This window comes from Capricornis sumatraensis, chromosome 15, assembly GCF_032405125.1.
Source record: "Capricornis sumatraensis isolate serow.1 chromosome 15, serow.2, whole genome shotgun sequence".
Classification (NCBI taxonomy): domain Eukaryota; kingdom Metazoa; phylum Chordata; class Mammalia; order Artiodactyla; family Bovidae; genus Capricornis; species Capricornis sumatraensis.
Genome location: NC_091083.1, coordinates 7,249,455 through 7,321,543, shown reverse-complemented (window position 1 = coordinate 7,321,543; position 72,089 = coordinate 7,249,455). Strand labels below are relative to the sequence as shown.

Here is a 72,089-nt window from a genome sequence, read left to right as displayed (position 1 = left end):
CGCATGAGGTGGCCAAAGTACTGGAGCTTCAGCTTCAGCATCATTCCTTCCAAAGAAATCCCAGGGTTGATCTCCTTCAGAATGGACTGGTTGGATCTTCTTGCAGTCCAAGGGACTCTCAAGAGTCTTCTCCAACACTACAGTTCAAAAGCATCAATTCTTTGGCACCCAGCCTTCTTCACAATCCAACTCTCACATCCATACATGACCACTGGAAAAACCATAGCCTTGACTAGATGGACCTTAGTCGGCAAGTAATGTCTCTGCTTTTGAATATGCTATCTAGGTTGGTCATAACTTTTCTTCCAAGGAGTAAGTGTCTTTTAATTTCATGGCTGCAGTCACCATCTGCAGTGATTTTGGAGCCCAGAAAAATAAAGTCTGACACTGTTTCCACTGATTCCCCATCTACTTCCCACGAAGTGATGGGACTGGATGCCATGATCTTAGTTTTCTGAATGTTGAGCTTTAAGCCAACTTTTTCACTTTCCTCTTTCACTTTCATCAAGAGGCTTTTTTTTTATTTATTTTATTTTATTTTATTTTTTTAATTTTTATTTTTTAATTTTAAAATCTTTAATTCTTACATGTGTTCCCAAACATGAACCCCCCTCCCACCTCCCTCCTCTTCACTTTCTGCCATAAGGGTGGTGTCAACTGCATATCTCAGGTTATTGATATTTCTCCCGGCAATCTTGATTCCAGCTTGTGCTTCTTCCAGTCCAGTGTTTCTCATGATGTACTCTACATATAAGTTAAATAAGCAGGGTGACAATATACAGCCTTGATGTACTCCTTTTCCTATTTGGAGCCAGTCTGTTGTTCCATGTCCAGGTCTAACTGCTGCTTCCTGACCTGCATACAGATTTCTCAAGAGGCAGGTTGGGTGGTCTGGTATTCCCATCTCTTTCAGAATTTTCCACAGTTTATTGTGATCCACACAGTCAAAAGCTTTGGCATAGTCAATAAAGCAGAAATAGATGTTTTTCTGGAACTCTCTTCCTTTTTCCATGATCCAGCGGATGTTGACAATTTGATCTCTGGTCCTCTGCCTTTTCTAAAACCAGCTTGAACATCAGGGAGTTCACGGTTCACGTATTGCTGAAGCCTGGCTTGGAGAATTTTGAGCATTACTTTACTAGCATGTGAGATGAGTGCAATTGTGCAGTAGTTTGAGCATTCTTTGGCATTGCCTTTCTTTGGAACTGGAATGAAAACTGATCTTTTCCAGTCCTGTGGCCACTGCTGAGTTTTCCAAATTTGCTGGCATACTGAGTGCAGCACTTTCACAGCATCATCTTTCAGGATTTGAAAGAGCTCAACTGGAATTCCATCACCCCCACTAGCTTTGTTCGTAGTGATGCTTTCTAAGGCCCACTTGACTTCACATTCCAAGATGTCTGGCTCTAGATGAGTGATCACACCATCATGATTATCTGGGTCGTGAAGATCTTTTTTGTACAGTCCTTCCGTGTATTCTTGCCACCTCTTCTTAATATCTTCTGCTTGTTAGGTCCATACCATTTCTGTCCTTTATCGAGCCCATCTTTGCATGAAATGTTCCCTTGGTATCTCTAATATTCTTGAAGAGATCTCTAGTCTTTCCCATTCTGTTGTTTTCGTCTATTTCTTTGCATTGATCACTGAAGAAGGCTTTCTTATCTCTTCTTGCTATTCGTTGGAACTCTGCATTCAGATGCTTATATCTTTCCTTTTCTCCTTTGCTTTTTGCCTCTCTTCTTTTCACAGCTATTTGCAAGGCCTCCTCAGACAGCCATTTTGCTTTTTTGCATTTCTTTTCCATGGGGATGGTCCTGATCCCTGTCTCCTGTACAATGTCACGAACCTCATTCCATAGTTCATCAGGCACTGTATCTATCAGATCTAGGCCCTTAAATCTATTTCTCACTTCCACTGTATAATCATAAGGGATTTGATTTAGGTCATACCTGAATGGTCTAGCGGTTTTCCCTATTTTCTTCAATTTGAGTCTGAATTTGGTAATAAGGTGTTCATGACCTGAGCCACAGTCAGCTCCTGGTCTTGTTTTTGTTGACTGTATAGAGCTTCCCCATCTTTGGCTGCAAAGAATATAATCAATCTGATTTCGGTGTTGACCATCTGGTGATGTCCATGTGTAGAGTCTTCTCTTGTGTTGTTGGAAGAGGGTGTTTGCTATGACCAGTGCATTTTCTTGGCAAAACTCTATTAGTCTTTGCCCTGCTTCATTCTGCATTCCAAGGCCAAAATTGCCTGTTACTCCAGGTATTTCTTGACTTCCTACTTTTGCATTCCAGTCCCCTATAATGAAAAGGACATCTTTTTGTGGTGTTAGTTCTAAAAGGTCTTGTATGTCTTCATAAAACCGTTTAACTTCAGTTTCTTCTGGACCACCAAAAAAGTCCCCATGGTATATTTCTATTTTTTTATCTATTATCTTTCTGTTCTACTATTTGGGCAGATATTTATCTACTATCCTGTATGCTATTAAATTTTCATTTCTATTATATTTTTAATTTACTGAGCTCTTACATTTTCTGGCGAATTTCCCTTATTCATAACATGCTTATTGTCAGAACTTGTTAGGTAGTTATAACAGTCTCTTTTTTTGCTAGGAAGATACTAATATCAAAGTTTTTCAAAGTCTTTTCTTACTCACTAGAATCACCCTTCCCCTCCAAGTTGGTTGATTTGCTTTTTTTCCCTCTTTCTCAGTTTTGTTTCTCAGTTCAGTTAAGTTTAGTCACTCAGTCATCTTTGCGACCCCATAGCCACAGCACACCAGGCCTCCCTGTCCATCACCAACTCCTGGAGTTTACCCAAACTCATGTCCATTGAGTCGGTGATGCCATCCAACCATCTCATCCTCTCTTGCCACCTTCTCCTCCTGCCCTCAATCTTTCCCAGCATCAGGGTCTTTTCAATGAGTCAGCTCTTCATATCAGGAGGCCAAAGTATTGGAGTTTCAGCTTCAACATCAGTCCCTCCAATGAACATCCAGGGCTGATCTCCTTCAGAATGGACTGGTTGGAGCTCCTTGCAGCCCAAGGGACTCTCAAGAGCCTTCTCCAACACCACAGTTCAAAAGCATCAATTCTTTAGTGCTCAGCTTTCTTTACAGTCCAACTTTCACATCCGTACATGACCACTGGAAAAACCATAGCCTTGACTAGACGGACATTTGTTGGCAAAGTAATGTCCCTGCTTTTGAATATGCTATCTAGGTTGGTCATAACTTTCCTTCCAAGGAGTAAGTGTCTTTCAGTTTCATGGCTGCAATCACCATCTGCATTCATTTTGGAGCCCAGAAAAATAGTCAGCCACTGTTTCAACTGTTTCCCCATCTATTTACCATGAAGTGATGGGACCGGATGCCATGATCTTAGTTTTCTGAATGTTGAACTGTAAGAAAACTTTTGCACTCTCCTCTTTCACATCAAGAGGCTCTTTAGTTCTTCTTCACTTTCTGCCATAAGGATGGTGTCATCTGCATATCTGAGGTTATTGATATTTCTCCCGGCTATCTTGATTCCAGCTTGTGCTTCATCCAGTCCTGCATTTCTCATGATGTACTCTGCATAGAAGTTAAATAAGCAGGGTGACAATATACAGCCTTGACATACTCCTTTCTCTATTTGGAACCAGTCTGTTGTTCCATGTCCAGTTCTAACTGTTGCTTCCTGACATGCATATAGGTTTCTTGAGAGACAGGTCAGGTGGTCTGGTATTCCCATCTCTTTCAGAATTTTCCACAGCTTATTGTGATCCACACAATCAAAGGCTTTGGCATAGTCAATAAAGCAGAAATAGATGTTTTTCTGGAACTCTCTTGCTTTTTTGACAATCCAGCAGATGTTGGCAATTCGATCTCTGGTTCTTCTGCCTTTTCTAAAGCAGCTTGAACATCTGGAAGTTCATGGTTCACGTATTGCTGAAGCCTGGCTTGGAGAATTTTGAGCATTACTTTACTAGCATGTGAGATGAGTGCAATTGTGCGGTAGTTTGAGCATTCTTTGGTATTGCCTTTTCTTTGGGATTGGAATGAAAACTTACCTTTTCCCATCCTGTGGCCACTGCTGAGTTTTCCAAATTTGCTGACATATTGAGTGCAGCACTTTCACAGCATCATCTTTTAGGATTTGAAAGCGCTCAACTGGAATTCCATCACCTCCACTAGCTTTGTTTGTGGTGATACTTCCTAAGGCCCACCTGACTTCACATTCTAGGATGTCTGGCTCTAGGTGAGTGTGAGTGATCACACTTTCGTGATTATCTGGGTCGTGAAGACCTTTTTTGTTCAGTTCTTCTGTGTATTCTTGCCACCTCTTCTTAATATCTTCTGCTTCTGTTAGATCCATACCATTTGTGTACTTTATTCAGCCCATCTTTGAATGAAATGTTCCCTTGGTATTTGTAATTTTCTTGACAAGATCTCTAGTGTTTCCCGTTCTATTGTTTTCATCTATTTCTTTGCATTGATCGCTGAGGACGGCTTTCTTATCTCTCCTTGCTATTCTTTGGAACTCTGTTTATCAAGTCATCCTTACATCTATGGTGGTATCTTCTGTCCATTCGTAATTAAGAACAGACAAGGAAATGCTGATTAAAAACTTTCCTTACATGGGTGGCACTCAATGACTACTTCAGGAATCCATTGGGGTCCCTTCTATTTGGTTGGAAAATGCCAAATGCAGGCCCTACTATCAGACAAGTAGACTTTCGCGTAACTATGACTGGAAATAAAAAAGAGATATTTCATATTGATTAAAGATTCTATTTAACAGAAAAAGCAATGATAAAGTTGTATATATCTATTAACACAGCCTCAAGATAATGTTGTTGTTTAGTTGCTAAGTTGTGTCTCACTCTTTGTGGCCCCCTGGACTGAAACCCACCAGGCTCCTCTGTCCATGGGATTCTCCAGGCAAGAATACTGGAGTGGGTTGCCATTCCCTTCTCCAGGGGATCTTCTTCACCCAGGGATCAAACCCTCATCTCCTACACTGGCAGGTGGATTCTTTACCACTGAGTCACCAGGGAAGCCCTCAAGATATACAAAGCAAATATCAACAAAAGGACAAACATACAAATCTAAAATCATAGTTGGACATTTTAACACAGCACTCTCAACTGATTAAACAAGTAGACAAAATATACTAAACATAGCAAATTTATCCAACACATTTAACAAACTTGACATGAGTCAGATACATAGTTTAATGTACATAACAACCATCAGATTATTCAAGTGTTTATAAAATATTAACCAAAATACAGGAATTATACAAAACACCTATAACAAAATGATTTTTGAAAAATTTCCAAATACTTAGAAGGTAAACACATGAATAACCCAGTAATCAAAAATGAAACAATATGAAAATTAGAAAATATTTTTATATGAATCAAAGCAAAATTACTACTTGAACTACATCTTTATGAAAGCAAAAGGATACAAATAAGTACATGCTTGACAAACAGATGGAAGCAGGTGCTTAACAAATGGAAGTGTCAAACAGATTTAAGGGGTTAGACCTGACAGACTGAGTCCCTGAATACTATGGACAGAGCTTCATGACATTGTACAGGAGGCAGGGATGAAGACCACCCCAAGAAAAAGAAATGAAGAAAGGCAAAACAATTTTCTGAGGAGGCCTTACAAATAGCTGAGAAAAGAAAAGAAGTGAAAGGCAAAGGAGAAAAGGAAAGATATACCCATTTGAATGCAGAGTTCCAAAGAATAGCAAGGAGAGATAAGAAAGTCTTCCTCAGTGATCAATACAAAGAAATAGAGGAAAACAATAGAATGGGAAAGACTAGAGATCCCTTCAAGAAAATTACAAATACCAAGGGAACATTTCATGCAAAGATGAGCACAATAAAGAACAGAAATGGTATGGAACTAACAGAAGCAGAAGATATTAAGAAGAGGTGGCAAGAACACACAGAACTGTACAAAAAAGATCTTCATGACCCAGATCACAAAGGTGTGATTAATCACCTAGAGCCAGACATCCTGAAGTGCGAAGTCAAGTGGGCGTTAGGAACCATCACTACGAACAAAGCTAGTGGAGGTGACGGAATTCCAGTTGAGCTATTTCAAATCCTAAAGATGATGCTGTGAAAGTACTGCACTCAATATGCCAGCAAATCTGTAAAACTCAGCAGTGGCCACAGGACTGGAAAAGGTCAGTTTTCATTCCAATCCCAAAGAAAGGTAGTACCAAAGAATGTTCTAAATACCACACAACTGCACTCATCTCACAGGCTAGTAACCTAACGCTCAAAATTCTCCAAGCCAGGCTTCAATAATACATGAACCAAGAACTTCCAGATGTGCAAGCTGGATTTAGAAAAAACAGAGGAACCAGAGATCAGATGGCCAACATCTGCTGGATCGTCGAAAAACCAAGAGACTTCCAGAAAAACATCTATTTCTGCTTTATTGGCTATGCCAAAGCCTCTGACTCTGTGGATCACAATAAACTGTGGAAAATTCTGAAAGAGATGGGAATACCAAACCACCTGACCTGCCCTCTGAGAAATCTGTATGCAGGTTAAGGCGCAACCGTTAATAAACTGGATAGGAACAACAGACTGGTTCCAAATCGGGAAAAGAGTATGTCAAGGCTGTATACTGTCACCCTGCTTATTCAACTTATATGCAGAGTACATAATGCCAAATGCTGGGCTGGATCAAGCACAAGCTGGAATCAAGATTGCTGGGAGAAATATCAATAACCTTGATAGGCAGATGACACCACCCTTATGGCAGAAGGCAAAGTTTAAGAGCTAAAGAGCCTCTTGATGAAAGTGAAAGAGGAGAGTGCAAAAGTTGGCTTAAAATTCAACATTCAAAAAACAAAGATCATGGCATCTGATCTCATCACTTCATGGCAAATAGATGGGAAAAGAATGGAAACAGTGACAGTCTTTATTTTGGGAGGCTCTTAAATCACTACAGATGGTGACTGTAGCTGTGAAATTAAAGGACGCTTGCTCCTTGGAAGAAAAGCTATGACCAACCTACACAGCATATTAAAAAGCAGAGACACTACTTTGCTGACAAAGGTCCATCTAGTTAAAGCTATGGTTTTTCCAGTAGTCATGTATGGATGTGAGAGTTGGACTATAAAGAAAGGTAAGTGCCAAAGAATTGATGCTTTTGAACTGTGGTGTTGAAGAAGACTCTTGAGAGTCCTTTGGACTGCAAGGAGATCTAACCAGTCCACCCTCAAGGAAATCAGTTCTGAATATTCATTGGAAAGACACACGCTGAAGCTGAAACGCCTATATTTTGGCCACCTGATGCAAAGAACTGACTCATTGGAAAAGACCCTGATGCTGGGAAAGATTGAAGGTGGGAGGAGAAGGGGACAACAGAGGATGAGATGGTTCGATGGCATCACTGACTCGATGGACACGAGTTTAAGCAAGCTCTGGGAGTTGGTGATAGACAGGGAAGCCTGGCATGCTGCAGTCCATGGGTTGCAAAGAGTTGGACAAGACTGAACCACTGAACTGAAGTAGATGCTTAGGAATTTATAGTTTTAAGTGTATATATCAGAAAAAAAATGTTCAAAATCAATGGTTTAAACTTCCAACTTAAGAAGCTAGAAAAAGGACAAATTTACTTAATGAATATAGAAGGAAGAAAATAATAAAGTAATCAATAAAACAGAAAACAAGTACCCTACAGGAAAAAAAAAAATCAAAGCCAAAAGTTGGTTCTCTGAAAAGAATAATAAAATTAATAAATCCCTAACAGTATTAGTTGATATCCTTCCTTTGGAAAGGCAACTAAAAACCACAATGAATTATAACCACACAAGCTATTGTAGCTACTATGAAAAAAGACAAATGCTGGTGAGAATGTCGAGAAAAGGGAGCCCTGGTGGGAATGGGTGGTGGGAATGTAAATTGGTGACACAACTACAGAAAATAGAGGTTCCTCAAAAATTTTAAAATACAACTACCATATGATCCAGCAATCCCACTCCTGGGATTATATCTGAAGGATATGAAATATGGAATTACTATCTTTTTTTTTTATCAATACTACTTTTAACTTTTTATTTTGTGTTGGGGCATCGCCTATTAACAGTGTTGATGAAATCACTATCTTGAAGAGATATCTGCACTCCTGTGTTCACTGCAGCATTATTCACAACAGGGAAGACATGGAAGCAGCCTACATGTCCATTCACGGACAAACGAATGAAGAAAATGTATATGCATACAGTGGAATATTATTCGGCCACAGCAAAGAAGAAAATTCTGCCGTTTGCAACAACAAAGACTCTGAGGACATTATGCTAAGTGCAGTAACTTAGAGAAAGAGAAATACGATATGATTTCACTTATATGTGGAATCTTTAAACTTTGAATTCACAGAAACAGAGTTGAGTGGTGGTTGCCAGGGATTGAGGGGGTGGGGTAAATGAGGTGATATTGGGTTAAGGGTAGAAACTTTCAGTTATAAGATAAGCTTGCCTGGGAAATCCCATGCAGAGAAGCCTGGCAGCCTATAGTGCATGGGGTCGCAATAGACTAGGACAGGACTTAGTGACTCAAAAACAACAAAGTTCCAGGGATCTAATATACACCCTGGTGACTATAGTTAACAACACTGTACCGTATACTTGAGAGTAAAGCTCTGACGTTGTCACCATAACAAGAAAACGGTAATTAAGTGAAGGTATGTTTGCTAACTAAACATTATGGTAAATAAACATTTCGCAATTTATGTTTCTCAAACCAACACACCTTAAACTTACACAGGGTTTTATGTCAATAATGCAATCAAGCTGGAAAAAAAAAAAAAAACAATCATGCCTTTGAAAGGTTCAAGCCTGGTTGTCAGAGTATCTGAAAGCCAGGATAGCTGAGAGCTGGCATCCTAATGCCCAAAGAGGGTAGGAAAAGGAGAGAGAGGAGTTGGGAATAAACTGATTCCAGTTAAGTCAGGAGTCGTGGAGAAAACTTTCAGCTCTTCATAACAGCCTAAGACATAATACAAAGCTTGAAACAGAAATATAGAAATAAATACTCAATTTGGAGATATCTCATATAATATACTCTGGTTCATGTGGATAAGTTTGTCCACAATTTCTTGGAATAAAAGCTATTCAAGAGAGCTTTTCCTTCTTTCTCTTGAGAAACTGTGGCCTTCATGAAAATGCAAAAACCTCTCTGCTCCCAGACCAAAGGAGGCAGCATGGAAGCCTGCCCCCACCCCAGGGTTCTGAGAAAGGGGATGGGGAAGGAGAAGAGCAAGAAAAAGGGTGGAAAAGACTGGAAGCACGAAGCTTGTGCCTCACTTGGTTGTGGGCTACAAAGTCAGACTGCCCACAGTGGGTGGAATCCCAAGCCCTGAAATGGACATAAACCTGGTCCAAAACCACCAAAGTGCCAATGGCTCCAGCAGAAGTAAACTTGAAACCGCTCCACAGCTCTGCAGGGCCGGGCTTGTAGGTCTTCCTACCATGTATTTCAAACATTAAGTAACTGGAAATATGTCTATGTCTCTATGTTTAAGTTTTTTTTTTTTTTAAGATTCTGAAAATATTTTGTTGTTCAGTCTCTAAGTTGTGACTCTCTGCGACCCCATGGACTGCAGCCCGCCAGGCTCCTCTGTCCATGGGATTTCCCAGGCAAGAATACTGGAGTGGGTAGCCATTTCCTTCTGCAGAGGATCCTCCCAACCCAGAGATCAAGCAGGCCAGTTCTTTACCACTAGCGCCACCTGGTGCAGCTGTGGGATTGAGCAACCTGGTAGTAGAACTTGTCACAGCAGTGTGTATGCTTTGGAAATCAACAGACCAACTCTGACATAATCAGGTGCCTGGGGCCCAAGCTTTGCACCTGATGAAGACTGTCTGCCCAAATGGATCACAGTCAGTTTGGGCAAAGCTTTGCAAGAGACCCCATCCTTTTCTGAGTAGAGAGCCTGCAAGGGCTCAGTCTTGGATGAGTTAATATCACCCTCCAGCACATAAGAAACAATTATACAGGACTATCCAACAAGTTTTAAGAGTTCCAGAAGAATTGCTGTCTTTCAGAGGTTCAGTCATGTCTGATTCTTTGCAGGGACTGCAGCACACCAGGATTCCCTGTCCTTCACCATCTCCAGGAGTGTGCTCAAACTCATGTGCATTGAGTTGATGATGCCATCCAACCATCTCATCCTCTGTCGTCCCCTTCTCCTGCCTTCAATCTTTCCCAGCATCAGGGTCTTTTCTAATGAGTCAGCTCTTCACATCAGTTGGCCAAAGTATTGGAGCTTCAGCTTCAGCATCAGTCCTTCCAATAAATATTCACAGCTGATTTTCTTTAGGATGGACTGGTTGGATCTCCTTGCAGTCCAAGGGACTCTCAAGAGTCTTCTCCAACACCACAGTTCAAAATGATCAATTCTTTGGCACTCAGCCTTCTTTATGGTCCAGCTCTCACATCCATACATGACTACTGGAAAAACCATAGCTTTGACTAGACGGTCCTTTATCGGAAAATGTCTCTGCTTTTTAATACACTGTCTAGGTATGTCATAGCTTTTCTTCCAAGGAGCAAATGTCTTTTAATTTCAAGGCTGCAGTCACCATTCACGGTGATTTTGTATAAATAAAGTCTGTCACTATTTGCATTGTTTCCCCCATCTATTTGCCATGAAGTGATGGGACCAGATGCCATGATCTTGGTTTTTTTAGAATGAAACACAGAGAACAGAGACGAGCAGTACTTGAAGAGAAAAAAGCCAAAATTTCCCAAAACTGATGAAAGACTTGACTTTTCCAAAGGAAGATGTACATTGCATCCTGAGCCAGATAAATAAAAATAAGTCTATGTCTCAAGATTTCACAGGGAAACTGTAGATTTTAAGACAAAGATAAAACCTTAAAAGTAACCAAAGAGAACCAAGATAGCTTGATAAGCAAGGTAACAGAGAAAGGAATCACAAGTAGATTTCTGAGCTGACTGGACTCCATAGATGCACCCTCAGAGGCTCCCCTCCTTGTGAGCACAAGCTGCTTTTCACATCAAGAGCTGCCTCTTCCCTGGAGTTGACCTCTGAGTGCTCTGACCAACTGAATGTGGAGGAAATGCATCTGAGACTTCTGAGCCCAGGTCTTCAAGGGTTGGACGAATGACACACTTCCTTCTTCCGGCAACTCTTGCCCTCAGAGCCCATCCCTCAAAACTCAGCCACCAAGCTAGGAGAAGCCCAAGCCGTACTGAGCAGCCACTTGAATGGGAACTGAAGGGCAGCACTAACAGCCCCAGGTGAAATTGCAGCACAGTCAGCCATTAGAATCGTCAGCTTCGATGCACCAGCTGCCCTGAGGCCCCAGATGACTGCAGCCCCAGTCAACCACAAACAGAAAAACCAACCCGGTTTTTTTCTGGCGACCTCCAGAATCCCGAGAATAAAACGGCTTGTGTTTCAAGTCACTATATTTTAATGTGGTTTTTTACTATCTATTGATAATTGAAACATTTCTCACTTGCAGTAAGAGATTTCAGAAGACAAGGGAAGATACCTTAAAGTGCTGAGGAGAAATGATGTGTAACCTGAAATTCTAAACAAACTTTACTCTCTAGAGGAAAACCAAATACAGACAAATAGTGAAAGTTCACCTTATAATCTCTCACAGAAAAAACACTACATACAGAATCTACAAATACTAGAAATAATTCTAAGTGATGAAATTTATAAATAGGTTGTAAATCTAATGAACACTGACTTCATAAAGGTAAGACACGACTACAATAGTATATAGTATCTGATCTGGTTAACAACCACTTGAATTCGTGTGATTTGATGTTTTCAATTTCTGCTTAACGAAACACTAGCAAAGAGAACATGCCCTAAAGAGCACGCATACGTGAAAGCATCCTTCACGCAGTGGTCCCTCTCGGGAGACTGAATCTGTAGTTTCTGGGAGGCAGGACCCCTGGCTGCACAACCTGGAGGGTCAGTCACAGTCACTATTTATCAATTCTTCTCCTCTCTTTCCCCTCTCAGGTGACCCTTCCCTCAAAGGTCAGGCCCAGTCATCAACAGATAAAGAGATGCTTATGAGAGGAAAACAAAGGCAGGCCATGAGGCAGGAGAACTAGCTCCTGCTGTTCACTCGGGTGCAGCACGGGCTGCCTGCCTCTTTTCTTCTGCCTGCTTTGTCATAATCAAAAATCATGTCATGGACATGCAATGTGAACCATAGTTTTTAACCTTAAGGACCAAGTTAGCCCCAAAGGCATTTATAAAAGACTTTAATCAAGAAACTGCCACGACCATATGAACTATTCATTTTCTCAGTTTCAATTTTCAATCACCAACTCCAAGTTTTCAGCAGTCTCCCAAATTTAAAAAGCAGAAGGAAAGTTCAGGGCTTCTATCTTCAATTAATACAGGGCTTGGTTATTTTAGAAAGTGATTTATCGTTTTAAAGAAAGCTATTAAGCAACACTTACTTTAACAGCAAATTTCTTTGATGCCATGGTTTACTGATTCCAGAATAATTACAGACCTGTAATAAAAGAAAAAAGAAAGTTATAAGTAGGTATATGGAAATTTCTTTCTATTTGGATATTATATCAGAGAAAGGTTGGCTAAAGAATCAAATATCAATATGTATTTTTACAAGATGAATGCCCACTTATAACTGGTCTTAACAAAAATATTATATTGAATTAGCAGTTTAAAATCTGCTGACAAAGAAAGGCAGAGGCCCAGATGTATTGTACCAAATGTTTAAAGAATTAATATCAGTCCTTCAAAGACCCTTTAAAAGAAGAATAAGAAAAATTCTCAAATTATTCTAAGAGGGCAGTTACATCCTGATACTAATACCAAGGGGCTTCCCAGGTGGCTCTGTGGTAAAAAATCCATCTGCCAATTTAGGAGATGTGGGTTCAATCCCTGGGTCGGCAAGATTCCCTGGAGGAAGGCATGGCAACCCACTCCAGTATTCTTGCCTGGAGAATCCCATGGACAGAGGAGCCTGGAGGGCTACAGTCCATGGGGTTGTAGAGTGTCAGACACGACTGAAGCCACTTGGCATGCACACACGCACCAATACCAAAAAGAAGTATCAGAAGAAAGGAAAACTACACACCAGTATTCAACAAAATACGACAAACCAAAGCCAGCAACATATAAAAAGGATTAAATATCATGACCACAATACATTTATCTCAGGAATATAAGATTGGTCTAACATCTGAAAACTAACCTGTATAATATACTATCATCATCATGGTGTGCAGTCGTGTCCAACTCTTTGCGACCCTATGGACTATATCCCACCAGGCTCTTCTGTCCATGGAATTTTCCAGGCAAGAATACCAGAGTGAGTTGCCATTTCCTACTCCAGAGGATCTCCCCAACCCAGGGATGGAACCCTTATCTTGCATTGCAAGTGGATTCTTTACCACTGTGCCACCCAGGAACCCCAAATGGTTACATTCTTTACTATATATAAATCTGAAGGAAGAGCAAACAACCTTTACTATATTAATAGAATAAAAGAAAAAGCATACCATTATCTCAAATTTAGAAATAAATAACAAAACCCAACAGTTTTTAGTCAAAAAAATCCAACACACTAGGAATATAGAAAGAAGTGTTATCAACCTGTAAAAAACATCTATAAAAAACTCACACCTAGGGAACTCCCTGAAGGCCCAGTGGTTAGAACACTCTGCTTTCACTGCCGAGGGCTGGGATTCAATCACTGGTCAAGGTGCTCCAATCCTGCAAGCCATGCAGTGCATCCAAAAGAAAAAAAAAGAAAATCCATTACTAAAAACCCACGGTTAAAGCCGTACTAAATCATCAACAACTGAATGCTTTCCCCTTTTGGAGGAGAAGCAGTGATATCTGCTCTTGCTACTTCCGCACCGCACTGTATCAGAGGTACTAGCCAGGGCAATTGGAGAAGGCAATGGGAACCCACTCCAGTACTCTTGCCTGGCACTCCACGGGGTCGCTAAGAGTCGGACACGACCGAGTGACTTCACTTTCACTTTTCACTTTCATGCATTGGAGAAGGAAATGGCAACCCACTCCAGTATTTTCATGCATTGGAGAAGGAAATGGCAACCCACTCCAGTGTTCTTGCCTGGAGAATCCCAGGGACGGGGGAGCCTGGTGGGCTGCCGTCTCTGGGGTCACACAGAGTCGGACACGACTGACGTGACTTAGCAGCAGCAGCAGCAGCCAGGGCAATTAGGCAGGAGAAAGAAATAAAAGTCATCCAGACTGGGAAGGAAGAGACAAAGCTATCTCTGATCACAAATAACATGTTCTTATATGTAGAAAATCCTAAAGGTTTTTTTAAAAAAACTACTAGATTACAAAGCATATGAACTAAGGTTATAAGATGTAAATATATTAAACAATTAACTACATTTCTATATTCTGGCAATGAATAATCCTGAAAGGAAATTAAGAAAAGAAGTATGTTTAAAATAATGTCAGACAGCATACTTACAAAAAATTTAACAAAAAAACCCAATAAAATTTATACAACAAAACCCATAAAATACTATGGAAAGAAATTTAAAACTTACATAAATGGAGAGATATCCTATATTCATAGATTGGAACATTTAATATTTTTGTTAACATGGCCATACACCCCAAATCAATCTATAACATAATTTCCATCAAAATCTCAGCTGATCTTTATAGAAACTGATAATCTCATCATAAAATTCATAAAAAATATAAGACCTCTGCAGTAGGCAAAATAATCTTTAAAAAGAACAAAATTGAAGAATTTATACTTTCCCATTTGAAAACTTACTACAAAGTAATTGAAATAGTGTGGTACTGTACTGGCATAAAACTCACATAAATCAATGGACTAAAACTGAAAGTTCAAAACCAGACCCTTACATTTATCTTCAGTTGATTTTTACCATGACAATTTAATGGGGAAACACTCCTTACTACAAATGGTTCTGCCAGAACTGAGTATCCACACGCAAAAGAATAAGGTTGGACCCCTATGTTCTACTATATAAAGAATGGACTCTAAAGGGATAAAAGAGCTAAATGGAAGAGTTAAAACTATAAACTCTTAGAAGAAAGCATAGGCATAAGTTTTTATGACCTTACATATGTGCATTCTCAGTCGCGTCCAACTCTTTGTGACTCTATGGACTACAGCCTGCCAGGCCCCTCTGTCCATGGAATTTCATAGGAAAGAATACTGGAGTGAGCTGCCATTTCCTCCTCCATGGGGCTTTCCCAACCCAGGATTAAACCCCTGTCTCCTGCACCTCCTGCATTGCCATGCAGGCTCTTTACCACTGCATCACTGGTCTTGCATAAGGCAGTAATTTTTTTAGATACACACCAAATGCACAAGTCATGAAAGAAAAAAAAAAAGTTAAATCAGAGTTCATGAAAATTTAAAACTTGAGTGCTTTAAAGGACTCTATCAAGAACTTGAAAAGACAACTCACAGAATGGGAGAGAATATCTGCAAGTCACATCTCCAGTAAGGGACTCATGTCCAGAAAACATGAAGAACACTTAGAACAACAACAAAAAAAGATGAATAACCTGATTTTTAAATGGACCAAATATTGGAACAGACATTTCTCCAAAGAAGATATACAAATCGCCTTATAAGCACAAATAATAAGCTCAAAATTACTAGTTGTTGAGGAAATACAAATCAAACACCTTTCACCCACTAAGATGGCTAAAATACAAAAAACAGACCAGTGCTGACAAAGATATGGATTGACTGGAACTCTCATACATAGTTGGTGAGAAATATAAGATGTTAGAGCCACTTTGGAAAATCATTTGGCAGTTCTTCAGAAAGGTAAGCATGGAGTTGTCACATGATTCAGCACTTCCACTCCTATATATGTACATAGGAAATAAAAACATATGTCCACACAAACACTTATATAGGAATGTCCATAGCAGCATTATTCATAATAACCAAGAAAGTGGAAAGAACCCAAATGCCCATCAAATGATGAATGGGTAAACATAACGGAATAATTGAGATCTTTCTTGTTTTCTAAGGTAAGCTTATATTGCTATATGCTTAACAAAATATGATATATACATACAATGGAATATTATTTGCCTATAAAAAGGAATCAAATTCTTATACCTTTTACAGCCAGGCAACTGCTCTTTTCACCCTGCAGAAGCCTAGAGAATTATTTTCTGGAGAAAGTAAGACAGAGGATCTCTGGTCTGGAAAATACCAGGTGCAGCATATAGTAGGGAGTATCCTACTGAAAAAAAAAGAGAAATTCATGGGCAGTTCACATGCCCCTTGTGATAGTTAACTGTCAACTTGTTTGGGCCAAGGGATGCCCAGATAACTAACAGACATTATGTCTGTGAGGGTGCTTCTGGAAGAGATCAGCATTTGAATTTATGAACTGAGTAAAGCAGATGACCCTCCCCCATGTGGGTGGGCATCATTCAATCCACTGAAGGTCAAAATAGAACGAAAAGGTAGAGGAAAAAATGAATTCAAGATCTAATTTGGTACATCCATCTTCTGCCCTTGGACACTAGCACTCCTGGTTCTTGAGCCTTTGGACTTGGACTGAATCACACCACTGGCTTTTCTGGGTCTCCCGCTTACAAACAGTGTATCTTAGGACTTCTCACCCTCCAAAATTCCATGAGGCAACTCCTTTAATAAACACATGTATATATACATACACGTGTGTGCACATTTATATCTTCTATTCGTTCTGGAGAAGCTTGATTAACACACCCCTCTATCCTGCCTTAGTCTCCAAACAGAAGACTGAAACCTCTCTTTCAGGGAACTGGATCTAAAAGTACTGACATCAGGGGTTCCCCAAGCAAACAGTCAAGACAGATGGTTCTAAAGTGAAGGCCGCACCCACAAACCCCACATCTGTGTGCAGAACTAACTTCCATCTCCTAGTGTCCCACACCCAAATACACACACATAAACAACGACAAATCATCTACCATGTAAAGAAAAACTCTATTATGAAAGAAAGTAAAACAGAAAAAAACTACTTGGCTGAAACCCAGACTATGCAAGGAGAAAGACACTTTCACTGATATCAGCAGGATAGAAGATACTACATCAATAAATATTTTTTTTAAAGGAGCTTCTGAGAAGGGTGAATATCATATTCTAATGCATATAAATGAAATCTAGAAAAACGGTACTGAATAATTAATTTACAGGGCAGCAATGGAGAAACAGACACAGAGAACAGACTTATGGACATGAGGAAAGGGAAGGAAAAGGCGAGATGTATGAAAAGAGTAACATGGAAACTTACATTACCATATGTAAAATAGACAGCCAACAGGAATTTGCTGTATGGCTTAAGAAACTCAAGCAGGGGCTCTGTATCAACCTAGAGGGGTGGGATGGGGAGGGAGATGGGAGGAAGATTCAAAAGGGAGGGGATATGTGTATACCTATGTCTGATTCATGTTGAGGTTTGACAGAGAACAACAAAATTCTGTAAAGCAATTATCCGTCAATAAAAAAATAAATTAAAAACATAAATAAATAAATAAAAAGGAGCTTCTGGAAAGCAACTAAAACTATGATAAATAAAATTTAAAAACTTAATAGAAGGTCCAAAGGATCAAGTTGACTAAGTCATTCAGGAACTTCAGAAATAATAAAGGTGAAAAATAAGAGAGAATAAATGAAAAAATAAAGGATCAGTACAGAAGTACCAACCTGTAAAAATTAGGATTGAAACACACACATATCAGGGCATATATCATAGGGAAATTTCAGACATTGTTGAAAAAAGGATTTTAAAGTATGTGTACAAGAGGGTACACTTGCCTCTTGAGAAATCTGTATGCAGGTCAGGAAGCAACAGTTAGAACTGGACATGGAACAACAGACCTGTTCCAAATAGGAAAAGGAGTACGTCAAGGCTGTATGTTGTCACCCTGCTTATTTAACTTATATGCAGAATACATCATGAGAAACGCTGGACTGGAAGAAATACAAGCTGGAATCAAGATTGCCGGGAGAAATATCAATAATCTCAGATATGCAGATGACACCACCCTTATGGCAGAAAGTGAAGAGGAACTAAAAAGCCTCTTGAAAGTGAAAGAGGAAAGTGAAAAAGTTGGCTTAAAGCTCAACATTCAGAAAATGAAGATCATGGCATCTGGTCCCATCACTTCATGGCAAATACATGGGGAAACAGTGGAAACAGTGTCAGACTTTATTTTGGGGGGCTCCAAAATCACTGCAGATGGTGACTGCAGCCATGAAATTAAAAGACGCTTACTCCTTGGAAGGAAAGTCATGACCAACCTAGATAGCATATTAAAAACCAGAGACATTACTTTGCCAACAAAGGTCTGTCTAGTCAAGGCTATGGTTTTTCCAGTGGTCACGTATGGATGTGAGAGTTGGACTGTGAAGAAGGGTGAGTGCCAAAGAATTGATGCTTTTAAACTGTGGTGTTGGAGAAAACTTGAGAGTCCCTTGGACTGCAAGGAGATCCAACCAGTCCATCCTAAAGGAGATCAGTCCTGAGTGTTCTTTGGAAGGACTGATGCTACAGCTACAACTCCAGTACTTTGGCCACCTCATGCGAAGAGTTCACTCATTGGAAGAGACTCTGATGCTGGGAGGGATTAGGGCAGGAGGAAAAGGGGGTGACAGAGGATGAGATGGCTGGATGGCATCACTGACTTGATGGACGTGAGTCTGAGTGAACTCCGGGAGTTGGTGATGGACAGGGAGGCTTGGTGCGCTGTGATTCATGGGGTAGCAAAAAGTCAGACACGACTGAGCAACTGAACTGAACTGTACAGGAGGGTGAGTTGAGGGAGTGGGTGAGTCAGGAGGAGGGGGATGGGAACAGAATATTTGGCTCCAAATTACCCAAAGCAACTCTGGAAGCTAAGGTAAGGGAAAACTATCCCCCAAAATCTGAAGAAAATTGTATTCAAACTCCAACTACATTTAAACACAAGGGGGTGTGGCTGAAAACATTTTTAGATGTGCAAGGTCTTAAAAAATGTATATTCTGTGCATCCTTTCTCAGTAAGCTACTAAAGATGTGTTTCACCAAAATGAGGAAATTGACCCCCAAAAAGGGAAGACACAGGAAAAAGGAAGGCTGAGATAGGCAAAAGGCAGAGGAAATCCCTGGATCTGGTGAAAGCAGATTCCTGCCGGGGTCTAGACAAGCAGAGGACCACAGTGCAGGGGAGGCCTCTTCAGGAAGCGTCTGGGCACATGCAGATGAACGGCAGACAACCAGTACAGAACACGAGACTGAATTAGGACAGGTATGTGGAAAGCAAAGCAACTGAGTAATACAAAGCGATTGCTGATCCCAGGATAAACAGAAAGCATGCAGAAAATAAAAAGTAAAGAGTACTTCACACACACACAGTTCAGTTACGACTAGCATTTATAATCGTGATAATAAACAGGAAATCAACAAAATTTAAAGGATGGGAAACGTCTGTGTATGTACGTGGTAGCGACATAGAGGCTGAAGGGATCTCCCTTTAATCTTAATGGAATGTTTTAGAAACAAAGCCTAAAACCAATAATAACAACAATCCACACAGCCACAACAGGAATCATAAAGCAGCAACGCAGCATGGAATTCAGTGATAAGGACTCAATTCCTTTTCTAAGTATATAGTTGATTTACAATGTTGGGTCAGTTTCTGCTGTACAGCACAGGGATTCATTTATACATATATATACATCCTTTTTTATATTCTTTTCCATTACGGCTTATCACAGAATACTGAATATAGGTCTCTGCACTACAGAGCAGGATCTTGTTATTTACCTATTTTATATATACAGTTTGCATATGGTAACCCCAAAGCCCACCTTCATTCCTTCCCCATCCCTACCCACCTTCTCTATGGATACGGATCCAATTCTTAAATGCTAAATTATGCTCCAGCCTGCAGAGCAAGCTGGAGAGAGCTGCTGTGGAGGAAGGGATGGGGTGGGAAGGATGCATTAACTCATGAGTCTTTTGCATGGAATTATCTGATTGTTTAGATCAGGTGGCTCAGAGGTTAAAGTGTCTGCCTGCAATGCGGGAGACCTGGGTTCGATCCCTGGGTCAGGAAGATCCCCTGGGGAAGGAAATGGCAACCCACTCCGGTATTCTTGCCTGGAGAATCCCATGGAGCAAGCAGCCTGGTGGGCTACAGTCCACGGGGTCGCAAAGAGTCGGACACGACTGACTGACTTCACTTCACTTCACTTTAAATCATCTGCACAGATACTTTTGGAGCAGCACTGTCCAAAAGAAATATAATGCAAGGCACAGATATAATCTTAAAATTCCTAACAGCTACATTTAATAAAAAGTTAAACAGAAATGGTTAATTTTAATGATGTGTCTTATTTAACCCAATAAACCCATCCCATTATCACTTCAGCATATAATCAATATAAAAATGTTTACACTCCTGGTGTTTTAACTAAGCTTTCAAATCAGGTATGTATTTTGTTTACCAGAACCTCAATTTGGACTGGCTATGTGCCAAGGGCTCAACAGGTTCTTGCAGTTAGTGGTGACCATAATGGAGAGTACAGTTTAAAGGATTTTGGTTTTATTATAAGAAAAGCACTTATTTTACAAACAGCTCATGTGGCTCAATATTTAAAAAAAAAAAATCAAAAAATAGGCAGAAAACCTAAACAGATATTTCTCCAAAGAAAACATACAGATGGCCAATATGCACATGAAAAGATGCTAAATATCACCAATTATTAGAGAAATGCAAATCAAAACTACCATGAGGTACCACCTCACACCTGTCAAAATGGCTATCACTAAAAAGTCAAATAACAAATGCTGGAGAGTGTGTGGAGAAAAGGGGACCCTCCTACGCTACTGGTAGGAATGTAAATAGGTGCAGCCACTACGGAAAACAGTACTGAGGTTCCTTAAAAACTTTAAAAATAGAACTACCACATGATTCAGCAATCCCATTTTTGGATACATATACCCAGACAAACCTATAATTCAAACAGATACACACCTCTATGTTCACAGCAACACGATTTACAACAGCCAAGACATGGAAGCAACCTAGATGATCGCTGACAGATGAGTGAATAAAGACGTGGTACACACAAAACAACAGACTACTACTCAGCCGTGAGAAAGAAAGAAAGAATGCCATCTCCAAAACTTGGATGGACCTAGACATTATCATACGAAGTGAGGACCTAGAGGTTATCATACAAAGTGAAGGACGTCAGAAAGAGAAAGACAAACACTTCCGTGTGCAATCTACTATGTGACATGAGTGAACTTATCCACAAAACAGAAACAGACGCACAGACAGGGAGCAGAGTGGGGGCTGCCGAGGGGGAGGACGGGCTGGGGAGGGGCGGACTGGGACTCTGCGATTAGCAGGTGTGAACCAGCACACCTGGAGTGGAGAAACACCAAGATGATACTGCACAGCAGAGGACTACAGTCAACACCCTGCAGTAAATCACAGTGGGAGAGAAGAAAAGCACTAATTTCTGAAGCCCAGATTCCTGATTTATAAAATAGGGGTAGCAATACCTAACTTAAAATTATTGAAAAGACTTAAGTACATGAAAACAGTCTCATCATTTATAAACAGTAGGCCCCGGATGAGTGTTAACAGTTATTTTTACTTCAGTTCAGTTCAGTCGCTCAGTTGTGTCCAACTCTTTGTGACCCCATGAATCGCAGCACGCCAGGCCTCCCTGTCCATCACCAACTCCCGGAGTTCACTCAGACTCATGTCCATCGAGTCGGTGATGCCGTCCAGCCATCTCATCCTCTGTCGTCCCCTTCTCCTCCTGCCCCCAACCCCTCCCAGCATCAGAGTCTTTTCCAATGAGTCAACTCTTCGCGTGAGGTGGCCAAAGTACTGGAGTTTCAGCTTTAGCATCATTCCTTCCAAAGAATACCCAGGGCTGATCTCCTTTAGAATGGACTGGTTGGATGGGAAATTTTTAAAAAAATCTGATAACCTTTGATTCTATTTTTTAATAGACAAAAATATCTTTCTTTATCCAAACCTAAATCATTTTAATTTCATTTTAATCTATTCACTTCTGTTCCCTGAACAATGCTATGCATATGCTTTAGAATGTTTTTTAATGATGTTCATCTTAGCAAGCCCATTTCTACAGAGGTATAAATGGAAAAAATAACTTTTTAGAAAGTCAAGAACATCTGCTTGAAAACAACATTCATAATGGTTATTCTGAAAACAAGTTAAATCTTTAAAATTACATTGTATTATCTGAGCCAGATAAACACACAGTCAGCTCCTTTAAATATATTAAATCAGGTTTCAGTAACTTCTGCTAAGAATTTAGGGAGTCCCTCTCTGGGGATATTTAGAGGATACCAGTAGTTCAGCTAGACAGAGGAACAGGGAAAACAGTACTGCCAACAAGTATCCAACCAAATCTGAAGCACATGCGACCTAATTATTTTTAATTGCACACTGGTTTTCCAGTATGTCTTCCTTTTCCAGAAGGACAGGTGGCCCACACAGAAGACTACTGCAAGGCTTTAGACCATATATCTGCTGTTAGATAGATTAAGAGCCATATTACAGTGAAGGTTATATTTTCAATTCACAATAAGCTTCCAGCTGACTCTGAATCCAGAGCTGAAAAGCATATTTTTATATGAAATAATATGATCTCTAGTATAAAACAGACTGCATGCAAAAAAATAAATAAATAAAAAGCAACTGTATAACTTTACTTTTATTTTTAACCCATTTTTAATATACCATGTGGCATTCTGCCTCTCAATGCAATTTTTTTTCACTTGTTCCTACAGTGTTTGCAATCTCAAAAAACTAACAATTTTAGGACTACAAGACACCCTTACAGACCATCTATTCCCACGCCTGACATCTATTGCCTGAACAAGAACTTGGGGGATCAGGCCAGGGTCTCACAGCTGAAGATCAAGGGCAGAAGAGTCAGGTCATCTCACTGAGAGCTATCGAGCATCATCTGCCCCCTGCAGAACTGCGAGGTCAAAGGCTAAGTGGGCTGCCAAGGCAAGTGTGTCCTCGCTCCCCTGGCCAAGGCAGATGTTCCCAACATAGAGCACGGCTTCAAACAAGGCTGCAGGAGGGTGGTTCTCTCCTGCTCATCAAAGAAAGAAAAATAGAGGGAAAGGTAAGAGACAGAAGAGGTGGGGGGTGCAGGGAAGGGAGGAAGGGACTGCATAGCTAAGGCCAATGTGGTCTGAATCGATTTAATTACCATCATGCTACGTGACAGGGCACCAAGATAAAGCGCATAACGCATCTGGACAGCAGCTGTGTAGACCTTGAGCATGCACACCTGCTGAGGTCCTTTAGATAAGGCACACATCCTCTGCCTCACCACAGCACTATGCACAGGGGCTAGAAGTGAACTACAGGAGCAGCTGAGGCATGAATCGAACCCAACCAACGTGCTAACTTCAAACATGGGGGAAAGCACACTTACCCATCCTGGAAAGAGCAGGTTATCAAAGTTAGAAGGTGCTCAACAAAGTCTGCTGGAGGAAGAAATATTCCTGAAACAGGAGCTGACAATATTTTATGTTTGCTGTTTCTGGGAAATTTTCCCCCAAATACACTGAATCTTCATTGACTTTCATAAAAAGCACCATACAGTGAATATTTCTTTGATATTCCAGGTGAAAATTATCACCTGTCATCACAAAGGGCAATACATACATGAACGGCCTGCTGAGTTGTTCCTACACAGAGCTGCTCAGAGTGGAGCCAGGGAAGCCTCTGCCTGTTCCCCACAGCTCTCCACGAGTGCTGCCCAAGGCTCCCTTTCCCCTCTCGGTTCTTTGACTTAATCCGATGATGCTAGAAACCTAGGGGACCAGTTTGCCATAGTGATGGGATGATTCTCAAGTTCCCCTATGAATTTGTGTGGACTCTGATGTGAAGGCTTTGTGCCCTCTGTCTCAGGTGATAAAATGGCTGTCACCTTTACGTCAGGATTAGGGCTTCTACAATGAGGAGGCTGCTGAGTCCTGAGACAGTGGACCAGGCCTTCTGGGCTGGAGCCTCAGCATTTAATTCTTTCTGCCTCAGGAGAACAATGCTGTGGGACAGGCTGACCTCTAAGGTCTCTTCCATCTCTAAACCTCTGTAATCCAAAATCCAGCAGCTCTTCCAGGAACAAATACTGCCAAAATGTACACATGATTCCAGAGAAGAGGGTGAAAGGGAGACCCTCCCACCACGCAACTCACCCTATGAAGCCCGGAGAGTGAAACTGGGCAAGGGCAGGCTATGAAAAGGAAAATCACAGCCAGTTCTATGCCTGAACTTAGACGCGAGAATCCTAAACAAACAGAAGCAATATATTAAAAAAATACCTCAGAATCAGGGGAGGTTTATCCAAGGAGTGCAAGGTCAGTTTAATACTAGAACAATTACCATACTTAAAAACCAAAGCAGAATAAAAGCACATGATCATTTTAATAGAAATAGGAAAAAAAAAAAAAAAAGGAAAACACTAGAAATCTCAGAACAGAAACAAGTTAATGTGAGAAAAGCATCTACAAAAAAAAAATGTAGCAAACATGCTTACTGATGAATCTTAAAAGCAATTTCTTTGAAACAAGCAGAAGATGTAGATTTCTGAAACTATCATCATACTAGAATTCCACAGATTTAAAATATCTAGAGATGAATTTAATAAGACATGTGCCAGACCTCATCACATTGTTCTTCAAACTTAATGCAATCCCAGCCACAATCCTGAACAGGCAATCTGAAGAAGAACAAAAAGGACTAAGATACATGAGAGAAGGAAAACAAAAGAGAAAGAAAAACAATGAAGGGAGTCGGTCTTTACCAGATACTGCAAAACTACCACAGTGCCAGAGTAAATCAAATACTGTGCTGGCAAAGGGGAAACAATCAAAGGGGAAAGCAACGGGGAAAGGCTGAAGGAACAGACTCCACAGACCAGAAACAAGCCCCTGGGCTCAGGGAAAGGGTGATGGGAGCAGTGCTGCACATCAGTGGCAGATAAGGAGACTATTCATTTAACAAACTGTGGTCCAACAACTGTTTGTCTACTTGGAAAAAAAGAAAACTGGACCATTACTTCACACGGTACATAAAAATCAACTACAGATGAGCTACAAACTCAAATGTGAAAACTTAGCAGCTTTCAGAAAATGTTTTTCATGAGCTCTGAGAAAGGAGGGTATTTTTAAACTAGACACAAGAAGTATAACCCAAAAAGAAAAAGAATGCTAGATTTGGCAGTATTAAGATTAAAACTTCTCTACAGACTGGAATAAAATATTTGCAATCCACATAACCAGTAAACAACTTATAAACTAGAACATATAAAGAACTCTCAAAACTCAATGGTAAAAAAATAAAACCAATCCAGTCAAAAAGTGGGCGAAGGACATTACCAGGTATGTCAGCAGAGGACAAACATGGTAAATAAGCATGAAAGATGCTCGAATCAGTTCATGCTGTATGCAAATGAGGAATCGTTTATATAGTACACCTGAAACTAACAAAACAGCTGTTCAGTCATCCAGTCATGTCCAACTCTTTCCGACACCATGGACTTCAGCACGCCAGGCCTCCCTGTCCTTCACCATCTCCTGAAATTTGCCCAAGTTCACATCCATTGTGCTATCCAGCCATCTCATCGTCTGACACCCTCTTCTCCTTTGCCTTCAATCTTTCCCAGCATCAGGGACTTTTCCAATGTGCCAAGTGTACTGGAGCGTCAGCATCAGTCCTTCCAACATGGATTCAGGGTTGATTTCCCTTAAGATTGACTGGTTTGATCTCCTTGCTGTCCAACGGACTTTCAGGAGTCTTCTCCAGCACCACAGTTTGAAGGCATCAATTCTTTGGCGCCTTGCCTTTTTTATCGTCCAGCTCTCACAACCGTGCATGACCACTGGCAAGACCGTAGCCTTGACTATACAGACCTTTGTTGGCTTGACTATACATAACAGTGACTATACATATACACTGACTATATTTCAATTAAAAAAAAAACACTCAACATCATGAGCCATCACTACATACCTACCAGAATGGCTAATAAAAAAGAGATAACATAAATTTTTTAAAAAAATAGATAACACCAAATGCTGGTGGAGATGCCGAGAACAGGCATCTCTCCTACACCACTGGTAGGACTGTAAAGATCATAGAGCCACTCTAGAAAAGAGATTGGTGACGGCTTCTTACAACACTAACCATGTACTTACCACATAATCTAAACTTTGCATTCCTGGTAATTCACCCCAGAAAAATGAAAACCTAGGCTCACATAAAAATTTGTAGCCAAATGTTCATAGTGACTTTATTCATAACAGCCAAAAACTGGAAACAGCCCAGGTGTCCTTCAGTGGGTGAGTGGTTAAACAGACCCGGCCTATCTGTGCCACGGGACATCACTCAGCAACCATAACTGAACCGCTAACACAGGCGACCGCTTGGCTGGATCATCTCAGGGGGATGATCCTCAGCGGAAAAAAGACAATCTGAAAAGGTTATAGAATGTATCATCCCACTCATATAACATTCTTCAGACAACAAAATTATAGAAGTGACGGCCACACTTGGGGTCAGGAATGGGGAAGTGGCAGAAGGAAGCTCTGGCAATGGACTTCTACACTGTGCTTGTGGTGCTGGTTACAGGAACAGAAACACGTGATAAAAACAACGACACAAAGGCATGTAAACTGGTTCCATCTCATAAGCTCTGGAGGTTGTACCAATGTCAGCTTTCTGGTTTTAATAGCTGCACTCTAGTCACAAAAGATGTCACCACTGAAGGAAGCTGGGTGATGGGTACGGGGGACTCCGTGTACTTTTATGCCAATTTTGGGCAAATCTATAATTATCTCAAAACAAAAAGGTTAAAAAAATTAAACTTCACTTGGGGAGGGGGGCGTGGTGGAACCACAAACAGAGAAGGGGTGTGTCAGACGCGCAGAAAGCAAAGGACGCCTATTCGTCACGGTGCAGGCCCACACAGGCGCCCGGGCGCGCAGCAGCCTCCCTGCCGAGCCTCCCGAGTCGGGTGAGGCGGCGGTGCCGGTGGGCGTCTCTGACTGACCCCTTGCGTTACTGCTGCCTCGACAACCACCCTGGGGCGGTGAGGGGCAAGGCCGTCACTGCCCTTTTATGAAACCCCAGGAGGCTGAAGTCTAAACACAGCAAGGCCGTTTGCCAGGGCTCTCGCCTCTCAGCGCCTGTCTTCCGGGACAGGACAGAGGAAGCCGCAGACGGCCGTCTGCCTCCCCAGGGAGGGAAAACCACAGGCGGGATGCCAGGCGGTCTCAGACCCCAAAGAGCTGGTCGTCCTGAAGGGCCCGGGCCTCTCCAAGAAGCTCCGGCCTCCATCCTGGCACGCTCCAGCCTCGAAACCGTCACGCCAGGCACCAGAGCAGGTATGAGCCCCACTACCCCCCGCCCCGCTCAGGCACCGGCACAGCTCCGAGGCCTCCACAGCCAGCTCGGGCGTGTGACCTTGAACACGCAGGGCCAGCACGTCCCGGCAGCACATATACGTGCATATGCGTGTCACACTAGAGAAGGTCCTCTCTTCCTAAGATCGGTTATCCTCGGAAACCCAACGGAGCTGCCGCCTGCTCCCCGGGAGCCCTCTAGGGCTCCCCCTTCCACACCCCCTCCGCTCACTTAACTCTGCTCCTCAGTCCCTCCCCTCCCGGTGACCAGAGCTTCCTAAGGACAGGGGCCATTCTTATTCCCTCTGATAACCTGGAGCAGGGCAAAGGTAAGCGTCAAGCCTGCTAACTGGAGTCTGCTGATGTTACTGAAATCAGTGGCTACAAGACTGTGTTACTGTTTTAGATTTATACCTATTAATCTAATATATCTTTACTGTCTCCAAATCCCAAATTCCATATTAAACCCTCTAAACACGAGGTCAAGGTACTCTGGTCCTATTTCAATACACAAATAACACGTAAGTTACATATATCATGCAGCCAAAGTTGAGAGAGCTGAGATGCATATAAATGTAAAGAAAAGATAGAAGTGTTTTGTATTGAACATTAAGGGAGATACTTGGTTGAAGTTTAGGTCATAAATGTGAGGTTTTCAGTGACTTCTGTTTTTGTCCTTAAAATACTGACATCCTTACATTCATCTGAATGAAAAAGGTATTATTAGCCTCTCCATTAATTAATCCGCAAATATCTTTAGGTTTTTCTGGACTTGTTTTACTGATCATTAAAAGATAAATGTGCACACACAGTTAAAAAGCAAACACGCACCTTAAAAAATTACTTCCTAGGCTCCTAGCATTACTTTCAGGAGGGAACAGCAAGCTCAGGGCCTGGGGCTTAAAGCATAAATGTTAAAAAGCTTTATCAGAGCTGCCAATTCGAGTCTACATACAGTGAATTTTTACTTTACATGCTATTTTTAAGAAGTTCAAAACAGGCTCCAAAAAGATCAATTTTCCAAATATCTCAAAGCATATAATTTTTATAAACATACTGAGAAGTTAAAGTATATGTCTTATAAACAACATCTCATCCTCTACCCTGCATTCTTGAGCCCATTTTCTCTGACCTGAAAACAGGCATTCTTTCACAAAAAGTCTTCAATAGCGTCTGACCTCACCAAAAATATGTAAACATCTGTGTTTTTAGTGGAGAGGGAAAGATCCTAAAATCCTTAAGAAAATTAATTTGGGGAGGGAATGGAAGTAGATGAAACAATATCACAATTGTCCTGTCATTTAAATACAAAGCAGAGATAAACTCTAACAAAGTTTGTGACCTTCTAGATTATTCTGTGGGAAAATCCAAGGCACTCTGAAATTCACATTTGTCTTCCATCTAGCATTGCTGGTCTGCATCACAAGCCAAAGCACCTACTCCAGATTTAAAAGACCAGAAATTAGCTTTAGGCTTCTAATCTCCAGAATTCAAACTCTACCAAGAATAAGCTCTCTCCTATTGTCTTAAAATAACAAAGGCCCTAGAATTTATGAAGGAACAACTGTAATTCAGGAATGAGAAATCATTTCGTAACCTGCTACCCCTACTCCCCCAATCTAATTTTATCACACACACATAAAAGGACAAAATGAAGAAGGAATCACAAACTTTAACAAAATACGAAGGAAAAATGATGAATAAAGATCTTGCTGACAACAACTTTGATAAAATTTGAAAAGGTAATTACAATGTTAAAAAGTAGTGAATCAGCTTTTCCTATTATTCATATGATAATTCTGAATGCCAACGTGAACTTGAAAACAAAAACAAAAAACAAACGGAAACAACAGGAAAATAAAGCAAGTGACAAAAAAAAAAAATAGGATTTTTTTTTTTCCTTTTCTTTTTCTTTAAATGTAGGTCATATACTGAAATCTCCCACCAAGATTAAGTCCACAGTTCACTCTATACCCTTAACGTGGTCATCTAACCCAAGTTCTGGGCCTCCCTTTCCTGTGGGGCCCACAGAAAATCCCCACCTGGCCCTGTGTGGTTGCTTCACTAAAACACAGCGTCTAATTTTTATTTAATATTTTGTCAGAAACAGGCGCTGACCCACAAGGCAGTCATGGTCTCGAGTTCTAGTAAAACTGACATGCGTTCAAATCCTACCTTTTTACATGACCGCAGACAGCCTACTCAGCACCTCCAAATCTCCAGAGAAAAGCAACTCAAAATCACAATGAGATGTCATCTCACACTTGTCAGAATAGCTATCATCAAAAAGACAATAAATAAGTGTTGGTGATGGCCAATACTTTGGCCACCTGATGTGAAGAACTGGCTCACTGGAAAAGACCCTGATGCTGGGAAAGACTGAAGGCAGGAAGAGAAGGGGACGACACACTGACTCGATGGACATGAGTTTGAGCAAGCTCCGAGAGCTGGTGACAGACAGGGAAGCCTGGTGTGCTGCAGTCAAAGGGGTCGCAGAGTCGTACACGACTGAGCAACTGAACTGGAGTATTGGTGAGGATGTGAAAAAAGGGGAGCCCTTGTGTCCTGTAGATGGGAATTTAAATTGGTTAGCCACCATAGAAAACAGTATGGAGGTTCCTCAAATAATTAAAAATATAACTACCATATGATGTGGCAATTCCACTTCACAGTATTCATCTGAAGAAAAGAAAAACACAAACTTGAAAAGGTAACCTGCACCTCCATGTTCACTGAAGCATTAACCACAATAGCCAAGACAGGGGAGACATCCTAAGTGTCCATGATAGATGAATGGAGAAAGAAATTACGGTGTGTGCATTATATAATGGAATGCTATTCAGTCATGAAGAAAGGAAATGCTGCTCTTTGCGACAACATGAATGGGCATTCTTCTAATAAGACAGTGAAAGACAAATATAATATGATCCACTTTTCTGTGAAATCTAAAACAAAACAAACACCAAACTCAGATACAGAGAAAATATTGGTGGTCATTGGTGGGGCAGGGGCGGGGGGCGGGGTGTTGAGGAAGGGATGGTAGGGGATGGTGAAATGGGTAAAGGGAGTCAAAAGGTACAAACTTCCAGTTATGAAATAAGTAAGCCCTGGGAATGTACCACATGGTGACCAGTTAATAAAACTGTATTATACAGATAACCCTTGAACAACAAGGTCTGAACTATGAGAATCCACTTCACTTGGATTTTTCTCAATAAATACATACTACAGTATCACATGATCCACAGTTGGTTGAATTCAAAGATGTGGAATCTCAGATGGGGGCTGAGTTGTGCGCTTGTCACTGTAAAGTTGTATGCAGATTTTCAACAGCACAGAGGGTCAGCACCCCTAACCCCCTGAGTTGTTTAACTGTATATACGTATATCAAACAATTGTGTTGTACATATGAAACTATTTATTATGTTATATATAAATTATATCTCAATAAAAGAGATATATGTGACATGTTTGGCATTTAAAATCTATAACGTTTCATTCAGAAAACGTGAATGCATAAACTAAACAATGTCAAAGACAAAGTCCCAAACAAACGCAGTCTACCACTGGCACCTCCTAGGTTCTCTGTATGTGGAAGGCTTGGCCACCAAATAATTACTTTTTTTTCCTAATGTGAAAATGATCACTATGAAAATAAAAACAACCCAAATGCCCTTCAATTAGCAAATGTGCAAACAAATTAGCCTAACCACTTGCTGAATATAGCAATTACAAAGGAATGAAGCACTGATACTTGCACCAAGGATGGCTCTCAATTATAGTGAGTGAAAAAAACCAGACTACCCCACCCCCCCAAGACAGCACATACATGGAGATTCCATTTAGATAAAATCCTGGGAAATGCAAGAGTGACAGAAAACAGATCAGCAGTTGTCTAGAAGAGCCCAGAGGGTTTACAAAAGGACAAGAGAAAACTTTCGGGAGGTGATGGGTACATTCACTATCTTGACTCAAGTGTTGATTTCATTGGTCTATGCATGTAAATCACCATCAAACGGTATACTTTAAGTTTGTGCTGTTTACTGTAGGACAATCATACCTCCATAAAGCTATTCAGAGAAAAGAAAAAGATCATTAAAAAAACCTCTCACTCACACATCTTCCTGGCTCGGCATATTGTATTTAAATCACCCTCTTATGCAAATTAGTACAGCCACTATGGAGAACAGTGTGGAGATTCCTTAAAAAACTGCAAATAGAACTGCCTTATGACCCAGCAATCCCACTGCTGGGCATACACACCGAGGAAACGAGAATTCAAAGAGACACATGTACCCCAATGTTCATCGCAGCACTGTTTATAATAGCCAGGACATGGAAACAACCTAGATGTCCATCATCAGACGAATGGATAAGCTGTGGTACATATACACAAAGGAGTATTACTCAGCCATTAAAAAGAATGCCTTTGAATCAGTTCTAATGAGATGGATGAGGCTGGAGCCAATTGTACAGAGTGAAGTAAGCCAGAAAGAAAAACACCAATACAGTATACTAACATACATATATGCAATTTAGAAAGATAGCAATGATGACCCTGTATGCAAGACAGCAGAAAAGACACAGCTGTGTATAGCGGACTTTTGGACTCAGAGGGAGAGGGAGAGGGTGGGATGATTTGGGAGAATGGCATTGAAACATGTATACTAACATGTAAGAAACGAATCGCCAGTCTATGTCCGATGCAGGATGCAGCATGCTTGGGGCTGGTGCACGGGGATGACCTGGAGAGATGTTGTGGGGAGAGAGGTGGGAGGGGGGTTCGTGTTTGGGAACTCATGTACACCCGTGGTGGATTCATGTCAATGTATGGCAAAACCAATACAGTATTGTAAAGTAAAATAAAGTAAAAATAAAAATTTAAAAAATAAAAATAAATAAAATCAATAAGAAAAAAAATAAAAAAATAAATCACCCTCTTTCCCAAATGGATATGTGGCCTAAAAAGTCATGAAACTACAATACCTTTCCCCGTTAGTAATTTGAATGTATGAACAAAACTTGAATAATCCTAAGATTTGAATAATACCTAATTAACATTTACATAGCTATGACCATGTGCCAAGCACTGTTTTCAGCACTTTTCTTGTATTAACTTATCTGACCCTCATAGTAACCCTATTTTTGAGATGAAGCAACTAAGGTATAGGGCTTCCCAGGTGGCACAGTGGTAAAGAATCTGCTTGCCAATTTAGGAGACTCAGGTTTGATCCCTGAGTCGGGAAGATCCCCTAAAGAAGGAAATGGCAACCTGCTCCAGTATTCTTGCTGGGAAACCCCATGGACAACCTTGCAGGTTACCGTCCATGTGGTAAGCAAGAGTCAGACACCCCCTTAGCGCCTAAACAGACTGAAGCACAAAAGGGTTAAGTAATCAGTTTAAGCTGGTAGTGGAAGAGCTAGGATTTGAACCCAGAGAGTCTGGCTCTGGAGTTCATTTCCAGACCCATTTTGCTTACCAGCATATACAAGATACAGTATAGGAAAATCAGAAGCAGTGAATGTCGCAGTTGCAAAATACTTCTCTTCCTCACATGCACAGAATATAAATATCCACTACATTTGTTAACATATACAAGAGACTAAATAGAACATAGCAAGACCTTCATTCTTTTCCCAATTAATATTTAGATGGACGGAGGAAAAACAGAAAGACTGGATAACTTGCTTAGGACACACAATAAACAGCAAGCTGATGGGTTACTAAGCAGCTAGTTCACCACATTTCCAGTCCAACTCTCTTCATAATTATTTTAAGTAAATCTACAAAGGAGAAAAATCTAACAAACAGCAACACAAAAAATATAGAACTCATTTGTTATTTCTCAAATACCTTAACTTCCTTAAATTCCATCCACAGGATCTCAAGACTCTACTGATACTGATCTGGGTTGTTGTTTACTTTTAAGCACCCCAAGTGATTTTTTCATAAACAGCCAAAGCTGAGAACCCCTGAATAAATTAGATTTAGATTTGTTATTTTAAAATGACAGAATGCAAGGTGCCAAAAAAAAGGTAAACTATGCTCCAAGGTTTTCCAAGTAGATATTGAACTACTGAAAACATACAGAATTTTCAGTTCAACTTCAAACAAATTAAAAATAAAATATGCACATAGGACAAAAGGTGTTGCATAGCAAATGTTACATAGCAATATATGGGGCTGACAAATTCTCAACTTTTTAGAATGCTAAATTGGCATCTTGACATTAAACTGATGGATATAAAACCACATGTCCACTGCATTTAAAGCGTGGACTATACTGACCATATATTGTTTCAGAAGCACAAGTTGTAAAGAGAAAGTCTTTGTCTTTAGTCCGTGCCCTCAGTCAGTGCTGTATGAACTTAAGGTGAGCTTCTCAGGGCAGATTCTGACTCAGTGGCCTGTGGATGGAGTCAACGGCGTTTCCAACAAGCTCCCAGGTGATGCTCAAGCGGCTGATACACAGTTCACAACTGGAGCAGCAAGGCCTTAATTACCTTGAATATTGGTTGTAAAATTAACCAGTTCGTCTACAAATCCAGGATCCAAGAAATAAAGTGTCAGTATGATTTATTCCTAGGCCAGGAGGAAAAAGGAGCGGGGGAAGACAGGCGAAGGAGCAAAGGAATACTTGTTTGTATATTATAGCAGGTCTAAGAACCAGAAAACACTGTTACTTGCCCAACCTAGTAGCTCTCAAGGTGACAGAATGGAAACTCCATGAAATCGTGGTTTTCATTTACAACAGAATCCTTACAACCTAGTACTCAACAAATGTACCAGGTAGTCAACAAATGTACTGAATAAATGAATGAATATATATACAAACACAATGTGTATTTATGTCACAAACCAAAAACTGTCTGGGAAGGGGAATCTGCTGCTGCTGCTGTTAAGTCGCTTCAGTCGTGTCCGACTCTGTGAGACCCCATAGACGGCAGACCACCAGTCTCCTCCGTCCCTGGGATTCTCCAGGCAAGAACTCTGGAGTGGGTTGCCATTGCCTTCTCCAATGCATGAAAGTGAAAAGTGAAAGTGAAGACGCTCAGTCGTGTCCGACTCTTCGTGACCCCATGGACTGCAGCCCACCAGGCTCCTCCATGCATGGGATTTTCCAGGCAACAGTACTGGAGTAGGGTGCCATCGCCTTCTCCATACATGTACATGTTTGATATAAACAGCTGGCCCAGTCACTGTACTCCATTTCGTCCAAATAATTACAATTTTCCAGACCAAAACTTCCAGTCAAGCCCAGGCTTCCGGCACCCTTCTGTTTAAAACAACAGAGAGGAGGAAGCACAGGCATAAGGATTTAACAAAGGTTCACTAATCAAAGGAAATAACCGAAGCGGGAAAACAGCTGGGCTCACAGCTGAGTTCAAGGGAAGGACCATCTTAGGTTCCCAGCATTTCCAAGTTCTTACCTACGATGGTGGCAGGGTTTGGGGTCGGGCTTTTGTTTAGTTACTGTCCAGGGTACCTGGCTGTGCAAACTCAGACTAGAAAGGCGGCCAGAGGCTCACAAGCCAGCCTTTGGAACCTCGGGTGTTCGGGTGCCGACCTCCTTCCCGCTTTCCGGGCGCGCAGAGAAGCCCGGCTGCCGCCCAAACACAAGATGGCCTGGGTTGCTTCGCGGCCCGCTTGAAGCCACAACCAGGACTTAAGATGGCGGCGAACACTCAGCTAACGCCCGGAAGAGAGCGCGGGATCTTCCAAAAACAAAAATGTCCTCCGTGCAAGGTCTCGCGGCTTCCAACGAGGGCCCAAACAATCATGGCGGCGAAGGACCTCTATCTACACCTCGAACAAAGCGAGCTCGATTGGCCGGTGACAAACCAGTTTCCCGCTGTGCCAGGGAGAAGGGCGATCGAGAGGGAAAAATAAAACGCAGCATTTCTGTGACACAGAATGTTTCTTGAAAATTACTAGCACAAAAAGGGGAAAAGTCTCCTGAGTGTTTGATGGGGAACGAGTATAGAAAACACGGGCTGGCAGATGAAGGTGGCTTTCTCAATGGCGGGTGCATTGTGAGACCGTTATCCATGAGCATAACTTCTCTCACAGTTCCTTTGAAAGGAAGAATGCCGTCTTGGCCCTCGAACGCATCAGCGGGAGGGGAGACGGCAAGGACATGAGCCAGCTGGCGAGCGCACGCAGGGGCCTCCGACCCCCGTAAGCCCCCGCGGGGACAAGGGGCGGACGCCGCGCCGCGGAGGGCCTCCCGCGCGCCCCGCTCCACAGGAGCGGCCGCAGCGGCGCCTCCTCCCCGGGTCTTCTGGGCGGTCGCTCCGGAAGACCGGGGCTGGTGAGCGGCCGCGGGATCCGGCGCGTCGCCATCGGTCAAGGCCGGACGGCCCGGGACCCGCCGAGAGCGGTTGCTCACGTTTCCATTCCATGAGCGCCTCTTAAGCGCGGGCAAAAAGGCAGACACTGTGCTTCAGCAAGTCCGTGTGACCCGTCATTTAACGTTTCCACTTCCGATCGTGTGCCTAGACCGACACCAGACGAGGCCCGCCCCCGGCCTTCCGGTCGCCGCCACCGCCTCCCCTGCCGAGAGCGTCACCAACGCCCGGAGAAGCCGCGGGCTGCGCATGCTCGGTCCCCAGCGGGCCTCCCGGTCTTCCGGTCGCCGCCACCGAGTCCCCAGCCTAGAGCGTCACCAACGCACGGAGAAGCCGCGGGCTGCGCATGCTCGGTCCCGAGCGCGGGTCTATCTCCCGGAGCTGCGGTGGCGCGAGGTGCGGCCTTGGGGGCTGCGGGCTGCGGCCGACGGACAGGTGAGAAGGTCAGGGCCGCCGCGGGGAGCCGGCTCTCTGCCCGGCTGCAGGGGGGCCGGGGCTCGTCGGTGCCTCGTCCTCGCTCGGAAAGGTCACTGAAGGAGACCGGGGGCGAGGCTGGGGGGCCGGCTCCTTAGAGACTGCGTTTAACCTGCAGCCTCGGCGCTGGGTGCTTGGCTGCCGGGAGGAACGCGGAGGAGCCGGGGTGCTCTGTAACTGTGCGCACAGCGCCGAGTGTGCACTGTTAGGGGCCAAACCCTGGCTATGACAAGCTCAGTGAGGTACACTAAGCCCAGAACCTGAGTTATGTTTCCTTAACAAAACATTCCTTGATCAAATTAGGAAGACTTCCTACACACACCAACCAGAAAGAGACAGGACGTGCGCTCATCCTGCCTAGCCGATCATGTAACGCCAGCTACCCCTGTAACTGAGACAAAGAGCTGCCTGTATATAAGCCGCCATAATCCTTTGTTCGGGGTCTTGTCGGATTCCACTGTGCTGGATGAGACTTGGGCCCTAGCGCGCTAGAAATAAACTCCCTTCTTGCCTTTGCATTACTGTGGTGGACTTGTTCTCTCGGTCGGCTCGGAGTATAACATTTGGGGGCTCGTCCGGGATCTCCTTCCAACCGGGGAGAACACCTCTCCTGGTAGAAGGGGGTAAGCTCGTTAGGAGGTATGAGCCCTGAGCACCGGTGTTAACGCCGTAAAGGCCCAGTATCGTACTGGGGAGGCATCTGGATATAGGTGCAGAGGCAAGTCCAGCGTGAGGCCGAGTCCCCGGTCACGTACCGGGAGGGCAGCTGGCACTGAGGACGTCCTGACGGTAAGACACTTGCAAGTAGAGAAGGGGTTTCTAGCGGTATAAAGAGGACCAAAAGCATACTGAGATTTGGTACCTGTTTGTTGTGTCGTTCCTGTGTCTCTGTGTGCCGGCACTGTTGTTGTGAGTCTCATTGTTATTCGTGGTCTTTGTACCCATGGGGCAAACTACTTCTACTCCGTTGTCTCTGATGACTGACCACTTCTCTGATTTCAAGTCTAGAGCTCAGAATCTATCGTTACTGGTGAAGAAGAGCCAACTGGTGCTTTTCTGTTCCGCCGAGTGGCCTACCTTTGATGTCGGGTGGCCACGAGAGGGAACCTTCAATCCACAAATTATCCAGGCAGTTAAAGAGAGGGTGCTCACTCCTGGTCCTGCCGGGCACCCAGACCAGACTCCCTATATTCTGGCCTGGCAGGATCTAGTGAGAAACCCACCGGAATGGCTTAAACCGTTTGTTCTTGCTCCTCCTAAACCTCCTAAACCTCCCCGTCCCTCTTCCCCAACTCTAACCTCGCCAAGCCCACAGGTGCTAGTCATGAAGGCTTCCAAAGAGAAGGAAGGAAAAAAGGACGAGAATCGACCGAAACCGGTATTCCAGGAATCTTCTCTGTATCCTAATCTGATAGACCTGGAGACCGAACTGTCCCCACCTCCGTATGCGGATCCACATCCGCCCTTGCTTCCACAGGTTCCACAGGTTTCATCGGGAGAAGCCCGGAGGGGAACCGAGCCTTCAGCTCCTCCCCGAGAAGGAGGCCCCACCCGGGGAACTCGGGGAAGGACAAGGGGAATGGCCAGCGTGGCGGAGGAAGAAGACCCAGAAGTTCCCTCCTCCACTGTTAATGCGTTTCCAGTCTGGGCGGGGCCAGCCAGAGAGGGTGGAGAGCAGACATATCAGTATTGGCCCTTCTCCACTAGTGATCTGTACAATTGGAAAACCCAGACTCCCTCATTTTCTGAAAAACCGCAGAGTCTTACTGGTCTTTTAGAGTCTATCCTTTTCACTCACGATCCCACTTGGGATGATTGTCAGCAACTGTTATAGGTGCTTTTTACTACAGAGGAACGCGAACGGATCCTGTCAGAAGCTTGGAAGAATGTGCCAGGGGTGGATGGGAGGCCCACAATACAGCCTAACCTTATTGAGGAAGGGTTCCCTTTGGTGCAGCCCAGCTGGGACTTCGAACGCGCTGAAGGTAGGGAGCGTCTCCGGGTGTACCGCCAGACTCATGGCTGGCCTTAGAGCAGCCGCCAGGAAGCCAACAAATTTGGCCAAAGCTCACAAATTCAGTGAGGCAGGAGCCAAATGAGAGTCCAGCAGCCTTCCTTGAGAGGATAATGGAAGCTTTTAGACAGTATACCCCTATGGACCCACAGGCAGATGAGTCACGAGCGGCAGTTATGTTAGCATTTGTAAATCAAGCAGCCCCCGATATTAGGAGAAAGTTGCAAAAAAAAGAGAGGTTAAGTGAACAATCCCTGCAGGATCTAATGAGGGCAGCCGAGAGAGTTTTTAATCATAGAGAGACCCCAGAGGAGAGAGAAGACCGTATTAGATGAGAAGAAAGAGAATTTAGAGCTGAAGAAAACCGTAAAAATCAAAAGGAACTGGCCCAGATATTTTTTGCTGGGATTGAAAACAAAAACAGGTTCCAAAAAGGAAAAAAGATGGACTCAAAAATTGAAGAAAAAACAACAAGGCATAAGCTTGAGAAAAACCAATGTGCATTTTGTAAAGAGTTTGGACATTGGAAAGATAAATGCCCCAAAAAAATCTGAAAGAGAGGCCCAGAACCCCCAAGAATGAGACCCCTTCTCCAGAAAGTCATATCCTCTACGCGGGAGAGGATAGCGACTAGGGGGGTCAGGGCTCGACGCCCCTCCCCGAGTCCTGGGTAACCATAAATGTGGAGCGGAAACCAGTTGGCTTCATGGTAGACACGGGAGCCCAATACTCAATCTTAAACCAAAAAGATGGACCTATGTCTTAAAAAAGTAGCTGGGTGCAGGGAGCAACCGGGACTAAACGATATGGATGGACTACGAAACGGCATGTGAACTTGGGGGCCCACCAGGTGACCCATTCTTTTCTGGTGATACCTGAGTGTCCAGCGCCCTTGTTGGGAAGGGATTTACTGTCTAAAGTAAATGCCCAAATTCATTTCGACCACGGACAAGTGTCAGTCTTAGATGGGACCGGACATCCTCTTCAGGTCCTGTCTCTGGCATTGAAAGATGAATACATGCTATATTTGCCAGAGGCCCCAGCGACAGTAAGCCCCGAAGTACAACCATGGGTTCAAAGATACCCTCAGGCCTGGGCTGAAACGGCAGGAATGGGACTAGCCAAACAGAGGCCCCCTATCGTTGTGGAACTAAAGGCCAATGCTGTCCCAGTGAGGGTACAGCAGTATCCCATGAGTCAAGAGGCTCGACAAGGAATCACACCTCATATACAACGCCTCATAGAAGCAGGGGTCCTAAAAAGGTGCCAGTCCCCATGGAACACTCCTCTGTTGCCTGTGAAAAAGCCTGGGGGGACTGATTTTAGACCGATTCAAGATCTACGCGAAGTCAACAAACGGCTGAGTGACATTCATCCTTCAGTTCCTAACCCTTATACTCTGCGAAGCAACTTGCCTCCAAACTACATTTGGTATACTGTTTTAGATTTAAAAGATGCCTTTTTCCGTTTGCCTCTTGCCCCCACGAGCCAAGAGATCTTTGCCTTCGAATGGCAAGAAGACAGTGGCCAGACCCCTGTACAGCTGACATGGACTTGCTTACCACAGGGTTTCAAAAACTCACCCACGTTATTTAATGAGGCTCTGGACGAAGACCTCCATGAGTATCGGGTTGAGCACCCTACCATTGTTTTATTACAATATGTCGATGACCTCATGCTGGCAGCGGCTACAGAGAAAGATTGCCAAGAGGCAACAGGTGATCTTCTCCAAACTTTGGGGACTTTGGGTTACAGGGCCAGTGCCAAAAAGGCCCAGATCGCCAAGCAAGAGGTTACATACCTCAGTTATAAGATAAAACAGGGCCAGAGGTGGCTAACACAGGCCATGAAAGAAAGCATCCTCCAGATCCCTGAGCCGGCTAACCCTAGGCAAGTGAGAGAATTTCTGGGAACTGTGGGATATTGCCGGTTGTGGGTCTTGGGGTTTGCAGAAAAGGCTAGGCCCCTATATGAAGGGAGCAAAGAAAACAAGGACTGGAAATGGACTGAGCCAATGAAGAAGGCCTTCCAAGAGCTCAGGCGAGCCTTGCTGGAAGCTCCTGCCCTTGCCCTCCCTGATCCATCTAAGCCTTTCCAATTATTTGTAGATGAAAAGCGGGGGATAGGGAAAGGGGTACTAACACAGAGATGGGGACCATGGAAGCAACCTGTAGCTTACCTTTCCAAGAGGCTGGACCCAGTGGCAGCCGGATGGCCACCTTGCCTCCGTATCATCGTGGCCACTGCTCTCTTAGTCCATGATGCTGATAAACTGACTTACGGACAGAGACTCTTGGTCTACACTCCTCATGCCATAAAGAGTTTTAAAGCAACCCCCAGGTAAATGGATTTCTAATGCCCACTTGATGCACTATCAGGCCTTGTTGCTTGACACCCCACGGATACATTTCCAAACGCCCTGTGCTCTAAATCCGGCTACTCTTTTGCCCAATCTGGAGGGAGATAGCCCCCTCCATGATTGTGATGAAATACTGGCCGGGGTAACAGCAATATGAAAAGACTTAACAGATACGCCACTGGATAACAGTGAGCTAATATGGTTTACAGATGGAAGCAGTTATGTAAAAGATGGACAGAGACGGCCGGGAGCCACAGTAGTAGATGACTCTGGGCAGACCATATGGGCTGAGGCCCTTCCCCCAGATACCTCTGCACAAAAGGCAGAATTAATTGCCTTAATTCAAGCACTAGAGAGAGCCGAAGGAAAGAGAATAACCATTTTCACTGACAGTCGCTATGCATTTGGCACGGTACACATCCAGGGCCTAATATATTGGGAACGGGGGTTTTTGACAGCTGAAGGGAAAGAAATTAAAAATTTGCCTGAAATCTGTAGACTTTTGGAGGCTGTGCAGATGCCTCGGGCTGTGTCAATAGTACACGTACCTGGACACCAGAAGGGCAACAGCCCCACGGCAGGAGGGAATCAGGCTGCAGACCTGGCAGCTCGAAGGGTAGCTGATGAAGATTACGTCACCCCTGTGTTGGCTATCGAACTTCCACCTCCAGGTATGGAAACTTTGCCCCTGACCCCTGAGTATTCATCCTCAGACCTTGCTTGGATTCAAGAAAACACCAACCTCCAAAAAGGTGAAAATGGATGGTACTGAGACTCAGTTGGCTACTTGATACTTCCCACTCAGTTGGGACGGCAACTATGTGAACATTTACACTTGACTACTCATCTGGGAGAAAAAAAGACTGATGCTCTTTCAAACTGCGCACCTGCGATTCCCCCGGCACCAAACAACTATGAGGAACATAGTGCATGCTTGTAAGGCATGTCAACAAATGAGACCAGGGAAAGGACAACACGCAGGACTGAGGTATCGGGGAGAAGGACCAGGGCAACAGTGGGAAATAGATTTCACCGAGGTAAGGCCAGCCAAGTATGGTTACCGGTACTTGTTAGTCTTGGTAGATACCTTCTCAGGGTGGGTAGAGGCTTTTCCTACAAAGGGAGAAACCGCGATGATAGTGGCGAAAAAGATTTTAGAAGAAATAGTTCCCAGGTTTGGCCTGCCGGTGACCATCGGCTCTGATAATGGACCTGCTTTCGTGAGTCAAATAGTTCAGAGCCTTGCCCTAGCCCTGGGGACCAAATGGAAATTACATTGTGAATACAGTCCACAGGGCTCAGGGCAAGTTGAAAGAATGAATCGGACCCTAAAAGAAACTGTAACTAAATTGGCTATAGAGACTGGCGGGGACTGGGTGACCCTCCTTCCCTTCGCCCTCTTCCATGCGCCTAATACTCATCAACTTAATCTGACCCCATTCGAAATTCTATATGGGAGACCTCCCCCTATATGTCCAATCTTTGAAGAGAAGAAACTACCACCTCCCACGTTGGGACAATTCCAAGAGGCCTTGATGGCCTTAAGTAAGGTGCATTCCCGTGTTTGGAAACTGCTCTGGGAACTACATGTAGGTCAGAATAAGGGAACTGTCCCCTCGCATAACATTGGCCCAGGAGATTGGGTATGGGTCAAAAGGCACAAAACCAAGGCACTAGAACCCAGATGGAAGGGTCCTTATGTTGTTCTTCTTACCACCCCAACTGCCCTAAAGGTCAACGGTATTGGGCCGTGGGTGCACTGCAACCACGTACGCCAAGCCACTCCAGAGGAGCAAGAAAGGGCCCAAAAAGAATGGGAAGTAACGCCGCACCCTTCAAACCCCTTCAAGATGAAGCTCATCCGCCGACAGGATCCAGACAAGTCATCCTGACTGTCCTGTTAGTGACCATCCTCCTCGGCCCTGGAGCCACCCATAGCAACCCGCACCAGCTGGCCAAAATCACCTGGAAGCTTCAAGATGGACAAACACGAGAGGTGCTCAACTTAACTACAGAAGTACATCCTCCGAACACCTGGTGGCCAGACCTATATTTTGACTTAAAGCCGGTGGTAAATGTGCCTTGGGCGAGGGGTTTCCTCCGGATTCAGGGGTTCTGGGCATGCCCAGGCCACCAGAGGACCAACTGGAAGACTTGTGGGGGGGCACAAGATTATTTTTGTAAATCATGGGATTGTGTTACTTCTAATGATGGGCCTCGGCGCTGGGAGGTAAGAAATCAGGACCTACTTAACTTCTCGTTCGCAAAGCCCACCCCCAAAGCCCTTGGGGACCCAACTTTTGAATGTGAAGAGAGTTGTAACTATGCACAGGTTAAGATAAGGTTCAATCAGGACAAAGCAAAAAAAGAGGGGGCTTGGATTTCTGGCCTATCCTGGGGAATACAGACAAGAACAGTGGGAGGCGCGTACACTTACGGGGGAATCGTGATTATAAGCCAGATTGTAGAGCCAGCGCAGGTACGCAGTGTAGGTCCCAACCCAATGGAGAAAATTGATGCAACTCCCTACCCGACAACCTCCCTACCTATATCACACAGGCCAACAGAAGACCCAGAGGCAGGCCCCCTTGTTAAACTCGGACATGCAGATCCACTATGGAAACTGGTAAAGGCAGCTTATGCTACCTTAAATCAGACCCATCCTGAGGCAACTAAATCCTGTTGGTTATGTTACAACTTAATTCCCCCTTATTACGAGGCAATAGGCCTCAACGCCTCTTACGACCTGGCCAACGGCACCGATCCTCCCCAATGTCGATGGGGAGAACGAAAAGTAGGCCTTACAATGAGAGAGGTATGGGGAAAAGGGTTATGTATGGGCAAAATATTATCAGGGAGGTCTCCACTGTGTGCGCATGTCATTGAGCCTACGGACTTGCCCATAGCCAGGTGGCTAATACCACAGATGGGAGGATGGTGGGTCTGTTCACACACAGGGCTGACTCCATGTGTACACAGCTCAATCTTTGACCCCAAAGAAGAATTCTGTGTTATGGTAGCAGTCGTGCCAAAAATTCTGTACCGACCAGAAGAAACAATATATGATTACTGGGCCCAAAGGTTGACCTTAAGTTCTCAAGAAAGAACTTACAGAGTTAAGAGAGAACCTATTACTGCCATAACTATAGCAACTATGTTCGGTCTTGAAATAGCCAGGGCCGGAACAGGAATTACAGCCCTGTCCCTGCAAAGCCAGGGATTTAACTCCCTGAGAGCGGCCGTAGATGAGGACATCACCCGTATAGAGCAATCCATCAGTCATTTAGAATCGTCTTTGACTTCCCTATCTGAAGTAGTTCTGCAAAATAGAAGAGGATTAGATCTGCTTTTTCTACAACAAGGGGGACTCTGTGCTGCCCTAGGAGAAGAATGTTGTTTCTATGCTGATCACACGGGAATAGTCAGAGAATCTATGGCCAAAGTGAGAGAGGTACTAGCCCAACGCAAACGAGAACGTGAGGCCCAACAGGGGTGGTTCGAGTCCTGGTTTCAGCAGTCCCCTTGGTTGACCACTCTAATCTCCACGTTGCTGGGGCCCCTGCTAGTGCTTCTACTGATGCTTACTTTTGGTCCCTGTATTATCAATAGACTTATAGCCTTTGTAAAAGAACGTATAAACACAGTACAGCTATTTGTGCTTCGGCAACAATATCAAACTGTGTCTCAAAACCAAGAGGAAGATTCCTCTATATGATCTAAGGATGGGGGAATGTTAGGGGCCAAACCCTGGCTATGACAAGCTCAGTGAGGTACACTAAGCCCAGGACCTGAGTTATGTTTCCTTAACAAAACATTCCTTGATCAAATTAGGAAGACTTCGTACACACACCAACCAGAAAGAGACAGGACGTGCACTCATCCTGCCTAGCCGATCATGTAACGCCAGCTACCCCTGTAACTGAGACAAAGAGCTGCCTGTATATAAGCCGCCATAATCCTTTGTTCGGGGCTCTTGTCGGATTCCATTGTGCTGGATGAGACTTGGGCCCTAGCGCGCTAGAAATAAACTCCCTTCTTGCCTTTGCATTACTGTGGTGGACTTGTTCTCTTGGTCAGTTTGGAGATACGGGCTCAGAGTATAACATGCACTATCCTCCCTCGGATCCGAGCGGCCGCACTGGAACATAGACGGAAAAGGCACCCGAGGGAAGGCTCCGAATGCCCTGGCTCTGAGACCTGTGTCTGCCTGGAGAGCCGCCCTCTGACGGGAGCACTCCGCACCGTGTGGCAGTACCAGCTTGGACAGCAGAAGCAGGACTTGGCGCTTTGGACATTCTGGGCATGGAGAAACCCTGTTGAGATGGAGGCCTCCTAAGGTCAGATCAGGCTCACATCCTGTTGGTGTTTCAGAGGCTTGCTATCCTCAGTTTCATTGATGCATTCATTAACACCGGCAGTTTATATTCGTATTTGTCACACTGCCTAGTTAGCAGATACAGAAGTGGCCAAAACGAGCATGGCCCTGACCACATTGACCTTCTATTTAATGATGGGAGGGGCAACAGTCAACAAGTAAATTGATAAACGAACAAGATGTTTCCAGATTGTCCTTGATGGGGTTCCCTGGGAAGTAGACCTAAGGAGATTTATGACCAGGACATTTATTAGTACATTTTGGATCTTACCAAGGAAGAAAGGAGGTAGAATGGTGGGTAGAAAAAGTTGAGCTGCAGAATGGTCCCAAGGAGAGTGTCTACCAAGTCTCACCGTAACTCTGAGAGTTGTCCCAAGTTGGAGGGAAGGGTCAAGACTATATCCCTGCAGTGATCAGTCATTGGATACCCACTGTTCCCGAAAGAGGGCATAACTTCAACTCTTCCCCCAGTCAGTCCTGAGACTTAGATCTGTCTCCACACTCCCTGGAGCTTGGATCAAACAGGAGTCTCCAGAAGTGCCTGTTTTTATATCTGATTTGTATTGAAGATATTGTACATACAATAAGAATAAATGCTGCCCTGTATTAAATGCTCACATATCAGATACTGGATAAACAATAAATATTTACGTAGGTAAATACATAGGAATTCTCATTATATAGCACCATGTTACAGACTATGAAACGGGGGCAAGAAATAAAGTCTTTTTGCCTAAGATCATACCTAGTGGGGGAGGTTAGAATTTGATTTCCGTCATTACTCAAAGCATCATTATATTGGGACCCTCATATTTAATCACTTAGCACCATTAACTTCATTAATTGTTGTCAGAGAAACAAATATGAATGTATCACCCTGTCTTTGCTGTTTTGCTTTGTCCTTGAATTTCCTTCTTTCCTTCATGATGAACTTCCCTGGCCCTCACTTTTGGAGCCTGTTAACCTTTTCTGTAACATCCTGGAATCTAGTAACAGTCCAGCCTGAGTGCCAGGTATGTGATAACTGCACAGCAACCCTGTGATATGGCTGTCAGTGTTATTCTCATTTTATGGATGATGTCCCTGAAGCATTGTGAGGTTAAGGAATCATCCAGGGTCACAGACAGCTGTACTGTAATAAGGCAGAGGAAAGCCCAGGCAGTAGGATTCCACAACTTGTCCACTTAGTCACTACACAACAGTGCATTCTTACTAAGATGATGTGTTATACTTTACCTTTTGGAAACTGATAGGCAGGAACTAGATCCCATCGTTTGTGCAGTACAAAGAAATGTAGGTTTCACCTTCTAGTCAAAAATGTCATTGAAGGCTTCTGAGCAACAGAACTGTATCTGTTGTTGTTTTCACCACGATGACAGTGTTAAGAGGGTAGAGAATGGAATAGTGGTTTTCAGACTTAAGCTTCAGAATTACTTAAGGAATTTGTTGAAACACAGATTACTGGATCCCAGTGTAGAGTTCTGATTCAGTAGGTCCGGGGCAGCCCAAGAGTCTACATTGCTGATAAATTCCCAGGTGATGCTACTGCCAGTGGCGAAGGAACCACAGTGAGAACCATTGGACTAGAAGCAAGTGAGGTAATGAGGGTCTGACTATGGCAGTGGGGAGGAATTGTGCAAAAGAAATGTCAGGTCAAATGGAGAATTGGGTGACTGACTTGATGGGGAGTTTAAGAAACAGCAGAATCCACTGTATTCAGATTTTTTAATCGACCAGTGTGGTAGAGGAGAAACAGCAATTTGGGAAGGAAAGAGGATTCATTTTTATATGAGATGAGTTTAGACACTTGTGGGGAACAGCAGCATGAGATATGTGGGACTAAGCTGGAAATGAAGGCATGGGAGTCACTGATGGATGTGCTAAAGTAGAAGCTTTGGGTGTGAATGAGGACACCCAGGAAATGAACAGAGGGAGAAGACAGCCAAGGACAGAGCTTTGAGAAGAGTGAACAGGTGGATGGAAACCAAGGGACCATTAAAGGAGACCGAGAAGGATCAGATGAGCCTCAGGTACTTAAAGAGTTTCAAGAACTCATCAAAGGTGCTGCAGAGAGAATATAGGGAGAGATTCGTGATCTTTATAGTCAGATGGTTTCCATGGAGAGTGGAACAAAAGCAAATTACTTGGGTGTGAGGGTGGAAGTAGAGATTGGTTCTAGAAATGTGTTATTTGAAAGGAATCAGTGTCTAGTAACTGGAAGGAAGGGCCGGTAAAGGGCAGTGGCTTTAGGGAATTTGCTTTTGGTTTTTTTCAGTGGAGAAAAACAGTTTTGCCAAGGAGGAAGACCAATTCCAAGTGGGAGATGGAAAGTAAAAGTTGGGGCGGGGGGTGATGGAGTTGGGACCCTGAAGACACAGTGGCAGGTGGGACTGACTGACCAGAAGTGTCTGGTCCTCAGTGAGGAAGGATGTGAAAATGGGAGCTGAGACGGACGTTTTACCACATGGGAGCGGGAAGCAGAGGGGCTCAGACCCAGTAGCCACAGTGTCCTCTGGCCAGTAGTTTATCTGCAGAAACCAAGGTGGAGAGTGAAATAGAAATCTCAGAAATGGTGAGGACAGAAACCAACCCTTTCGAGATTCAGAGCTGACCAGGGGAACATAAAGGCATTGCTGCAGCACTAAGAGCCCAGTCCACTGTCTTCAGTAACTCCCCACCAGCTTCCATGTCAAATGGCAGGTGTAAAGATGGGAAAGGGGCTGGAAAGATTCTCAGACAACTCTAAATTTTATAACGGCTCTCCACACCTTTCTGATAAGCCACGGCCTGCCAGAGAGCTGATCGGCTTGTCCTTGTTAGTTGCTAATTATTCACTTGCTGTTCAAATTTTAGTTTGTGGACGGTTAAAGCTCCCATATAAAACTTGTGATGCTTCCAGAATACTACTTATTTATAAAGACACTGAATTCACAGTAATGGAGTAGAGGATATCAGAGATTGTAAAACGCTTACGCCTTCACCATGTTCTGTGCCTGCTCCTGACCCGCTCCAGACCAGGCTGTGCTGGTCAGCTGATTCTGCCCAGTTACTGCCTGCTGGTCAAAGTAGGGGTAAGATTTTGCAGAAAGGAAACTTAGAGCTCAGGTTCGGCAGTACATATACTAAAATTGGAATGATACAGAGAAGATTAGCATGGCCCCTGTGCAAGGATGATAGGCAAATTCATGAAGCATTCCATTATTTTTTTGTAAGCTTCCTGGTGGCTCAGACAGTAAAGAATCTGCCTGCAATGAGGGAGACTCGGGTTTGATCCCTGGGTCAGGTTGAGAAGATCCCCTGGAGAAGGAAATGGCAACCCACTCCTCTGTTCTTGCCTGGAGAATTCCATGGACAGAAGACCCTGGCGGGCTACAATCCATGGGGTCACAAATAGTCAGGACAGGACTAAGCGACTAACACACATGGTCCACTCAGTTAATCAAGAATTGACAGTAATTTTTTTGTTGTCTGTGTTTTGACAAGACTGGAAAAGTTCAGCAAAACTGTTATTTTAGGTGATGTAGTTAGAAAAGGGGGAAAAAAAAAGAAACTTGTTCTGTTTGGCACACCGATCAGTCAGTTCAATACGCCTGAAGACACCATGCAGTCCTAACGTGTACACAAAATTGCCAAAATGTGAACTGTTGTATTAAAATTGAGGATAAAAAGAACTACTTTCAGGGTCAGTAATTAGATTTCAGGAATGAGGAATTCACAGATACTTAAAATCAACATTTGTCACACCAGAAGAAAAGGCATTATACAATTCCAATTTAATGAAATATCACAGCCACAAGAGTTGGGTTAATTAATTGTTCAACTTTCCGTTTAGTGTTCTATTCATGTTTAAATTACATTCAGTAATTTTTTAAAATGTTTTAAACGTTATTTTTTTTTCAAATACTTTAAATGGAGCCAGATGAAGACGTTAAAAATCTACCTTACACTGTGTTCAAGAGGCCAGCAGATGGCACCCCGCAAGCCCAGTAGGCAGAATGAGAGCCTTCCCCGCATTTCCTGCATCCGGGTTATTGTAGGTCTAATGGATAGCGAAGCGCTGTGGTTTTAACTGCATGCATACAAAGAGTAATCTGATAGCCAGAGCCAGGTTGTTTAGGATTAAGTGCTTTTTTTTACTGATCAGTTCTATGCAGTAAAAAAGATTATGATATTTTAGTGGGGCAGAGATGTAACCAGCTTTTCTGCATTCTGCTCATTAATCTCTATTTATTCTGCACTAAGAACTGAGCTTAAAAAAAAAAAAGCAGCTAAAATTAGCTCCACTCATGCATTAGTAGATCATGGGTGTGTGTTTGGAAGATGTGGGCTTGTTTGCCCTCTCATTTTGGACCAAGTGGCGCAAGACCTGTTAGCCTCTAGTGTACCCCGCCATGAGAATAAAGACATGCCAGGTGTAATGCACTGGGGAGCCTGACCTCAGCCACCCACACAACTATGCAGCATGCACCCAGAATGTTCTCGGCACACATCATTATGCACTGGCAATTCTGATTGACTCTTGCCAAAGCTGAGATACTAATACTCAACTTTTGAAAATTGCCATTAAGAATACCAGCCTAGACTTTAGGACTCCAAACTGCAAGATGAGTGCCACAATTAACTGCCAATAATTTTAGAATCATTTAGTGTTTCCTCATATATAAACTGGTCTCATAAAATTGCTATGGAAACAAAAAGAAAAAACAGGAAACTTTGAATACTGAAAAGTATTTGTTTTGGAAAGAAGGATATAAGAAAGCATCTGTGTAAATGGCCTATAAACATTTTCTGTACTTAACAGAGGCATTTCAATGGATAAAACCATAAATATCTACTTTCTGTTTACTAATGTAAAATTTACTAATCTCTTTTCCTTTTCTCGGTTTCCTCCATCTTTGTAAAAGAGCCCCACACCTTCTGTTTTCATTTGTTTTTCTTAGGAGCGTGTTTAGAGAGGACCCGGGAAAGATACAGGCAGTGGCAGGTAGACTGGAGGAGGGTAAGGAGAGGGAAGACGTCTTCTTGCTGTGGTTTGTGTCGCTGCTTTAATCCAAGCAGACTAACCTTCTTGTTAAATTCATTTGAAAAATGAGTTGTTAGGAATTCTAGTAAGACTTGGTATTATCCTGAGAAGCAGCATAGAGAGGCTATAGCATGGACTCTGGAGGATTTACAAGGGTACTTAGCATGTTTAGCAATAAAACACTGAAAAAAATCTCAGATTTCTATCAATCAGTGATCTGTTAAATTAGGATATCGCCATAAAAGCTATATAACTACTAAAAATCATAATGAAGATTTATATTATCGCAGGGAGAAGAGATTACAAAGAGTGTATATTGCAATCACATTTTTGTTAAAACCAAAAAGATTACAGATTTTTTTAGCTTTCTTATTTTCTAACTTTAAAAAGTAAGCCTGTGTTATAGTTTTTAGAAAAGGGCAGTGATACTAAGTTTCATTTTGAAAATATTCCACAAAAAGACTTTAGAAGAAAAAAATGGATTAAATCAAAATTGTATACTCCTAGTATATTTGATTATATTTAAAAGCCCCACAAGAAGATATGAGAACAGTAAGGGACACATTACTTCAGTAACTACTTTGTTGTCTTTTTCTTACAACTAGCAGGGAACCTTATTTAGTAAAGTCTAATGTGTCTGCCCTGGTATGTGATTTATTCAAACAACAATATATATAAAATGCTGGAAAGATGCTAAGTAAAAGAAATGAAGTAGGTGAAGATTGCTGTGCCATTGTGAGTCTATCTTACTTGCTGGAGATGGTGTGATACTCAGCATGTTTATGTGGATTTAAATGTGAAGACTCTAAAAGTACTTTGTAAAGTAAAATGCCCTGTCATTCTGATCCTTATCATCTCCCAAGCCTCACAAAGGACAACAGAATATCACTGGAAGTCAGTTACCTGCTTTTTCACCTCCATTAACCAAACCAATATATGGGACGCAGAGAATATGAGGAAATGGCTGCATGTAGGTGTTGAGCAAATATTAAAGCATTAATTATTAAATCAGGAAGTGCTGTTACTGGGCCTCAGTGATCATTTGGCAAATAATGATATTTCAGCCAAAATAGATACTAATTCCAAGGCTGAACTAAACCTAAATCTAGAAGAAGATGCACTGATTCTAGTGGAAGAGGATACTCGCCTGTTAAACGCAATATAAAAACAGAATGGGGCACCTTGTCCCTAACCCAGGGAAGACCCAAAGAGACGTTGAGTACAGGGAGCCACCTTGATCCTAATATGAGGAGAGTTCCTAGCACATCACATTTCATACTGTGATCTATTGTACATGGAGGGAATAGAACCACAGTCCACAGACATTGCTGTTATAGCTTGGGCCTTGATTTATTCTGAATTTTGGTTATTGAGTTATTCATCTCAGCTTTATTATTATATTCTTTCATTCCAAACATGGAGAAGGGAATGGCAACCCACTCCAGTATTTTTGCCTGGAAAATCCCATGGACAAAGGAGCCTGGTGGGCTACAGTTCATGGGGTCGCAAGAGTCAGACATGACTTAGCAACTAAACCACCACCACCACCATTCCAAATGAGTCTTTTCTATAAGCTGTTTTCCTAAAAGTTCAAAACTCCGGAAAAAGTGACAAATATGATGATATGTTAGTGATCCTGAGAAGTAAACGGGCAGAGGTGCTGTCTATGAAAAGAGCTGTGACTTGACAAGCTCATGTCAGAAGGGACAGAGTTGGAGATGCTTAAAGTCACCTTAAGTATTGAGACTGGATGTGAAAGGACAGTATATCCTGATCCTTTTAATTCAAGGTATTTTGTAAATAAAAATGCCAGCTGTCAACACAGACCATTGACTTTGGCACAGCCTCAAGTCCCTCCTTCCATCTCAGAAGTAAGTCTTATTCAAGCTCTTCCCTCATTATTCCTGGTCACCCAGGGCCTCCCTCAGAGGTCTTATTGTTCCTCAAATCTCAAATGCCCCAAAGGCTTTGGGACAGTGGGCTCCACAAGGAAATGTAATCATGATACAGTTTATTTGTGATTGACTTTCTCCAAAGATTAGAACATGAGTATGACAATAAAAGGTATGGTCCTAAAGGTTGCAAAAAAGCATATAGAATGCCAAAGCCCTTGAGGGAAGGGAGAGGGCCAAAAATACTTGCAGTTACAAAGCAGGCCATGATTTCTCTAGCAGTTTGTTTAAGTTAGGAAAAAGGTCCTTACGAAATGTGAATTTGTACCTTGTGGAGAAATCGTTTCTAATGCTGGGAATAATATATGTACATAGGCATAACTCTAAGCCTTATTTATTTTCAATATGTACATACAGAACACAGTTCAGATATGTAGCTCATTAGTCCTATATCTTAATCTTGTCTTAAAAGGGAAGGTATAAGTAAAAATTATGTTCAGACATTTTTCTAAACACATTCACACAAAATTACCATAAGCGATTTCATAATGGAACTCACATATATGCCACTGAACCTAATTCTTAACAGTCCTTATTGTCCTTCATTGCCCAGAGGGGAGCTTGGAGAGCAGGTCCATTCAGAGCATTATGAGTGTATAAGCTCATCACTGAAGCCTAGTGAACTCCCTTGAGTAAAAAAGTGTAAGAAGTCTTTACAGGTCATCTAGACTTAAAACCCCAAACGCAACAGATCATCAGAAACAGACTTCCTGGGCCACACTCCATGCTTTCCAAATCAGACAGAGCAAAAAACTGTTCTTAATACTGTCGAGCTTTGAAACTGCAGGCAAGTTCCTAGCCCTAGTTTCTTCAAGTAAACTTTGTTGACAATAACCCTTATCAGTTCAGTTCAGTTCAGTCACTCAGGCGTGTCTGACTCTTTGTGACCCCATGGACTGCAGCACGCCAGACCTCCCTGTCCATCTCCCGGAGTTTACTCAGACTCATGTCCAGTGAGTTGGTTATGCCATCCAACCATCTCATCCTCTGTCGTCCCCTTCTCCTGCCTTCAATCTTTCCCAGCCCCAGGGTCTTTTCCAATGAGTCAGTTCTTCGCATCAGGTGGCCGAAGTATTGGAGTTTCAGCTTCAACATCAGTCCTTCCAATGAATATTCAGGACTGGTTTCCTTTGGGAGGGACTCTCAAGAGTCTTCTCCAACACCACAGTTCAAAAGCATCCATTCTTCAGCACTCAGCTTTCTTTATAGTTCAACTCTCACATCCATACATGACTACTGGAAAAACCATAGCTTTGACTAGATGGACCTTTGTTGGCAAAGTAATGTCTCTGCTTTTTAATATGCTGTCTAATTCGGTCATAACTTTTCTTCTAAGGAGTAAGCGTCTTTTAATTTTATGGCTGCAGTCACCATCTGCAGAGATTTTGGAGCCCCCCAACATAATGTCAGCCACTGTTTCCACTGTTTCCCCGTCTATTTGCCATGAAGTGATGGGACCAGATGCTATGATCTTTGTTTTCTGAATATTGAGTTTTAAGCCAACTTTTTCACTCTCCTCTTTCACTTTCATCAAGAGGCTCTTTAGTTCTTCTTCACTTTCTGCCATAAGGGTGGTATCATCTGCATATCTGAGATTATTGATATTTCTCCTGGCAATCTTGATTCCAGCTTGTGCTTCATTCAGCCCAGCATTTCTCATAATGTACTCTGCATGTAAGTTAAATAAGCAGAGTAACAATAAACAGCCTTGACGTACTCCTTTCCCGATTTGGAGCCAGTCTGTTGTTCCATGTCCAGCTCTAACCATTACTTCCTGACCTGCATACAGATTTCTCAAGAGGCAGGTCAGGTGGTCTGGTATTCCCATCTCTTTAAGAATTTTCCACAGTTTGTTGTGATCCACACAGTCAAAGGCTTTGGCATAGTCAATAACACAGAAATAACCCTTACAGGGTATAGTTATTAGTGATAAGGGTAAACACTCTAAATGCAGAGGCTCAGCACAGAAATGTGGAGATGGCATTCAGAGAGTTCAAGCCAAAAGTCTTCTGCTACAGTTGGGACCAATGCTTGACAACATTTCAGTGAAAACATCATCACTCACATCCTATCAGAATGCAGAATCTGAATTGTCACTGCATGTTTAATGATTGCCATTTGGTTCTTCTGTTAAAATTGTGACTAAGTAGATTTTTTTAAAGAATAACTTAACTTTGTTGTGGTTCAGAGAAATTAATTATATAAAAACAATGATATTGATGCATGAGTATTCCCAAAGTTTCCAGCAGCTTTCCCAGCAGGTGATGTTGCTCATTCATAATTGCTGACTAAACTTTTAGTGTTACCCTGTATGTTTCCAAGCCTGATCTTCTGCCATCCCTGTAAGTCTGCAGCTTACCTCTTTTTGTTAAATAACATTGCAATGTATTGTACCTAGAAACTTTTTAACAGGCAGCTTTTATTAGAGGGCAGTATTCTGTTTGTGCTTTAGAGGTATAATTTTAGAGGGATTTGTTTTATTTTGTTTTTAACTGTCGACCTTTTCTTAGGTACACTGACGCTGAAGTACTATGAGCTTTCAGAACTTCTGGAAAGACTACAAAGTTCTAGTTGTTATGGTACCTCTGATTGGGTTCATACATTTTGGGTGGCACAGGATCAAAAGCAGCCCTGTTTTCCAAATTCCTAGTAAGGACAACCTCTCTGAACCAGGCAGTCTGGCTCTTACAAGTCCTAAGAAGAACCACCTCCCAGGGAAGTAGCAGGCTGGCAAGTTTCAGGTGAGTTTGATTTACCCCCTCAAAATGCATTTATATAGGAAAAGCCAAATATATGCTTTGTTTTCCTTTGTTGTTGTTTAGCAGCTAAGTCGTGTCTAACTCTTTGCAACCCTCCATGGGCTGTTGCTCACTAGGCTCCTCTGACCATGGAATTTTCCATGCAAGAATACTGGAGTGGATTGCCATTTCCTTCTCCAGGGGATCTTCCCAACCCAAAGATCAAACCTGCATCTCCTGCGTCGCAGGCTGATTCTTTATCACTGAGCCACCAGGGAAGCCGTTTCCCTTCATCAGTTTTTATAATAACAAGTTAATGCTCTAGTAGCAATGAGAGTTTTTGTTCTTGATGAATTCAGAAGTTTGCATAAATTTGAATTATCAGAGTCATTGTCATCAATATTCTTTTTAATGCTTAAATTGTCCCATCTTAGATTCCCTTCCAATTGCCCCTGGCTATCTGTTTTATATATGGTGATGTATATGTTTCCATGCTCTTCTGTCAATTTGTTGCGCCCTCTTCTTCCCCTGCTGTGTCCAAAGTCTGTTCTCTATGTGTCCATCTCCATTGCTGCGCTGTAAATAGGTTCATTAATACCATCTTTCTAGATTCCCTACACATGCATTAATGTACAATATTTGTCTTTCTCTTTCCAGCTAACTTCACTCAGTACAACAGGCTCTAGGTTCATCCACCTCATTAAGACTAACTCAAATGTGTTATGTTTTATAGCTGAGTAATATTCCATTGTATATATGTACCATAACTTCTTTATCCATTCATCTGTCAGTGGACACCTAAGCTGCTTCCATGTCCTAGCTGTTGTAAAAAGTGCTGCAATGGACATGGGGTACACATATCTCTTCCAGTTACAATTTTCTCAGTAGTGGGATTGTTGGGTCATATGGTAGTTCTATTCCTAGTTTTTTAAGACATCTCCATACTGATCTCCGTAGTGGCTGTGTCAATTTACATTCCCTCCAACAGTGCAAGAGGGTTCCCTTTGCTCCACATTCTCTCCAGCATTTATTGTTTGTAGACTTTTTCGTGATGGCCATTCTGACCAATGTGAGGGGATACCCTGTATAGCTTGGATTTGCATTTCTCTAGTATTGAGCAGTGTTCATCTCTTCATTGTTTGTCGGGCATCTTTATGTCCTCTTTGGAGAAATGTCTGTTTCGGTCTTCTGCCCACCTTCTGATTGGGTTGTTTGTTTTTCTGGTGTTGAGCTGCATGAGCTGCTATATATTTTGGGGATTAATCCTTTGTCACTTGTTTACTGTGTCATTTTTTAATGACTATTACTTTTTTACAGGAAAAGTCTCTAGCTTGTCTCATTTGTTTCTTGCCTCAGCCATTTCTCCAAAGAACCCTGATTCATTTTAGGAAAAAATTTTACCTGTTTATATTTCTTTAGATCATATTTTATAGCTCTGAATTGAGAATATAGTCATGGAAGTGTTAGTATTATTAATGTTTAATTGTTATCCATCACTGCAAAAAGACCATCTGCCAGGCCAGTGCATCCAGGAATAGTCAGGGCCATTCATGTGATGTTAACTTTAGGAATAATGGGTCACATTGTTAGGAAGAAAGAAATAGCTGAATTGGCACTTCCAAACCTATTCTATAAGCCAGCCATGTGTTAACGTCCCCTGTTTTCTCAGTTGAACCTTATTTTGTCTAGAGAAAGACATAGGACCATGAGTCAGCAGTTTTGACATCCTGAAAATGATCTGGCAGTCACCATCACTTTGTTCTTTCTCATAAAGATACTAGCCAAAAGATGTGGTTACTGGTCTAACTACCACAAGACTTTTAGAGGGGCCAGTTTAGCCGCTTGTGAAAAGTTGCATGTCACTATTATATATTGAAAAGTAACCAGGTAAATCACTTTATTGGTCACAGTCTGTTAAGATTTGTGGTTTGTGTAGGTATTGTAATATGCAAATTTACATATGGAAGTCACTTCACTAAGCTTGCATTTAAATGTATTTCACAGATTTTGCTGAATCTAAAATAAGCTTTGAAATAATATTTAAGTTATTTGGTTCTTTCTCATATGAGATGAACAGAAACTTTTTTCCTTGTGCTGTAAAAAGAGATAACTATAGCTTTATCATTGCAATGAGAAAGCTGGCTATCCTTGCTTTCACTTTATTTGGGCCCAGTTGCCATGGTTACAGCCCTGTAACTAAATTGGGAGGTGTGATAACCAAAATAACACTTTGCATAACATTCCTTTGTTCTCTTCACATCTTTGCACGTCTTCAGATCACCTTCCTAGTCTGCATTGTACTGTGCCATAGTCTACTCTGGGCAGGACTGTAGTCTGAGTAGTTCAGTTAGTTCTATTTATGCTAAACACGGTCTGTGTGGTTAGCATGGTTAGTATATTCCTGAAAATAACCAATAATTGGTTGAACATTTACCTTCAAAGCACCAAACCTCAACAGATCTCCACACATTATTATAGTATCAGAAGTTTACACCTCCACTCACTTCTTCCAGCCTCATTAAGGAAACTAGTATGAGTGCTGGCACACTTGGTAAATGGCAGCATTTTACATTATTTACCCTCTCTGGGGCCAGATTGCCAATCCAGTCTCATCCAGCACATTCCCTGGCTTTTGTATTTATTGACATAAGCCATAGTTTGGGAGTGGATTAGTTGTAAGACATCAACACTGAGTATCATTAACTGATAGGGTAAAACTACAGAAGATTGCTCTGACTTTAGCCAGATATTTTAAACATGGTTTTTTTCTTTGGTAAATTTGTTGTACACATTTGTCCAGCTAGATATAGACTGTACATTAGATAGTGTTGATATTAGGAATCCTGACAGCTATCTCATTTTCATAATTATTTACAAACAGGATTTGATATAAATGCAGTTATATTCAGACCTAAGCAAGAGAAAAGTTAGAGTTATTTTCCAAGTTAGAGAAAAAAATATCACTAGATCTTGATGCAAGAGAATAAAAACATTTGAGACCTTGAGACCAGATTCTATGTTTTACTATATATATATATATATATATATATATATATACCATTTTCTAGAAGCATATCATATTAAAAAACTGTGTACTATTAAGCTTTGTGTTGTGCACTCCAGAATTATTAAAATACCAGTACTTTTCCTTGTAGAGATTCACTGAAGAATAAAGAAATGGATGTTTTTAGTCTTAATTTATGTTTCTCATTTTCTGGAGATTTGTACCTGTGGGTAGTTCCTTTTTCTAAAGAAGGAGCGGAGCGTTAAAATTAATTACTAAGCTTCAATTATAAAATGTTTGGGGGTTACTTCTCTAAAATATTTTTTATTTTTATTTCTTGTAGAAAGAAGCAGCTCTGAGTCAGAGCTTGAGCTAGAAAGAAGAGATGAAAAATAGCAGTTGGATAAGAAAGAACTGGCTTCTTGTAGCTGTGGTTTCCTTCATAGGTGTCCATCTTGGAACGTATTTTATACAGAGGGCTGCAAAACAGTCTGTAAAGTCTCAGCCTGAAGGCAAACAAAGGAATTTGAATAATGAAGTAAAATAAATATTTGGAATTACTAAAATGTCATTATATCAATCATTATGTGCCGATTAGCTTCATAAGCATGGAGCTCAATATTTAATTTTATAGCCACAATGCTGTAAATCCGAACTCTTGATTCCTGAAAAATAATCTTGTTAAATGTTAAAAACAAACGACAATACAATGAATAGAAAACTCTGGTTAACAAAATAAAAACTTTCTTCACAAATTCCCTTGCAGTAACATGTCTCGTTTAGAAGCTAAAAAGCCCTCGATCTGCAGAAGTGAGCCCCTAACAGGGGAGCGCACCAGGGCCAGCCTGGCGGCCTTGAGGGGCCTCGTCACGTCGTGCTACGGCCCGGCGGGCAGGCTGAAGCAGCTGCACAACGGCCGGGGCGGCTCCGTGGTCACCACGTCCCAGTCGGCCGCCCTCCTCGCCGGCCTGCCAGTCAGCCACCCCGTGTTAAAGGTCCTGACGGCCGCCGTGCGCAATCACGTGGCCTGCTTCAGCGATGGCGGCTTATTCACAGCCATTCTTTGCTGCAACCTTGTCGAAAATGTTCAGAGACTAGGCTTGACACCCACCACGGTTATTAAGTTAAATAAGCATCTTTTGAGCCTCTGCACCAGTTACTTGAAATCTGAGGTCTGTGCTTGCCGAATCCCAGTCGACTTTAGTAGTACCCAGATCCTCCTGAGTTTGGTACGCAGCATATTAACAAGTAAACCTGCCTGCATGCTCATCGCAAAGGAAGTTGACCATATCAGTACTCTGATTCTGAGAGCCTTTCTGCTTACAATTCCAGAGAATGCCCAAGAGCACATCATTTTAGGAAAGAGTATAATTGTTCCTTTAAAAGGGCAAAGGGTTATAGATTCTGCTGTGTTACCTGGAATACTAATTGAAGTATCAGAAGTTCAATTGATGAAGATACTACCTATCAAAAAATCAGATTCCTTCAAGGTGGCACTCTTTGGTGCGTCTTTATCCGGAGACCTTTCTGATACTGGAGAAGGAACACTGTTGGTCAGTTACGGAGTTTCTCTTGAAAATGCAGCTCTAGACCAGTTGTTTAACCTAGGAAAACAGCTAGTTGGTGACCATGTAGATCTTGTCTTGTGTCAAAAAGTTATACACCCATCTTTGAAACAGTTTCTCAGAACTCATCATGTTATTGCTGTAGACAGAATTGGAGTGTCTCTGATGGAACCCCTGAGTAAAGTGACAGGTAAAAAGCACTCTCAGTTTCTGCCCTTTATGGTTAATAAATCACACTTCCCTTGAGCAAAGATATTCTTGGTGTGCGTTATGTTAACATATTGAACAATTTGAAAAGCTGCCAACCTCACAGTGTGTGAGTATCATTTCTGGCGGCAAAGGTTGTTTCTGACAAAGATCCTGTATTGTTCACTCATTAAAAATTGAGTGATGTTGACTATTTTGTAGCTATTTTCCAGCCCCAAATGTACTGCAGAGTCTGTCATAATTTACAGCTATTAACCCTCAAACATTCAACAGATTATTGAGAAAGCTAACATTCTTACAGTCATATAAAGTCTCATAATTTAAACAGAATTCTTCTACTTGAGTTTTACAAAGCTCTTAAGTCACTTTGTATTATCTAACTCCAACAATCAACTGTACTTCTGCCTAAACAGTGGTTTCTAATTAGGGTATGTGTGTGTATTATTAGGGTGTATGTTTGTTTAAAGCTAGTACATGATTAAATATCCCAGATATTTCCAGCTAGTCTCCTTGAGAGCTGGGGTTGCCTTTTACTTTTAGTGCTTAAAACAAGCCTGGTCCATAGTAGGGGTTCTAAAATGTTGAATTAACAATAATATATTTATTAACATATAAAATTATAACAGGCAAGAATTTCACTGTATTTTACAAACCTGGCAAATTGCAAACAGATTGGTAGTCACCTAATAGAGACAAAGAGAAATGACAAGTTAGAGAGTTCCTGATTTGAGCCACTTGTCAATATTTCTTAACTGCATTGATAACCTATCAGAATCATTTCATTTGGATACATTTCAATTTATAAGTGGTTAGACTTAAGAGTTTAATAAATTTTGGTAAAACTGTTAAAGTTAACTATTTTTATAAGTTATGAGAGAAGAAGTGTGAGTGCCAGTATCGAATCCCTGGAAATTGTTAAGAAATAATGGCAATCATTCTTTGGAACTCATTAGTGATGCTGTGGGTCAGACCCACATCCCTAAGTATTTACTGGCTTTTCATGAGCAGGTGATTTCAAGTAATGAATATTGAGTATTAAATATTATGATGTCAGTTTTTAAACTGAGGAATTTTTCTGTAGAAACAATGTAAGTGGGCACTTGGTTTCCACACCAGCCTACAACTGATTTTTATTCCACTGATAACTAGAGTGTGGTAGAACATGAGCTGACCTATTTTGCTTGCAAATGGATACAAAAAGTTAAGCATTCTCAAAATATTTGCTGCTGATTGGTTGGTTGCTTAGGAGTGTCATCAAGAGACTGCAGCACTACCAGTGGGTACCTGGGATTGGGGAGAGTGCAAACTTTTATAGACATGCTGTGCTCTGTTCCCCCACATAATTTCAGGTTTGATCCCTGAGTTGGAAAGGTTCCTTGGAGTCGGGAATGGCTACCGACTCCAGTATTCTTGCCTGGAGAATTCCATGGACAGAGGAGCCTGACAGGCTATAGTCCATGTGGTTGCAAAGACTTGGACACGACTGAGCAACCAACACTTTTACATAAAGCCAGAGTTGTAGTCCTAAATCTTGGGGGCAGAAACTTTTTCTAGACAGAAAGGGGGGAGAAAAACTCTTATCAGGCCCCTGTGGCTCCATTAAACAATAGGTGAAGTATGTTTGGGCCTAATCCATTTTATCTAGGTTGAAATTACCTCTCCCTCCTGCTTCAAACCTAATTCCTCTTTTTGGATAATTTAGGATAAGTAATGGGGTTATTGTACTTGGTGGACTGGTGGCTATGAAGCTTGTCATGGCTTACAAAACATTTTTAACTTTTGACTTGGTTTGATTGATTTGTGAAATAGACGTGATCACCCCCACTTTACTGTCCTGTGGGGAAGCCCACCGAGAAGAGTTCAGTGCTTTGCTCCACATCAGAGGCTGGGCAGCAGGAAAGCTGAGCCTTTCCTTACAAATTTTCTGTTGTTTACACCCTTGAAGTTGTACGAGATGTAGGGTTTGTTTCTTTTTCTTAAATTTTAGATCCCTCAAGTATTCCTTGTTCTTTGAGACTTCAGAAGTAAAGAAGAAAGGATATTCAAAGAAGTGATATTGTTCATGAGCTGCAAGAATATTTAGACATTGTTTTAATTCCATTTGTTTGAGAAGAAACTGGCCCAAGGAGGTGCATTGCTGAATTACAGTTCTAAGAGTTTAAACCAGTGCTGTTACTTCTTAAAAGCTTGTTGCCATTTCTTATATAACTTTACTACATTTAGAGATTTTAGGAAACTTTAAGTCATCCTAACTTCTCCTTCATTCATATTTTTATTTAGTTGTGTTTTATAAAATTTTATTATTTTACCTATGCAAGAGGGAGGGCAAAATATAATCAGAGAATAACAAAATGAAATAAGAAGGTCACATACTTTATTTTGGCATGCTTTAGGTAGTTGTTTACATACAAACAATTGTTTGGCAAAGAAAAATCATCCTGTATGTTCACTAAACGGAGCCCCAAAGGAATTCAGCCATACAGCTATCTGCATAGCTTAGTTTGTGAGTTTTAAGGTAAAAATAATAACACTCTTTAAAAATAGCCTGTCTCCTCATTTCATCCTTATTTCAGATTAGTGTGGTTGTTAATTTGGGGTCTCTGATCCCTGAATGGACTTCCAGGATTCCTGGACTTCCCTGAAAGTGTGTGCAAAATTGTGCATGCCTTTTTCTGGAGAGTGCAGAATTGCTTCTAACAAATGTTCAAAGAAGTCTGTAAATCAAAAGAACCACTGCTTTATTTGCACATCATTTGAATAATAGAATATACTATTTATAGGTTTAAGAAGATGCATCTTATTATTTCTTTATCCTATATTTCATATTTTAAATGCTGTGCTTTTGAGACTTTTATATTAACTAGGAATGGATATTGTAATTTTAAATGATTGTAAGCTCCATGTTTATTCATCTATTTTGTGTTTTCTAAACTTTTTTAAAAAATAGGAGCTTGGCCTATTGGTTCCTTGGGCTCAATCTCTCCCAGTAGTTATGGAAGTATAAAAGATTTGTGCATTCCAAAGTTTGGCTGCAAACATTTTTTTCATCTTATTCCTAACAAAACAACTATCTGTAGCCTGCTTCTCTGCAACAGAAATGACACAGCCTGGGATGAGCTGAAGGTAGGTAATAAATGTTGAATTCCTTATCTAGGGACTGGGGCGGGGATTAAAGAATCAGATAGGTACTATAATTTTTTTCACATCATCAGTCAGCTGTGCTTTTTTCCTTCACAATTTTCCTAGGTGGTGTAGAAAGCAAAAACAACCAAAATGTGAGAATTACAGTTATCAGTAAGCTGATTTATTTTCCTGTGATATAGAAACTTGGCATATGTTGCCTCTTATTATTTCCAGTAATTTACAAGCAATGTAAAAGTCCTTGATGGGAAATTTTCTTAAGAAATTAATTTGAATTGTGTACTTGATGCTAATGTGTATGAGTAATTCACTTAGAAATAGGTTCCCCAGTTATACCCATCATCCACTTCTTAACAGAGATGTTCACAAACAGCAATAACACATGCAGTTTTTATACAATGAAAGTGGCACCCAGTGGTACTGGTCACAGACTGGAAGAATGGATACTCAAGGCTGTAGCCTGGTAAATATTCAAGGTCTGTGTGTTTTTATTGCTGCTGGGTTGGATCATTTCCATAGCAACTTGAAATAAATTCTATATAGCATTTATACAGCTAATTTATTTAGATAGATTTTTTTTTTTTTTTAGAAATATTACCACTCTGCTGATCCAGTTGTGTTTGTGAATCTCAATTTGAAGAGCTAAATGTATATGAAGGAGGATATTAATCCAGTCCATGAAAACAAACATCTGGCTAAAGTATTCTTTCATTTCTAATTTTTATTATTCCAAAAACATGTTCATCACATGACAGCCTTGGTGACCTAGTTTTGTTCTTTTGCGCTCCTTGAGTCCACTGTCTAAGTTGCCTTGAAAACATGGCTCTCTTTCTTTGTGTTTCTGATGTCAACATCAGATTCTGGTGATTGTTTCTCTTTTAGCTCACGTGTCAAACAGCACTGCATGCTTTGCAGTTAACAATCAAGGACCCGTACGTTTTGTTGGGAGGTGGCTGTACTGAAACTCATTTGGTGGCATATATCAGACACAAGGTAGGTTAGATAGTCCCTCCTAAATTATCTGAATTCTCAGCAACATCATTTTATGAGATAATAAGATAATAATACTCTGGAGCCTTTAATGCTTAATTTCTCAGTAGTCTTGAAAAATCAATATTGTATTTAAAAACACTTCAGGAAAATAATACTCGAAAATATAAGCTCATATCTTTATCACAGTGATTATTAATCCAGATAGATGATCATATTCTTTGAGGACTGTCTAAATATACTGCCTGTTGAAATGAGCATTCTGGGTTTTTTCCTAGTTTTTTTTTTTTTTTAATTTTGTATTGGGGTATAGCCAATTAACATACAACATTGACATAGTTTCAGGAGAACAACAAAGGGACTCAGCCATAATATTCATGTATCTATTCTCTCCCCCAAACTCCTTTCCCATCCAGGCTGCCACATAACATTTAGTAGAGTTCCACGTGCTATACAGCAGGTCCTTGTTGGTTGGTTATCCATTTTAAATATAGCAGTGTGTATATGTCCATCTCAAACTCCCTAACTATCCCTTCCTACCACTACCACCAGCAACTATAAGCTCTTTCTCAAAATCAGTGAGTCTGTTTCTGTTTTCTAAGTACGTTTATTTGTATTGAAATGAGTATTCTGTTGATGGGAGTTGTCATCCTAGAGATCTCCACTGCTAAGATACAGTAATAATTGATGTGCATGATGACAGTGTTCAGATTCTACAAAAAAACTTCAGTACATTCTGGATATTCCAGAAAAAAAAGTTTCATTTATTAAAGCATCTAATTATTAGATTCTGTTATAATTTTAAATGGTATTCATTTATGATAAATGTTAATTCTATTAAATAGAATTGTTTTTATTAATCTATGAGACTCCATATCCTAATAGTAGATAAATGTCACAGATCACATTTCTTATTAATTATTTCATTAACACTGACCTACTTTCTTTGAAAGTAGCTACAAAAAGGTATGTGTTTTCCAAGTGCTTGCAGTTGGTTCTTTGGTCAGTCAGGAGTGCAGAGTCTCTGGGATGCCTGGGATTGGCGAGTGTGTAAATGTTTTCCATAGACATGCCCTGCCTTGCTTCCCCAAATAACTTAAAATCTGTATGAATATAAAGCTTCTTCATGAAAAGTTATCAGAATGTACATTATGAAAAACAAAACCATTGCCAATCTATTGATGCTGAAGAGACAATATTATAGTCTGCAAATGGAACTGAGTAAACTGGAAAAAGTCTTTTGGAGAAGGACAGTATCTTGAGTAGGATTTTTGAAGAAGCAATATAGCACTGAAAATGTGGGGAGGGAATGTGCAGTAGAGATGATATCTGGTTCCAGTCTCCTGGGCAAAAGGAAAAAATGGTCGTTGTTCTTGAGTAATTAGGATATGGATTTATAATGATCATTCAGTGATGAGTTTGTTAATGTGTTACTTTTTCTATCATGAAATTTCTAGGGTAGACTTTTTAGAATGGTAGAACAAAAGCAATTCAAAATTATATAACCTTGTCATTAATTAAAGAGAAGAATAGTTATTTTTTAAACATTAAGGTTAAAATGATACATGTCCCTAAATGGTTTTTGTCTTAGTTATAACACACGTATTTGCATTTTAAACAAATCTCAAACATTTACTGAGTATAAATAAGTTCTTGGTTTGTGACTTCATTAGTCTTCACGAGCTTCCTTCTGGGTGTATAGAAACCTGTGATTCACTTATTATGCCTTGTCCTTCATGTTGTACAAAGGCACTACTGGCAGTCCTTCAGAACAAATTGATGGTGGGGTTAATTCTGAGTCATTCATTCTGATAAAGTGACTAGTAGTGGGTGCTTTTACTGTAACAACCAGGTTAATGGATTAGCATGGCCAGCTGGCCCATCCCTGCCCATTAGCCTTGTGCCAAACCCCAAGTACTGTATGACTAAGCGTTTGATCAAGTATTTTTCAGAAACATTTTTGTCATCCTAATTGCTCTGTTCTGTATCTTCAATGGTTTTGTTACTCTCTAGACCCGTAATGAGCCAGAAAGTATTCTTCAAGATGAGAGATGCTCTCAGACAGAACTCCAGCTGATCACTGATGCATTCTGCAGTGCACTTGAATCTCTCGCTGGCTCTTTAGAGCACGACGGAGGTGAAATTCTTACCGATAGCAAACATGGACACTTCTGGTCGGTTCAGGCCAATTTGCCTTCTGCTGTGAACTGGCCAGATTTGCTTTCCAGATGTGGCTGTGGACTCTACAGCAGCCAGGAAGAGCTCAGCTGGTCCTTCCTAAGAAGCGCTCGTCATCCCTTCCCACCGCAAACCTGCCTTTCCCGTGAAGCCACAGGCGCGGCCAGCACCCTGACCTTGGACTGCTTTACCGCGAAGCTTAGTGGCCTGCAGGTGGCTGTGGAGACTGCTAGTTTGATTTTGGATCTTTCATGTGTCATTGAAGATACAAACTGATATAATGTTATCTTACAAAAAGAAAAACTAGTGTTGAGTTTATATGTTCTCTCTGAAAGGCCTGTTCTCCATATTGAGATTGATGATTCATAAAATCATAGATTTACTTATTTAAGGAAAAAAGAATTGATTCTTGAATAGAAATACTACAGAATAATAAAAATATGAGGCATTATTAAAAATATGGTAATTCTGTCAGTGAGTTCATAGATTGTAGATTGTAATAAGTTTCTGTTCTTGTTATTTTGACGTCATTCTAAGAGTACACAGAAATTTTAAAACATCCTAGTCTATGTTCTTTCTTGGATATACTTTTATAGATATTTTTATTTAGTATTAATTACATATGTTTAGAGTATAAAGCTAGATTCCAAAGGATCACAAAGCATCCGATACAGACTGTTCATTCAAAAGAAGTGTTCAAACTGCACATTCTGTAGAATTTCCAGGTTCTTTATCTGAGACTGTATCATTCAGTAATTGGGTAATTGATGCAGAAGCTGCTCTACCTGCAATTGCTAGTTTGTATCACTGTTCTTCATTTCTGTTATTCTGAGGAAATGTGTAATCAAGAAAAAAAATAGACTTTATATATAGTAACTTCCCTGATAGCTCAGTTGGTAAAGAATCTTCCTGCAGTGCAAGAGACCCTGGTTTGATTCCTGGGTCAGGAAGATCCCCTGGAGAAGGGAAAAACTACCCACCCCAGTATTTTCTGGCTTCCCTTGTGGCTCAGCTGATAAGGAATCCACTTGCAGTGCGGGAAACCTGGATTCAATCCCTGAGTTGGGAAGATCCCCCGGGGAAGGGAAAGGCTACCCACTCCAGTATTCTGGCCTGGAGAATTTCACGGACTGTATAGTCCATGAGGTCACAAAAAGTCATACATAACTGAGCAACTTTCACTTTCATACTTTTTCATTTTAAATAGCATAAAGAAGTGGAAAAACTACTTCGCTATTTCAGTCAATAGTGCCAAAAAGAAACTAGAATAATTCTCATACTCAAAGACATGTCATATCAAGGAATATAACTGGAAATGAAAAATATATTGATAAATTGAAGAAGAAATACAGAATATAGCTAGAATAGTCAGAATGGAGCTATAACATGTTACATTAAATTTTAGGAAAACATCTTGAAAAGTTTGGAAAAATTAAACAACCTAAGAGTCAGTGGTCAGATCTATAGTCATGATAGAGGGAGATAGAATGGTTTAACTATTTCTTCCAAAATTCTTAAAAGTCTGAAAGAATTTTTACCCTAAGTCGAAGAAAATAATTGTAATACAAACTCACAGCAATACAATATATATCGAAAAGTCAGCTACACTGCAAGCTTCATAAAATATTTCTCTAGAATTTCATGTCCTTTATTTTTAGGGTCAGTCAGGTAGAGTGGTGGCCTCTACCACTAGCCTCTACTACCTGGCTAGCCTCTACCACTAGAGTGGTAGTCAGGTAGAGTCAGGTAGCCTCTGAGACGCTCCTGGTCTGTAGACCCCCGTCTAATCCCTCCGTCTGAGTGTGGGCTGCATGTAGATTCCTTTGCATTTCCCTGTTCTCCCTTGGTGAACAGGAGTGTCTTAGGATGGTTATCCTATGCCTGATCCATCCCTGTATGTCAGGACGTAACTCATTTTTGTGGGTCTACAGATGGAGAGGACCTGTGCTCCAGAAGCTACACCCACCCCGACTTGACTTCAGTAATGAGGCTCTAGACTTTTAGCTCATGTGGTAATGTGATGAGAATCTAGGGGATCTGGGAAGGAGGTGGATGTATCTTGCATGTGATGGGCAGCCTCCTAGATGGCTCCCACTGATCTTATCTCTGGCGTACACCCTTTGAGTGTAAGTGGAAACAAATGACTAGATTTTAATGAGTTGAATACCGCAGAAGTGATGGCTATTGTTGCTGATACTGTGTGATCAAAAGATAGGCCTCTTTTTAGATCTCTGAAGGAGTGAGCCATCGGCCAGGTTGGGAGCTGCCCTAAGTAGAGGCCCACAGGACAAGGGACTGCAGGAGACTCCGGCCAAGAGCCCACAAGGAACTAAATCCTGCCAATAACCACAGAAGTGGATTTGGAAGCAGTTTCTCCCTAATGGGGCTCAGGAGGAGTTTAACCTCCTTGCAACCTCATGAGACACGCCCTGAAGCAGAGCATCTAAAAAAGCCACTCCTGGAATAATTCCTCATATATCTATGAGATAATAAACTTTGTTTTAAGCCAAGTTTTGGGTGTAATTTGTTAGGAAGCAGTCGACCCCTAGTTAGGGCAAGAGTAAAGCTTATTTATAATTACATACTAAAAATTTGATCACACAAGTGGAAAAAAAATTCTTGATGCCATGGCTTTGCATTTCACCATCACTCCAAACACAAAGGTAGTGTTCTTCACACATGTTTACCAAGGGAGTTTTATATTCACTTAAGAAAGGGTCTCACTTAGGAACATGAGAAGTGTCCTGGGTCTCCTTGGACCTCGACTCCATTTCGACTGTTGCCCAAGAAGGGACGCTGGAGCAAACCTCTCAGGACCTGACCTCATCAGTTATGGAGGTCTCCACTCCTCGGGATAGCCATCTCTAACTGTTGTTTTTACCTCTGCCAAGTTCGGTAACGTTTCTTTGTGAAAGATCAGTGCTCTCATTTTATGTCATAAATTTGTTGAAATATTTTTATAAATTCATGTTTTCTAAAGTGGTATACAATCTTTAGTAGAAAACACTGGAAATTAAAAAAAAAAAAGCACCTTAGCAGTTCAAGAAAATCATTCAAACTCAGATGGTAAAATATGAGATGAAAATTCTTAAAGAAAATAATTTCAGAGGAGCTCATCTTGTCAGAAATAACAACAAGAAAATAGCAACTGAGTTAAGCTTTGGGCACTGTTTGCTGATAAAGTAGGATGAAGTCTGACCATTGCATTGCATTTCCTCGGGGGGACAGACAGGAAGCCCTGATAGCTACAGAAAAAAAGGAAAAGGAGCATCATACAGAGGAGAATGAAACCCATGAACATGGCTCAGCACATCTGTGGGACTCACAGAACATGGCTCATGTTCTATCATTTATTATTTATTAGTGAAGTTTACCGAACCATAGGAATTAGCATCTTATTAATCAAAAGAAGTTAGGATTTTGGCAGCACAGAAAAAAAAAAAAAAGTGGAGAACTAATACAAATTAAGACATTTAACATCAAAATATTCATTTGGTCTAGTAAATATCAAATTTCTTAATTCTTCCACTTACACTATTAGAGAATTTTTATATGTTAGACATTTAAGTCAACTGTTAAGAGTGAAGTATTTTCCACAGGATATTTAAATTATTAGTAGTATTATTTGTTATTATCATAGGTATTCTCAGACTCAGTTTGACAATGAAAACTACTTAGGCATTCATATGATTGAAGAGAACTTATAAGCACTTTTATAAGACCTATCGTATTCTGTATTCTTATATTGTTGAACAGCTTTTTGGATAACTTTAAAATAAAGCAGTATTTTTTAGGGGAGTTCATGTTTGGGAACACATGTAAGATTTAAAGATTTTAAAATTATAAAAATAAATAATTGATTTACAATTAAAAATAAATAAATAAATAACACAGAGATGTTATGGGGAGGGAGGTGGGAGGGGGTTTCATGTTTGGGAACACATGTAAGAATTAAAGATTTTAAAATTTAATTAAAAAAATAAATAAATAAATAAATAAATAAAAATAAAAAATAAAATAAAGCAGTATTTTTTATAGTCACATAAAATATATAGGTTACTATTTAAGAGTATCATGTGAAAAAAATCACTCTCAAAATCAATACAGGGCCTGTCAAAATATCTGATTAGCCAGGTTATTCATTTCTGATAATCTTTGGAGAATAGTCAAGGAGACTAAATATATCTTATAGGATCCTGTTTCAGCTGTATAAATAAATCTATCTTTTAATCTGAAGGCAAAGAGAAGTTTGAACATCTGAGCTTTATAATTTTTTTTCAAGTAAAGTGTTTCCACTTACTAACTACGTGCTTAGTTGCCCAGTCCTGTCTGACTCTTTGTGCCACAATGGACTGTAGTCTGCGAGGCTCCTCTGTCCATGGGTATTCTCCAGGCAAGAATACTAGAGTGGGTTGCCATGCTCTCCTGCAGGGGATCTTCCCAACCCATGGGTTGAACCCAGGTCTCCCGCATTGCAGGCGGATTCTTTACCATCTGAGCCACCAGGGAAGTATCCCATAATCCTTGTAAATTTTTGCCATTCGTGTACAAAATTTGACGTTGGGTGTTTCTAAACCCAATGTTCAACAGGCACTCTATCTATCAGATTTAGTCCCTTAAATCTATTTCTCACTTCCACTGTATAATCATAAGGGATTTGATTTAGGTCATACCTAAATGGTCTAGCAGTTTTCCCTACTTTCTTCAATTTCAGTCTGAATATGGCAATAAGGAGTTCATGATCTGAGCCACAGACAGCTCCTGGTCTTGTTTTTGTTGACTGTATAGAGCTCCATCTTTGGCTGCAAAGAATATATCAATCTGATTTGACCTTCTGGTGATGTCCATGTGTAGAGTCTTCTCTTGTGTTGTTGGAAGAGGGTGTTTGCTATGACCAGTGCATTTTCTTGGCAAAACTCTATTAGTCTTTGCCCTGCTTCATTCCGCATTCCAAGGCCAAAATTGCCTGTTACTCCAGGTGTTTCTTGACTTCCTACTTTTGCATTCCAGTCCCCTATAATGAAAAGGACATCTTTTTTGGGTGTTAGTTCTAAAAGGTCTTGTAGGTCTTCATAGAATCATTCATTTCAGCTTCTTCAGCATTACTGGTTGGGGCATAGACTTGGATAACTGTGATATTGAATGGTTTGCCTTGGAGACGAACAGAGATCATTCTCTCGTTTTTGAGATTGCATCCAAGTACTGCATTTCAGACTCTTTTGTTGACCATGATGGCTACTCCATTTCTTCTGAGGGATTCTTGCATGCAGTAGTAGATATAATGTGCATCTGAGTTAAATTCACCCATTTCAGTCCATTTTAGTTCCCTGATTCCTAGAATGTCGACATTCACCCTTGCCATCTCTTATTTGACTACTTTCAATTTGCCTTGATTCATGGACCTGACTTTCCAGGTTCTTATGCAATATTGCTCTTTACAGCATCGGATCTTGTTCTATTACCAGTCACATCCACAACTGGGTATTGTTTTTGCTTTGGCTCCATCCCTTCATTCTTTCTGGAGTTATTTCTCCATTGATCTCCAGTAGCATATTGGGCACCTACTGACCTGGGGAGTTCCACTTTCAGTATCGTATCATTTTGCCTTTCCCAACTGTTCATGGGGTTCTCAAGGCAAGAATACTGAAGTTGTTTGCCATTCCCTTCTCCAGTGGATCACATTCTGTCAGAACCTCACATTCTGAGGTTTGTGACATTGTGCAGGAGACAGAGATCAAGACCATGCCCATGGAAAAGAAATGCAAAAAACCAAAATGGCTGTCTGGGGAGACCTTACAAATAGCTGTGAAAATAAGAGAAGCAAAAAGGAAAGAGAAAGGAAAGATATAAGCATCTGAATGCAGAGTTCCAACGAATAGCAAGGAGAGATAAGAAAGCCTTCCTCAGCAATCAATGCAAAGAAATAAAGGAAAACAACAGAAAGGGAAAGACTAGAGATCTCTTCAAGAAAATTAGAGATACTAAAGGAACATTTCATGCAAAGATGGGCTCAAAAAGGACAGAAACGGTATGGACCTAACAGAAGCAGAAGATATTAAGAAGAGGTGGCAAGAATACACAGAAGAGCTGGACAAAAAAGATCTTTATGATCCAGATCATCACGATGGTGTGATTACTCACCTAGAGCCAAATATCCTGGAATGTGAAGTCAAGTGGGCCTTAGGAACCATCATTATGAACAAAGCTAGTGGAGGTAATGGAATTCCAGTTGAGCTATTTCAAATCCTGAAA

At 41.6% G+C, this 72,089-nt stretch overlaps 3 protein-coding genes, 1 non-coding gene and 1 pseudogene across 5 annotated transcripts; all 5 read left to right on the top strand.

Moving 5' to 3' along the window:
- The first annotated feature begins 36,132 nt into the window (after positions 1-36,132).
- Positions 36,133-54,737, top strand: LOC138091523 (uncharacterized). Of its 2 annotated transcripts, none has more exons than XM_068987419.1 (2): positions 36,133-36,252; positions 54,525-54,737. In XM_068987419.1, the coding sequence occupies exon 2, from the start codon at positions 54,546-54,548 to the stop codon at positions 54,735-54,737; it is 192 nt and encodes a 63-aa protein (XP_068843520.1). In that variant the 5' UTR covers positions 36,133-36,252; positions 54,525-54,545. The 2 variants fall into 2 exon arrangements, with proteins under 2 accessions (XP_068843520.1, XP_068843521.1); XM_068987420.1 differs by lacking the exon at positions 36,133-36,252 and adding an exon at positions 38,202-38,276.
- LOC138091610 (uncharacterized) lies at positions 37,235-41,436 on the top strand (annotated as a pseudogene).
- On the top strand, positions 48,137-48,244 carry LOC138091952 (U6 spliceosomal RNA). The gene has a single exon (XR_011145977.1). It is a non-coding gene; the product is annotated as a U6 spliceosomal RNA (small nuclear RNA).
- Positions 54,738-58,141: 3,404 nt separating the features above from the next.
- Positions 58,142-58,477, top strand: LOC138091524 (uncharacterized). The gene has a single exon (XM_068987421.1). The coding sequence runs from the start codon at positions 58,142-58,144 to the stop codon at positions 58,301-58,303; it is 162 nt and encodes a 53-aa protein (XP_068843522.1). The 3' UTR covers positions 58,304-58,477.
- Positions 58,478-58,506: 29 nt separating this feature from the next.
- Positions 58,507-66,250, top strand: MKKS (MKKS centrosomal shuttling protein). The gene is made up of 4 exons (XM_068987418.1): positions 58,507-59,511; positions 62,476-62,651; positions 63,552-63,662; positions 65,673-66,250. The coding sequence occupies exons 1-4, from the start codon at positions 58,527-58,529 to the stop codon at positions 66,111-66,113; spliced, it is 1,713 nt and encodes a 570-aa protein (XP_068843519.1). The 5' UTR covers positions 58,507-58,526; the 3' UTR covers positions 66,114-66,250.
- Positions 66,251-72,089: the final 5,839 nt, after the last annotated feature.

Excerpts from the sequence above, each read along its gene's own strand:
- MKKS (XM_068987418.1), top strand. The coding sequence starts at position 58,527 with ATGTCTCGTTTAGAAGCTAAAAAGCCCTCGATCTGCAGAAGTGAGCCC. Across the intron at positions 59,512-62,475 it reads ACCCCTGAGTAAAGTGACAG|GAGCTTGGCCTATTGGTTCC; the intron begins GTAAAAAGCACT and ends TTTAAAAAATAG. Across the intron at positions 62,652-63,551 it reads CAGCCTGGGATGAGCTGAAG|CTCACGTGTCAAACAGCACT; the intron begins GTAGGTAATAAA and ends TTTCTCTTTTAG.
- LOC138091524 (XM_068987421.1), top strand. The coding sequence starts at position 58,142 with ATGAAAAATAGCAGTTGGATAAGAAAGAACTGGCTTCTTGTAGCTGTG.
- LOC138091523 (XM_068987419.1), top strand. The coding sequence starts at position 54,546 with ATGAGCTTTCAGAACTTCTGGAAAGACTACAAAGTTCTAGTTGTTATG.